This window comes from Rutidosis leptorrhynchoides, chromosome 1 (genome assembly GCF_046630445.1).
Source record: "Rutidosis leptorrhynchoides isolate AG116_Rl617_1_P2 chromosome 1, CSIRO_AGI_Rlap_v1, whole genome shotgun sequence".
Lineage (NCBI taxonomy): Eukaryota > Viridiplantae > Streptophyta > Magnoliopsida > Asterales > Asteraceae > Rutidosis > Rutidosis leptorrhynchoides.
In genome coordinates this window covers 346,061,489-346,133,577 of record NC_092333.1, presented here as the reverse complement: position 1 = coordinate 346,133,577, position 72,089 = coordinate 346,061,489, and the positions used below count along the sequence as shown (strand labels likewise).

The 72,089-nt window shown below is 35.2% G+C and overlaps 1 protein-coding gene across 1 annotated transcript; it reads right to left on the bottom strand.

Moving 5' to 3' along the window:
- Positions 1–39,274: 39,274 nt before the first annotated feature.
- On the bottom strand, positions 39,275–40,077 carry LOC139899799 (secreted RxLR effector protein 161-like). Its single transcript, XM_071882638.1, has 2 exons — positions 39,640–40,077; positions 39,275–39,373 (listed from the first exon to the last, which is right to left on the bottom strand). The coding sequence occupies exons 1-2, from the start codon at positions 40,075–40,077 to the stop codon at positions 39,275–39,277; spliced, it is 537 nt and encodes a 178-aa protein (XP_071738739.1).
- Positions 40,078–72,089: the final 32,012 nt, after the last annotated feature.

The window sequence follows — 72,089 nt, the reverse complement described above, 5'->3', positions numbered from 1 at the left end:
TACCTCTATCATTATGGGGTTATTGTCTATGCTCAGCGGCTCGTATTTTAAATATGGCCCTAACCAAGAAAGTGGAACGAACACCTCATGAGATGTGGTTTGGAAAACCTCCATCTCTATCATACTTAAAGGTATGGGGATGTGAAGCTTACCCTAAGCGTTACGTCCCTAATAAGTTGAATGCTCGATCCACGAAGTGTATCTTCATAGGATATCCCAAGGATGATATGGGATACTATTTCTATGATCCTTCCGAGCAGAATGTATTTGTTGCTCGGAAGGCTGAATTCCTTGAAACTAAGTTCCTAATGGAAGGCAAAAGTGAAAGGAAGATAGATCTTGAAGAGGTTCAAGATCAAGTAGATGATACACAATTGGCTGACACTAGCACTCAACATGAAAATGTTAAGTGTGATCAGATGGATGATCAAAATACACAAGACGTTCGCAGATCTGGTAGGATTAGTAATCCTCCTGAGAGATATGGGTTTCTCATGGATGGTTGCTATGTGGTTGATTTGGATGAACCAATAAACTACCAAGATGCTTTATCAAGGATTGATAAAGATAAATGGCAGGAAGCCATGAATGCTGAGATGCAATCCATGTATGACAACCAAGTTTGGGAACTTGTTGCGCAACCTCCTGGCTCTAGGCTAGTTGATTGTAAATGGCTGTTCAAAATGAAAACCGACATACATGGAAACTTGGATACATATAAAGCTAGACTTGTAGCAAAAGGTTTCACTCAAACTCAAGGGGTTGACTATGATGAAACTTTTTCGCCTGTGGCGATGCTAAAGTCTATTAGGATATTACTTGCCATTGTTGCTCATTATGATTATGAAATATGGCAGATGGATGTCAAGACCGCTTTCCTAAACGGACATCTTAAGGAAGATGTCTATATGGTTCAGCCTGAGGGTTTTGTTGATCCGAAATATCCTAAAAAGGTATGCAAGTTAAAGAAGTCAATCTACGGATTGAAACAAGCATCTAGAATGTGGAATCATCGTTTTAATGAGGAGGCCAAGAAATTTGGCTTCATTAAAAATGGTGATGAAGCTTGTGTATACAAGAAAGCTAGTGGGAGCACTATCATGTTCCTTGTACTATATGTGGATGATATATTGTTATTTGGAAATGACATTCCGGCAATGCAAGGTGTTAAAACTTGGTTAAGCAAATGCTTCTCCATTAAGGATCTTGGAGAAGCACAATACGTTTTGGGGATTGGGATCTACAGGGATAGATCCAAGAAACTGATAGGTTTAAATCAAAGTGCATACATTGAAAAGATCTTGAAAAGGTTCAAGATGGAGAACTCTAAGAAAGGTTTGGTACCTATTCAAAAGGGAACACTTCTCAGTTCATCTCAGTGCCCCACCACGAAAGATGAACAGGAGAGAATGAAGAAAGTCCCATATGCTTCTGCCATTGGGTCAATCATGTATGCAATGATATGCACTAGACCGGATGTGTCATGCGCTCTTACCCTGACAAGTAGATACCAGAATAACCCAGGAAACAGTCATTGGATTGCTGTTAAAAGTATATTGAAATACCTTAGGAGGACTAAGGATATGTTTCTGATATATGGGTCTGGTGAGGAGGAACTCGCTGTAAAGGGTTACGTAGACGCGAGTTTCCAAACTGATCGAGATGACTCTCGATCACAATCCGGTTATGTCTTCACATTAAATGGAGGTGCGGTCTCTTGGAAGAGTTCAAAACAGGATGTTGTTGCATTATCCACTACAGAGTCGGAGTACATTGCCGCCTCATTGGCAGCACAGGAAGCTGCATGGATGAAGAAATTCATCGACGACTTAGGAGTGGTCCCTTCCATTCAGGACCCTCTTGAGATCTTTTGTGACAACGAGGGTGCGATTGCCCAAATCAAGGAACCTCGTGCACACCAAAAGACCCGTCACATTGAGCGGAGATTCAACTACATAAGGGATGAAGTTGAAAAAGGAAAGATATGTATTCGCAAGGTTCACACAGATCTTAATATAGTGGATCCACTCACGAAGCTCTTACATGGAGCAAAACATGAAGGGCATGTTAGTGCTTTAGGGCTTCGATATTCTAGTGATTGGTTATGATCTGTTTTAAGTATTGTACCGGAACGAATTAGTTCAAACTCATTAATATAACTATGGTGTTAATTCTGAGTCATGTTCCTATTTTGCATATTTCATCCATGAATAAGCAATTATTCTAAATTCCGTAGTCGATCACATTTGTGGGAACAAGTGTGAGGTTTAGACTATTATGAACTTGGATTGGTATACATTCATAGGTTGAATGTGGGGCAGGTTTGCTACCAAGGTTCATAGATATTTGTGGGATACAAATATTGGAAGACCCGCTCTTAAGATTTACTGTATAGAGCCTTTGTGGTTGATCACATGTAATCTTGAGTAAAGGCAAATATCATTGTATCCTCTGACCTGAGATACATATTGGGTTCGGATATTCACCAAGTATTGTGCCTTGATTCTTTCCTTCGCTATTCTGAAATATGGTAGTACATAAGGGAGAACTCAGGTATAATGTAAAGTGTATATCTTGGACGTATGTAGTCAAGATGGAATTTGTCCCTCTTATTCATTGAGAGTCAGATGTCTAAGGCCTGATAAAGTTAAATCTATAAGAGAGTGATCACTCTGTATCTCTTGGAATTAACATGACATCTAGGACGAAAGGAAATAATGATAGATTCACCTATTCATGTTCGAGACGGGAACTCGAAAAGGATGATGTTATTGAATGGCACAAAGTCATAACATATTGGGGGTGATGGACGGTCGTTAGGTGGTATCCGTCACTTGCATTAATTTCTTATGTTTCTCGTGCAAGTGGGAGATTGAAGGTATTTCGTATGCCCGAGAGACATATTAAATTAATGTGGCCAACATGTTATGATCCAAGTCGGGTCATACCCAATAACAAGCTTACCGAAACCTTATACGTATTAATAATAACGAATGGATCGTTAAATAAATACGCGACACTTGGACTTCAGAAAATCGGTTTTCTGAAATGTTATCACTTGAGATAAATTATTTGGATAATTTATATATTAAGGATTTAATTATTTAAAAGGTTAAATAATTAAGTTGTGTTTATATTTATAAAAGGTTTATAAATATACAATTTACAAGTAACAATATATGGGCATTTTTCTTTACAAGTATTATATAATTTGCAAGTAACACTTTGGTTAAAGAATCCCCATGGGGGACGGCATTTACATGCCCCAAGGAAGAACCCATGCTCATTTTATTCTTGTTACTTTTGATACATGACACATTCCTTAATAACATGCAAGATTCATTAACCAAGAACTTGACCAACTCATTCTTAAGTTTGGTTTTGAAAAACATTTTCTTGCACTCCCAAAACTGCTTGCTGCTGCCGGTTCTTTAAGGAAAGAAAAGGAGGAGTTTTGCTTGCAAAATCAAGTGATCAAGTGCTCTTAAATCCTAACCAAATCAAAGACAAAGGTGTTGGGATCATAGCTTGGGGTATGCAACACTTGAGGCTTCAAGTTAGAGGCTAAGTTCATCAATAAGTTCATCAACTTTCTGCTCAAATCAGTGTTGCTGCTGATTGGTTTATTCAAGTCCAAAAAGAAGTGGTTTCAAGCTTGGATAGCAAGGTTATAAAGGCTTAAAGGTTCAACCAACTCAAGGGTGTGTTGAAGCATTATTTCTTCATCATCTTCTTGCATCAAAACAGCCCTTAAACTTAGTTTAAGGAGGTATAAAACACTCTTCCTTCTCTTGTTAATATGTAATCATAATGTTCACAACTTGATCCATGGGATTTAGCTTTAAATTGGTTAAAGTTTAACAAGTAAAACTTGATAATTACACGCTTCCGATTATAATGATTCTTAAAAGGTTTTAAGACTTATGAAACTTGTTAAATTCCAACAGATTTAATGTGTATATACCAATAGTAAATACGTATAGAAGCTGGGTATGATACGGGTACATATACCCTAGATATACGTATAGAAATCTTGAGGAAACGGAACGAGATTTCAAATATAGCTATCTTTTGTGAATATACTTATATTGTTTTATGTATTTAAGTCCTTAAAAAGTGATTAAATACAATATATATACGATACATGTATAAGCATTATAGATTATAAGTATATATATCAAAGAATGTTACGTATAGTTATCATTTTGAAAACTTAAGTTAGTAGTTTCAAAATATACTTATAACTCATTGTCATTAGTACACAATGAGATGTTAAACCATCCTTAGATCATGTTAAATATATATAAATACATATATATACACAAACGTATAATTATCGTATGTTATATAGTTCGTGATATCATCGGTTATATTGGACGGTCAAACGTTGTGTAAAACTCTTTTCAAAAACACAAGTCTCAACAATTTGGATTGCTTATCATGTTGGTATGGTTTAATTTATGTAAATATTAATCTCATAAGTATAATTTGGTCAGAAAGTTCCGGGTCATTACACATACATAAACCAAAGGCCTGGAAATAATTATCAGAATAATTATCAACCGCCAAGACTGATTTACAATCAAAATCAGAATTATAACCGAAATATTACATACAACAACCAACAAGGTCCTAACAATCAACAAGTATCCAATAATACTTACAATCAGCAAAGACCTAATTTTCAAAATAAACCACCACAAACCGATGATAAAAAGCCGAATTTAGAAGATATGATGACGAAGCTAGTTGAAACTCAAACGCAGTTTTTCACATCTAAAAAACAAACCAATGAACAAAATGCTGAAGCATTTAGAAATCAACCAGCTTCTATTCAATATTTGGAACAAGAAGTAAGTAACCTAGCAAGGTTAATAGGTGAAAGAAAACCGGGAAGTCTACCTAGTGACACAAATGCTAACCCCCGGAATGAAACAGCTAAAGCCATTACCACAAGAAGTGGTACAACACTTAAACTACCTGAAATACCTGTAACTTCTGATGAAGCTATTCCTACTCCACAAGAACCACAACCTGAACAAGATAAGAAAAAAGAACCGGTAGTTGAAAAGGTTAATGAAGATAACACAGCTAAGGATAAACCTTATGTTAAACCATACCAACCACCACTTCCTTACCCAAGTAAAATGAAAAAAGAGAAACTTGAAGCCGAGCAATCTAAATTCTTGGATATGTTTAAACAGATAAATGTAAATCTTCCTTTCATTGATGTGATTTCAGGAATGCCTAGATATGCTAAATTTCTGAAAGATCTAATCTCGAATAGAAAGAAAATGGAAGAACTCTCGGCTGTTACTATGAATGCTAATTGTTCAGCAGTGCTGTTGAATAAGATACCAGAAAAACTATCTGATCCAGGAAGTTTCACAATTCCATGTTTTCTGAGTAGTCTTAGTTCAATAGAAGCATTGGCAGACTTAGGTGCTAGTATAAATTTAATGCCGTTTTCACTATACACTAAACTAGACCTTGGAGAATTGAAACCAACAAGAATAAGCATACAACTAGCCGATCGATCAATAAAATATCCTAGAGGGATAATGGAGAATATGCTAGTTAAAGTTGGTACTTTAGTATTTCCAGTAGATTTTGTTGTTCTGGACATGGAAGAAGATTCTCAAGTTCCTCTCATATTAGGAAGACCATTCTTAAACACGGCTAAAGCAATGATAGACGTGTTCGGTAAGAAATTGACCCTAAGAATAGAGGACGAGAGTGTTACCTTTTCAGTTGATTGAGCAATGCAACAACCGCAATCTGCAGATCATACATATTATTATATTCAAACTATAGATTCACATGCAGAATTGTTAGAAGAATTTCCAGAATTACAAGGAACAGGAGAATGTTCTTTAGGAGAAGGAACTGAACAAATTGATGAAGCTGAAATAATAGCTACACTTATACCTAATGGATATGAACCAACAACAGAAGAAATTCAAATGCTAAAAGAAGAAGACAGATATCGATATAAATCATCGATAGAAGAACCTCCGAAATTAGAGTTAAAGCCACTTCCAAACCATTTGGAATTCGCTTATTTACATGGTGAATCTGAATTACCTGTAATAATATCGTCTTCTCTTACTGAAAATGAGAAATCACAACTCATTTCTGTGTTAAAAGCTCATAAACCAGCCGTTGCATGGAAGATTCATGATATTAAAGGAATAAGTCCTTCGTATTGCACACATAAAATCCTTATGGAAGAAGGTCATAAAATGTATGTGCAACGCCAACGAAGACTAAATCCGAATATGCAAGATGTAGTTAAAAAAGAAATTATTAAACTGCTAGATGCAGGTTTAATTTATCCAATCTCTGATAGTCCATGGGTAAGCCCAGTTCAATGCGTGCCTAAGAAGGGTGGCATGACTGGTATTACAAATGAAAAAAATGAGCTTATTCCTACAAGGACTGTAATAGGATGGCGTGTATGTATTGATTATAGAAAATTAAATGACGCCACCAGAAAAGATCACTTTCCCTTACCTTTCATTGATCAAATGTTGGAAAGATTAGCCGGAAATAGTTATTATTGTTTTCTTAATGGATTTTTCGGATACTTTTAAATTCCAATAGCACCCGAAGATCAAGAGAAAACCACATTCACGTGCCCTTATGGTACTTTTGCTTACAAACGCATGCCATGTGGACTTTGCAACGCCCCTGCAACCTTTCAAAGGTGCATGATGGCAATTTTTCACGACATGATAGAAGAATGCGTGGAAGTTTTCATGGATGACTTTTCAGTCTTCGGTGATACATTTGAATCATGTCTAGTTAATCTGGAATGAATACTTATTAGATGCGAACAATCAAATCTAGTACTTAATTGGGAGAAATGCCATTTCATGGTTAAAGAAGGCATCGTTCTTGAACATAAAATTTCAAAAGAAGGAATTGAAGTGGATAGAGCTAAAGTAGATGTAATTGCTAAACTTCCACATCCCACCAATGTTAGAGGAGTTAGGAGTTTTCTAGGGCATGCCGGTTTTTACCGACGTTTCATAAAAGATTTTTCTAAAATTGCCATTCCTATGAATAAACTCCTAGAAAAGGATGCTCCATTCATCTTTTCAGATGAATGTATCAAATCTTTTAATATTCTTAAAGAGAAACTTACTAATGCACCGATCATGATAACACCAAATTGGAATCTACCGTTTGAACTAATGTGCGATGCAAGTGATTTTGCAATGGGAGCCGTTTTAGGACAAAGGATTGAAAAACGATTTCAACCTATATATTATGCTAGTAAGACGTTACAAGGAGCACAAACAAATTATACAACTACTGAAAAAGAACTCCTTGCTATTGTCTTTGCTTTTGACAAATTTCGTTCATATCTCGTTCTAGCAAAAACGGTGGTCTATACCGACCATTCTGCTCTTAGATACCTATTTTCGAAACAAGATGCCAAACCAAGATTAATCCGTTGGATCTTACTCTTACAAGAATTCGATATTGAAATCCGAGATAAAAGAGGAGCAGAAAATCTCGCCGCTGATCATCTTTCTCGTCTTGAAAATCCTGAATTAGAAGTTCTAAATGAATCGGCCATACAAGACAACTTTCCTGATGAATATCTATTGAAGATTGATTATAATGAAATACCATGGTTTGCAGACTATGCAAACTACTTAGTATGAGGATTCCTTGAAAAAGGATTATCGTACCAAAAACGAAAGAAATTCTTCAGTGATATAAAACACTATTTTTGGGAAGATCCACATCTGTTTAAAAGTTATCCCTATGGAATAATACGCCGATGTGTATTCGGAGATGAAGCTAGTAAAATTTTAAACCATTGTCACACAGGACCAACAGGAGGGCACTATGGGCCTCAACTAACAGCAAGAAAAGTTTATGATGCTGGATTCTATTGGCCTACAATTTACAAAGATGCACACCTTCTTTGCAAATCCTGTGATGCTTGTCAAAGGGCTGGAAAAATAAGTCAACGTGATGAAATGCCACAAAATGTCATCCAAGTATGTGAAGTATTTGACATTTGGGGTATTGACTTTATGGGTCCATTTCCAAAATCTCATAATAATCTCTATATTCTCGTAGCCATTGATTATGTATCTAAATGGGCGGAAGCACAAGCTCTCCCAACTAACGATGCACGAGTTGTAGTCAACTTTTTAAAACGTCTTATTGCAAGGTTTGGAACACCGAAAGCTTTAATAAGTGATCGGGGTACTCATTTCTGTAATAATCAACTTGAGAAAGTTCTCAAAAGATATAGAGTAACTCATAAAATCTCCACCGCATATCATCCACAAACAAGTGGACAAGTTGAAAATACCAACCGAGCTTTAAAACATATTCTAGAGAAAACCGTAGGATCAAATCCGAAGGAATGGTCCATTAAATTGGAGGATGCACTCTGGGCTTTTAGAACAGCCTACAAAACTCCAATTGGAACCACACCTTTTAAACTCATCTACGGAAAAGCATGTCATCTTCCAGTAGAAATTGAACACAAAGCATTTTGGGCTTTGAAGACATGTAATCTTGATTTACATGAAGCTGGACGTCTACGATTAAGTCAACTAAACGAATTAGAAGAATTAAGACATGAAGCATACGAAAATTCGTTAATCTATAAAGAAAGAATGAAGAAATGGCATGATAAAAGAATCAGAAGTTCAAAAGAATTTAAAGAAGGAGACAGAGTTCTTCTTTTCAATTCACGATTCAAGCTATTTCCTGGAAAATTGAAATCAAGATGGTCTTGACCATTCATAGTCAAAAGAGTTTTCCCATACGGAACGATAGAATTAATAAATTCAAATGGAATTGAATTTAAAGTTAATGGTCACAGAGTTAAACATTACATAGATAGTCCGATGGAAGTCGACAACGAAGTTAATCACAATTTCGATACCACAGCTAACTAAGTGTGAGGAGAATCAAGTCTTTTAAGGATTTTATGTATTTCTGTTAGAGTTAGATTGTCTGTTTTCGTGTAGTTCTCGAAAATGGAACCCGAATGGTCTTTCCCTAGCAGACCCTAAAGAACTAGTCTTCTCCCCCCATTCTGAATTTTTATTTTTTTAGGAAATGAAGACTGCCTGTGAACTAAACCATGGTCTAATGCTACACGCTTTAATCACTAAATGTAATAATGACACACTTCCGAGTGAAATAGTATCAGTAATCAGAGAAAGATTGGATGGAGTAAGAAAAGAATCCAGATGCGAAGATAATAAGTTACAATTTGGTAAAGGAAAATCAAAATCCGCAGCGAAAAGAAGAGCACGACACCTTGAAAGATGTCACAAATGCGGAAAATGGTCACATGGAGGTAAATGTTCAAATAATCAAACCTATTCAAATACCGAATTTGTTACTTTATGCAGAGACGGACCGTTCATATGTTTAGAAGAAAAAACACTGAATGCTCGAGGTTACGCCTATGTAGCTATGGAAAACTAATTAAACCGACTATCTTATGAATGAGATAGATCATATAACTAAGAATACTATCTCACAGGTAAGTCTGTACAGTTTTTATTTTTTTATTTTTATTTTTAACCTTTTGATAATAAACGCTAATTTGTTCGCTATAAAATATTAAATTGGTATTGAATAAAATTAGGTTTGGCGACCGAAATTATTGATATCATACAAAAATTTATTACATCACTGCGAAATTTATCATTTATTCTTAAGGTATAAATATCTTTAATCAATCAACCCAAAATATTTCAAAAATTCGTCATGAGTTAAATTAGGTCATGGAACCGAAATTACTTTACCGAAAAGAGGGGCGCATATTTTTGATAATATTTGATTGATTAAAGTGGGATAAAAGCCAAAAAGATTTTTAATTTTATTTTTTACCATGTTTTTAAAATTAATATATAAATATTAAATTAATATTTTGAACTTTGTAAAATCAATATATTTAAAATTGTAAATATTTGAAAAATTAATCTTTTTAATATAATTTTGTATGTATAAAAACAAAAATATAATATAAGTTTGGTGTGAATTTATAATATGAATTTTTATTTAAGTTTGGTGTGAATTTTTAATTTTATGCATATTTTAAATTTAAGTTTGGTGTGAATTTAAAAACAAAAATTTACTTAATTTCGCTAAGTTAAAAATATGATTTTTAAAATTCGTCGTGAGTTGAAGACTAGGTCGTTGAACCGAAATTGCTTTACCCGAGGGAGGGACGAGAACTTTTATTATCATTATTTTTAATCTTATTGAATTAAAGTATGCCAAAAACATTAAAAAATCCAAAAATCTTTACTTTTAAAACCGCGCTTTGATTTGACAAATTTTAAAAATTTTGTCGAGGGACAGACTAGGACATCGATCCGAAACGCCCTCATCCTAAAAAGAAACAAATTTCTAAAATTTTATTAATTTTATGTTTTATAAAGTATAAGGTTTTATTTATTTAAAAAAAAAAGGCAAAACACTGTAGCCGGCACCCCATGCGATCGCATGGGGTTTACACTTGGAACCCATGTGATCGCATGGGGACCAAATGCTGGTCAGACTCAAAACTCCCAGCGGGTCTGTCTTCTCCACACAACACACACAAACACGAACCAACCCCAAAATCACCTCTAAAATTCGCAATTTTCCACCGTAATTCGTCATTTTTCTTGCTCTAATCATGCCTAGATTCTCATTCTTCAGCAAAATGGTAAAAATTACACTCCTAAACTCATAAATTTGCTAGTTTTTGTGATAAATACCAATTTTTTACCTAATGCAATTTTGTTAATTTCTAGTGTAACTAATGTTATATTGTTAGTATTTTATGCATGTATAACCTAGATTGATGCTATTTAACATGATTTGAAGCCAAAAACTTCAAAAATTTTAGAAATCTAGGGTTTGTGTTCTTGAGCAATTTCGGGCTTTTTGATATAAATAGGTTATGGCCAATTTTTGTCATGAATTATTGCTAAATTGAGTAGCGTAACATGTTTAGATAGTTAAATGATCCAAACATTGATCCTAAACATGATTTTTGGAGATTAAAGTGGACTTTTTAAGTCCAAAATTCATGAACTTGATTAATTTGATATATTTGCCATTTGAGACTTGTTTAATTATTAGTAATGAATATTTTGACATGTTATTTGAGTTAAAAGCTTATGAACTTTGTATACATTCTCATATTTGCTTATTTGAAAAGTGTAGAATTGTGAAAAATTGTGAAAATGTATATAAGTTTAATTTTGATTTAACATGTTATAGTGATTGTTTTAAGTTGTTATTTTGCTAACACTAATGCATATTTGGATGCACAAATTTTGTGTTTAATGTGTTTTGCAGAAAGCCGATACTGGAGGTTCAGGAGCATCATCATCTAGACGACCAGCACCAGAACCAGAACCAGGAATGCAACACGAACAAGAACCACAACAGGAACAACAACAACAGCCTGATCAGCACGTACCTTATTATGATCCGGTACAGTTTGTTGATGAATTCATAGTATTCCCAATGAGGCCGCCAGTAGAATTCCCAACGATTCCTAAGCACACTCTGCATCCTAATCTGAGATTTGATAGGAGATGGAGAGATTACGAGACATATCAAAGGAACAAATTCAAATTGGTAACAAAAAATGTAGAGGTGCCAAGGATAATCGATTGGGCCCCTTTGGAAACGGTCCATCTAGCTGACCGTGTTAGACAGCTTTTAGTTCAAAGGTATGGCAGTTCTTCTTTTACAGATTGGGAACGTCTTTTCACCATTCATAGACCTGTATATAAGGAATGGTGTGTTGAGTTGATGAGTACTATATCACTTGATACAAATATAGTTAGAATAGATGATAGAATATTTCTTAGGTTTATCCTTGGCGGTAGGATGTACAGAATGTCCATGCTGGACATGGCCAGGGCCTTACAGATATATACTCCTGGTGAGTTGCTATTACCCGATTGTACAAATTTGATTCATTATGGTGAAAGGGTAGATAGTAACTTTGACGCTGAAGCCATTTGGAGGCGTATGTCACATTTTGATGTTTTTACACGAGCAGGAGGACACTCCTATACACATATTAACAGAGCCGAGCTTCGTATTATTCATAGATTTTTGTCTAACTCGATTACACAGGGAGGTCATAATAAAGAAAAAATTACCTTACATGATTTATTCTACCTAAAGTGTATTCGGGATCCTAGAAGCTTTGTCAATATCCCTTACTGTGTTGCTTTTTATTTATCTAAAATGGTAGAGGGAATGCAGGACGGGAGTATAATAGGAGGAGGTATTTTTGTTACTCTCATTGGAGAGTATTTAGGTGTTGATAGGAACCAAGGGGGTCCATTACAGCTTTGTAGAGAACAGGTTGAGCCCTTAGGATTGAAAGTTTATGTTGGTGCTAAGGTATCGAAAAGTAGACGTAACCAGGCAGTACCCTATGAGGGATCTCATCGTCAGGTAGAGAGAGGCTCAGACGAGGAAATGGAGGAGGCGGAAGACATTAGGGATGTCTTTCAAGATGCTATTCTTGACGTCCACGTTCGTATAGATGAGGAAGCAATGACGAACGCGGCCAGACATAGTATGTATGAGCAGTGGAACTCTGAGCGAGTATACGAGGATTATAGGAGACGCCAACACGATAGCTGGTTAGTTCATCAGCACCAAATCATGAGCCAGCTATCATATCAGGTACCAAATAATTACGTACCTTCTCGACCTGCTCATTTTCCGCCACACAGCCCCAATATCCGACCACCCTTTAACCGGTATGACTATAATCAATCCTATCAGAACACCTATAACCAACAATGGAACCCACCTGACGAGATGAACTGGAACCCATATCCAGACTGATTTATTTCCATTTGGTTATTTATATGATTTTTATGTTTTTATCTTTTTACTTATTCATGTTTAAACTTATGTTATTGAATATACTTATGTAATCTTTATCATTTTTATTATTATTGTGTACTAATATTTCACATTTAGGATTTGAAAGTGGGATATTAAGTCCCATTTCAAATTGCCATGCATGTTTATATTTGTATGTATGTATATGGTAAATTGTACAAAACAGGGTAAAACAGCGCATTTTCAAAGACTGGCATTAAGTTCAGCAAAAGCTACTAATTTTGACGACAAGATAAATGTGATGTAACAACATACGGAATGGACAAATGATATGTACCATTTATCATTCAGCAAACAAACGCCAATATGTTTGGAAACTTTGGTAAAATTTAATCATTTCTACGCTAATCACCCTCAATAATTTAAATTGTTACTGATTTCTTGCAAATGAGGGCATTGCAAGATCTTAAGTGTGGGAAGGGGTTAAATTCTTTCGGATTTTTTAAATTTTTTTACTTTAAACACTTGGTTACCATTAAAAATGCTAGTAAAGTAGTAGTTGTATTAGAATCTAGTGCTCTCTGATAATAAAGAACAGCCCTAGTCTTATATACTGACTACCCAATTCTAGTAAAATTTTTCAAAATTTTCAATTAAATGAACTCAAAATCATGTTTATACATATTTATGAACGATAAAACTAGGTGTTAACACCGAAATTATTGTTACCTCGGAAAGGACATAAATTGAGAAACAAATCAAAATGTTAAAATTCATTTAAAATGGAATAGAGGACAATAAAAAGGAAAATAAAAGCCAAGTGTGGGAAATTTTCACCGAGTTATTCAAAATACATATCACATATTTTTGTACAAATAATTGAAAATACTTTTGTTTTGGACGATAATTAACTGTTTTACCCGATGAAAGAAAAGAAGAGATGGATCTACACGATGAATCAATTCCATCATTAAAAGGAAGTAAAGTCTTTCGAAAAAGACACGCGCTTCTTGATTTAGGTCATGAAGTTGTCGTCCAGACCAGCTGTAGGTTGATGAAAAATCTAGAAAAGTCATCTCTAAAATCAGCAGGAAATCCACGGACCTCAACATAAAACAGGGTCGCCAAGTGGTCAGATTTATCCTAACCATGAGAAGGATTTATCTCGTACAATGGGGGGCACCGTGCAAATTAGCTTGATAAGACTAATAAACCAGATCCCCAGAAAGGATAATCTCCTTAAAAGATCAAAAATCAGCTTTTAAGCCTGATATTACTCAATCCTAGAGATTGACCTTAAAGATTGAGAATTCAAACTCATGGAATTCAATGATATCTAAACTCGAGCTTGAACGAGAAAATATTTTGATCAAATTATAAACCGATTTGTTTTCTGAAAACCCATTTTCAATGCGTTCATTACCATTGAACGTAAAATCCTAGGAATTCACCTGGAATTCATTAGGTCATCTGAACCAAATCGGGTGTCAACCGTAAGAACGGTGGTTGCATAGCATGGTCGAAGACAGGACCTTGTGCCAGACCGAAAAATCATAAGGGTGAGCTTTACTATTGCTCCTACAAAGGATAGTAATTGCGTCCGACACGTTATAGACCATAATTAAAAGCATGTCAGGGGACATTTCCTTAACAGTTGCTTGTTCAACGCTTTCCTTTATAACCGGACGGTAGTTTACCGAAAGGTAATATACGGAGCAAGTATACTGGATGTGTTACTTTTCTAATACAAGGTTAGCAAGTGGGTGACACAAAACCACAAGTTTTGAGCTAAAATTTTCAAATCTGAAACCCACCAAGCCCACAAAAATATTTTGCAAACACCGGTGAAGGGATATTCCGGAAAACTTATCTAGGGTAAAAACTAGATTTAATTTTCAAAAGATCAAATGTTTTCATAAAGATCCAATTTCCTTAATGGATCTAAATTTTATAGTCATGCGGGACTGTAAACCACATCGTTACTACCATTGTTTATACCGCCGTAAAGAAATCACTGATGTACAAAGTGTGAAGAATAAAGAAGTGATTCTAGTATTTCAAGACTATATTGCTTGAGGACAAGCAACGCTCAAGTGTGGGAATATTTGATAATGCTAAAAACGAACATATATTTCATAGCATTATTCCTCAAGAAAGACAAGCTTTTAGTTGCAATTGTCCTATTTACAAGTGATATTCGTTTAAATAATAAAAGGTGAAGACAAAAGACAGATTCGACGAATTGAAGACGCAAACGACCAAAAAGCTCAAAAGTACAAAATACAATCAATGAGGTTCCAATTATTGATAAGAAACGTCTCAAAATTATAAGAGTACAAGATTCAAAACGAAAAGTACAACATATTAAATTGTACGCAAGGACGTTCGAAAATACAGAACCGGGACCAGAGTCAACTCTCAACGCTCGACGCAACGGACTAAAAATTACAAGTCAACTATGCATATGAATATAATATAATATATAATTAATTCTTAAAATTAATATATATATTATATTATATTTAAATAAACGTCGGTAGAAGAAAACAATCAAAAGTGGCTCTCCCCAGCTGGCCATGCGATCGCATGGCCTGGAAGGCATAAATCCATGAGATCGCATGAGCCCCTTTTCCAGATCACATGCCTATAAAAATCGAGCTTTGGTGCACCATTTTTCCATTCATAATATCAATCTCTCTATCTATATACGTAGTATATATTTATATTTATATTTTAATTTAAATTTTAATTTTAATTCTAATAATAAGGGTATGTTAGCGAATGTTGTAAGGGTGTAAGTCGAAATTCTGTCCGTGTAACGCTACGCTATTTTTAATTATTGTAAGTTATGTTCAACCTTTTTATTTAATGTCTCGTAGCTAAGTTATTATTATGCTTATTTAATCCGAAGTAATCATGATGTTGGGCGAAAAATATTAAAATTGGGTAATTGGGCTTTGTACCATAATTGGGGTTTGAACAAAAGAACGACACTTGTAGAAATTAGACTATGGGCTATTAATGGGCTTTATATTTGTTTAACTAAATGATAGTTTGTTAATGTTAATATAAAGATTTATAATTGGACGTCCCTATAAATAACCATATACACTCGATCGGACACGATGGGCGGGGTATTTATATGTACGAATAATCATTCATTTAACCGGACACAGGAATGGATTAATAGCAACTAGAATTATTAAAACAGGGGTGAAATTATGTATAAGGACACTTGGCATAATTGATAACAAAGTATTAAAACCTTAGGTTACACTCAGTCGACATCCTGGTGTAATTATTAAACAAAATATTAAAATCTTGTTACAGTTTAAGTCCCCAATTAGTTGGAATATTTAAACTTCGGGTATAAGGATAATTTGACGAGGACATTCGCACTTTATATTTATGACTGATGGACTGTTATGGACAAAAACCAGATGGACATATTAAATAATCCAGGACAAAGGACAATTAACCCATGGGCATAAAACTAAAATCAACACGTCAAACATCCTGATTACGGAAAGTTTAAATAAGCATAATTCTTTTATTTCATATTTAATTTCCTTTATTTTATATTTAATTGCACTTTTAATTATCGCACTTTTATTTATTGTTATTACATTTAATTGCAATTTTAATTATCGTACTTTTTAATTATCGCAAGTTTATTTTATCGCACTTTTATTTATCGCAATTTCATTATCATTATTTACTTTACGCTTTAAATTAAGTCTTTTATATATTTAATATTTTACATTTTGTTTTAACTGCGACTAAAGTTTTAAAATCGACAAACCGGTCATTAACCGGTAAAAACCCCCTTTAAAATAATAATATTACTTATATATATATTCGTATTTTTATAAATTAAACTAATATAGCGTTAAGCTTTGATTAAAATATTTTCCCTGTGGAACGAACCGGACTTACTAAAAACTACACTACTGTATGATTAGGTACACTGCCTATAAGTGTTGTAGCAAGGTTTAAGTATATCCATTCTATAAATAAATAAATATCTTGTGTAAAATTGTATCGTATTTAATAGTATTTCCTGCTAAAATTTAATAGTATTTTATACCCCTTAGCTTTAACCATCACCTGGCCACCAAAAATGTTTTTTAAGATCCTTGTACATCTTCCCCGTTCCAGGATGTATTGAGTATATGGTTTTATGAGCTTCTCTAATTACCATTTCTCTCATATCTCCAAATTTTGGTACCCAAATTCTTTCAGCCCTATACCGGGTTCCGTCTTCCCGAATATTAAGATGCTTCTCCGATCCTTTGGGTATTTCATCCTTTAAATTTCCCTCTTTTAAAACTCCTTGTTGCACCTCCTTTATTTGAGTAGTAAGGTTAGTGTGAATCATTATATTCATAGATTTTACTCGAATGGGTTCTCTGTCCTTTCTGCTCAAGGCGTCGGCTACCACATTTGCCTTCCCCGGGTGGTAACGAATCTCAAAGTCGTAATCATTCAACAATTCAATCCACCTACGCTGCCTCATATTCAGTTGTTTCTGATTAAATATGTGTTGAAGACTTTTGTGGTCGGTATATATAATACTTTTGACCCCATATAAGTAGTGCCTCCAAGTCTTTAATCCAAAAACAACCGTGCCTAATTCCAAATCATGCACCGTATAATTTTGCTCGTGAATCTTCAATTGTCTAGACGCATAAGCAATCACCTTCGTCCATTGCGTTAATACACAACTGAGTCCTTGCTTTGATGCGTCACAATAAATCACAAAATCATCATTCCCTTCAGGCAATGACAATATAGGTGCCGTAGTCAGCTTTTTCTTCAATAATTGAAACGCCTTCTCTTGTTCATCCTTCCATTCAAATTTCTTCCCTTTATGCGTTAATGCAGTCAAGGGTTTTGCTATTTTGGAGAAATCTTGGATGAATCTTCTGTAGTAACCAGCCAATCCTAAAAATTGACGTATATGCTTCGGAGTTTTTGGGGTTTCCCACTTTTCAACGGTTTCGATCTTTGCCGGGTCCACCTGGATACCTTCTTTGTTCACTATGTGACCGAGGAATTGAACTTCTTCCAACCAAAATGCACACTTTGAAAACTTAGCGTACAGTTTTTCTTTCCTCAATACTTCTAGCACTTTTCTCAAATGTTCTTCGTGCTCTTGATCATTCTTTGAGTAAATAAGTATGTCATCGATGAAAACAATGACAAACTTGTCAAGATATGGCCCACACACTCGGTTCATAAGGTCCATGAACACAGCTGGTGCGTTAGTCAATCCAAACGGCATAACCATAAACTCGTAATGACCATAACGCGTCCTAAAAGCAGTTTTTGGAATATCATCCTCCTTTACTCGCATTTGATGATATCCAGAATGTAAATCGATCTTCGAATAAACCGACGAGCCTTGTAGTTGATCAAATAAGTCGTCAATTCTCGGCAGTAGATAACGGTTTTTGATGGTAAGTTTGTTCAACTCTCTGTAGTAAATACACAACCTAAATGTACCATCCTTCTTCTTGACAAATAAAACAGGAGCTCCCCATGGTGATGTGCTTGGTCGAATGAAACCACGTTCTAATAGTTCTTGCAGTTGGCTTTGCAGTTCTTTCATCTCGCTGGGTGCGAGTCTATAAGGAGCACGAGCTATTGGTGCAGCTCCTGGTATAAGATCTATTTGAAATTCAACAGATCGATGTGGAGGTAGTCCCGGTAATTCTTTCGGAAATACATCGGGAAATTCTTTTGCGACGAGAACATCATTGATGCTCTTTTCTTCAGTTTGTACTTTCTCGACGTGTGCTAGAACAGCATAGCAACCTTTTCTTATTAGTTTTTGTGCCTCCAAATTACTAATAAGATGTAGCTTCATGTTGCCCTTTTCTCCGTACACCATTAAGGGTTCTCCTTCTTCTCGTACAATGCGAATTGCATTTTTATAACATACGATCTCTGCTTTCACCTTCTTCAGCCAGTCCATGCCAACTATTACATCAAAACTCCTTAACTCTACTGGTATCAAATCAATCTTAAATATTTCGCTACCCAGTTTAATTTCTCGATTCCAGCATATATTATCTGCTGAAATTAATTTATTATTTGCTAATTCGAGTAAAAATTTACTATCCAAGGCGTCAATGGACAACTTAATTTAGCACAAAAATCTCTACTCATATAGCTTCTATCCGTACCCGAATCAAATAAAATGTAAGCAGATTTATTGTCAATAAGAAACGTACCCGTAACAAGCTTCGGGACTTCCTGTGCCTCTGCCGCATTAATATTGAAAACTCTTCCGCGGCCTTGTCCATTCGTGTTCTCCTGGTTCAGGCAATTTCTAATAATGTGGCCTGGTTTTCCACATTTATAATAAACTACATTGGCATAACTTGCTCCGACACTACTTGCTCCACCATTACTCGTTCCGACACCATTTGTTCCTTTCGTTCTGTTAACCCCTGGTCCATAGACATCACACTTCGCCGCGCTATGACCATTTCTTTTACACTTGTTGCAAAATTTGGTACAGAGCCCCGAGTGATTCTTTTCACACCTTTAGCATAGCTGCTTCTGATTGTTGTTGTTGTTGCGGTTATTATTGTTGTTGGGATGATTGTTGTAGTTGCTGTTGTTGTTGTTGTTGTTGTTGTTGTTGTTGTTGTTGTTGTTGTTGTTATTGTTGTTGGGCCGTTTGTTGTAGTTGCGATTGATGTTGCGATTGTTGGGATAGTTGTTGTGATTATTGTTGTAATTGCTGTTGTTGTTGTATTGGTGATTCTTTTCACCGTTTTCCTCCCGCTTTCTTTTGACTTGCTTCACATTAGCCTCTTCAGCAGTCTGTTCTTTAATTCTTTCTTCAATCTGGTTCACTAGTTTGTGAGCCATTCTACATGCCTGTTGTATGGAGGCGGGCTCGTGTGAACTTATATCTTCTTGGATTCTTTCCGGTAATCCTTTCTCAAACGCGTCGATCTTCTCTTCCTCATCTTCGAACGCTCCCGGACACAATAGGCATAATTCTGTGAATCGTCTTTCGTACGTGGTAATATCAAATCCTTGGGTTCGTAACCCTTTAAGTTCTGTCTTGAGCTTATTGACCTCGGTTCTGGGACGGTACTTCTCGTTCATCAAGTGCTTGAATGCTGACCACGGTAGTGCGTAAGCATCATCTTGTCCCACTTGCTCTAGATAGGTATTCCACCATGTTAACGCAGAACCTGTAAAGGTATGCGTAGCGTACTTCACTTTGTCCTCTTCAGTACACTTACTTATGGCAAACACCGATTCGACCTTCTCGGTCCACCGTTTCAATCCGATCGGTCCTTCGGTTCCATCAAATTCTAAAGGTTTGCAGGCAGTGAATTCTTTGTAGGTGCATCCTACACGATTTCCTGTACTGCTAGATCCAAGGTTATTGTTGGTATGTAGCGCAGATCCAAGGTTACTGCTAGAAAAGTACGGAATTCCTCTTCATTCATATTCACGGTGTGTCGAGTAGTCGGTGCCATTTCCTTCAAAATAGTCAAATGGAACAAGTTAATCATACAGAATATTAAGAGTAGTTAATAGTATTTCGTAGCATAATATGAACTCATTTATAAAAGCTTTTTCTTCATATTAGCGTTTTATAAGTTTAAATTCGGGTAGTACCTACCCGTTAAGTTCATACTTAGTAGCTAATATACAATTCAACTACTACAATTCTATATGAAAAACTGATTATAATAATATTTCGCGTTCAAACTTTTATACAATTTTTTACAAACTTACAATACCGCTTATTTTACATAAAGCATGATATATAGCACACAATAACTTTGATACAAGATAGTTGTGAAGATAATTCTAGCTAGTACACAAGTCGTTCAGCAAAGGAAATAAAGACACGTAATTCATACGTCCAGAAACAAGTCATGCATTCTGGTTTTACTAGGACTACTTCCCATCCTTGGTCTTGTGGAACATAACCGTTATGGCCGTTGATAAGACAGCGTGTTGTAACGTTGTCAAAGGGACGAGGGTTACGTAATGACCAACTGTCTCGTAATAACCTAAAAACCTCATTTCTTACCCCAATTACCAACTCCGTCACTTGTGAGAACGTTTTGTTTAATAGTTGTAGCCTGATGTTCTTTTTCTCACTTTGGTGAGAAGCGAACATTACTAACCCGTAAGCATAGCATGCTTCTTTATGTTGCATGTTAGCCGCTTTTTCTAAATCATAAAGTCCTATATTCGGATACATTGAGTCAAAATAATTTCTTAACCCGTTGCGTAAAATAGCATTTGGGTTCCCCGCAATATATGCGTCAAAGTAAACACATCGTAACTTATGGGTTTCCCAATGTGATATCCCCCATATTTCAAATGAAAGTCTCTTATAAACCAAGACATTCTTTGAACGTTCTTCGAATGTCTTATAAACTGATTTCGCCGTAAATAGTTGTGCCGAAGAATTCTGACCGACTCTAGACAAGATTTCATCAATCATGTCTCCGGATAGGTCTCTTAAAATATTGGGTTGTCTACCCATTTTGTGTTTTTATACTGTAAAATAGACAAGAGTTAGATTCATAAAAAAAAATACTTATTAATACAAGCAATTTTACATATATCATAAAGCATAAACACACTATATTACATATATTACACCATACGAATACAACTATCTTATTCCGACTCGCTCGTTTCTTCTTCTTCGATTTTGGTTCGTTTTGCCAAGTTTCTAGGGATATATGATGTTCCCCTAATACTAGCTGTCGTTTTCCACAACGGTTTAGAAAAACCTGGTGGTTTAGAGGTTCCCGGGTCATTGTTACAACTTAAGGACTTCGGGGGTTGACGATACATATAAAGTTCATCGGGGTTGGATTTAGATTTCTCTATTTTTATGCCCTTTCCCTTATTATTTTCTTTTGCCTTTTTAAATTCAGTTGGGGTAATTTCTATAACATCATCGGAATTCTCGTCGGAATCCGATTCATCGGAGAATTGGTAATCCTCCCAATATTTTGCTTCCTTGGCGGAAATACCATTGACCATAATTAACCTTGGTCGGTTGGTTGAGGATTTTCTTTTACTTAACCGTTTTATTATTTCCCCCACCAGTTCTATTTCCTCCTCCGGTTCCTCCTCTTCCGGTTCTGATTCTTCTTCCGGTTCTGATTCTTCTTCCGGTTCCTCTTCGGGAACTTGTGAATCAGTCCAATATATATTCGACTCTTCGTTATTATTAGGTGAGTCAATGGGATTTGTGCTAGAGGTAGACATCTATCACACAATATCAAACATGTTAAGAGATTAATATATCACATAATATTCACATGTTAAAAATATATAGTTTCCAACAAAATTTGTTAAGCAATCATTTTTCAAGTAAACACGGTCGAAGTCCAGACTCACTAATGCATCCTAACAAACTCGATAAGACACACTAATGCAAAATTCTGGTTCTCTAAGACCAACGCTCGGATACCAACTGTAATGTCCCGTTCTTATTGATTAAAAACGTTCCATATTAATTGATTTCTTTGCGAGGTTTTAAACTCTATATGAGACGTTTTTCAAAGACTGCATTCATTTTTAAAACAAACCATAACCATTATTTCATAAATAAAGGTTTAAAAAGCTTTACGTAGATTATCAAATAATGATAATCTAAAATATCCTGTGTACACACGACCATTACATAATGGTTTACAATAAAAATATGTTACATCGAAATCAGTTTCTTGAATGCAGTTTTTACACAATATCATACAAACATGGACTCCAAATCTTGTCCTTATTTTAGTATGCAACAGCGGAAGCTCTTAGTATTCACCTGAGAATAAACATGCTTTAAACGTCAACAAAAATGTTGGTGATTTATAGGTTTAACCTATATATATCAAATCGTAACAATAGACCACAAGATTTCATATTTCAATACACATCCCATACATAGAGATAAAAATCATTCATATGGTGAACACCTGGTAACCGACATTAACAAGATGCATATATAAGAATATCCCCATCATTCCGAGACACCCTTCGGATATGATATAAATTTCGAAGTACTAAAGCATCCAGTACTTTGGATGGGGCTTGTTGGGCCCAATAGATCTATCTTTAGGATTCGCGTCAATTAGGGTGTCTGTTCCCTAATTCTTAGATTACCAGACTTAATAAAAAGGGGCATATTCGATTTTGATAATTCAATCATAGAATGTAGTTTCACGTACTTGTGTCTATTTTGTAAATCATTTATAAAACTTGCATGTATTCTCATCCCAAAAATATTAGATTTTAAAAGTGGGACTATAACTCACTTTCACAGATTTTTTACTTCGTTGGGAAGTAAGACTTGGCCACTGGTCGATTCATGAACCTATAACAAATATGTACATATATATCAAAGTATGTTCAAAATATATTTACAACACTTTTAATACATTTTGATGTTTTAAGTTTATTAAGTCAGCTGTCCTCGTTAGTAACCTACAACTAGTTGTCCACAGTTAGATGTACAGAAATAAATCGATAAATATTATCTTGAATCAATCCACGACCCAGTGTATACGTATCTCAGTATTGATCACAACTCAAACTATATATATTTTGGAATCAACCTCAACCCTGTATAGCTAACTCCAACATTCACATATAGAGTGTCTATGGTTGTTCCGAAATATATATAGATGTGTCGACATGATAGTTCGAAACATTGTATACGTGTCTATGGTATCTCAAGATTACATAATATACAATACAAGTTGATTAAGTATGGTTGGAATAGATTTGTTACCAATTTTCACGTAGCTAAAATTCGAAAAATTATCCAATCTTGTTTTACCCATAACTTCTTCATTTTAAATCCGTTTTGAGTGAATCAAATTTCTATGGTTTCATATTGAACTCTATTTTATGAATCTAAATAGAAAAATTATAGGTTAATAGTCGGAAAAATAAGTTACAAGTTGTTTTTGTAAAGGTAGTCATTTTAGTCGAAATAACGACGTCTAGATGACCATTTTAGAAAACATACTTCCACTTTGAGTTTAACCATAATTTTTGGATATAGTTTCATGTTCATAATAAAAATCATTTTCCCAGAATAACAACTTTTAAATCAAATTTTATCATAGTTTTTAATTAACTAACCCAAAACAGCCCGTGGTGTTACTACGACGGCGTAAATCCGATTTTACGGTGTTTTTCGTGTTTCCAGGTTTTAAATCATTAAGTTAGCATATCATATAGATATAGAACATGTGTTTAGTTGATTTTAAAAGTCAAGTTAGAAGGATTAACTTTTATTTGCGAACAAGTTTAGAATTAACTAAACTATGTTCTAGTGATTACAAGTTTAAATCTTCGAATAAGATAGCTTTATATGTATGAATCGAATGATGTTATGAACATCATTACTACCTCAAGTTCATTGGATAAACCTACTGGAAATGAAAAAAATAGATCTAGCTTCAAAGGATCCTTGGATGGCTTGAAAGTTCTTGAAGCAGAATCATGACACGAAAACAATTTCAAGTAAGATTTCCACTCGAAATAAGATTGTTATAGTTATAGAAATTGAATTAAAGTTTGAATATGATTATTACCTTGTATTAGAAAGATAACCTACTGTAAGTAACAAAGGTTTCTTGATCTTGGATGATTACTTGAAATGGATTTAGAAAACTTGGAAGTAAACTTGCAATCTTGGAAGTATTCTTGATTTTATGAAACTAGAACTTTTGGAATTTATGAAGAACACTTAGAACTTGAAGATAGAACTTGAGAGAGATCAATTAGATGAAGAAAATTGAAGAATGAAAGTGTTTGTAGGTGTTTTTGGTTGTTGGTGTATGGATTAGATATAAAGGATTTGTAATTTTCTTTTCATGTAAATAAGTCATGAATGATTACTCATATTTTTGTAATTTTATGAGATATTTCATGCTAGTTGCCAAATGATGGTTCCCACATGTGTTAGGTGACTCACATGGGCTGTTAAGAGCTGATCATTGGAGTGTATATACTAATAGTACATACATCTAAAAGTTGTGTATTGTACGAGTACGAATACGGGTGCATACGAGTAGAATTGTTGATGAAACTGAACGCGGATGTAATTGTAAGCATTTTTGTTAAGTAGAAGTATTTTGATAAGTGTCTTGAAGTCTTTCAAAAGTGTATGAATACATATTAAAACACTACATGTATATACATTTTAACTGAGTCGTTAAGTCATCGTTAGTCGTTACATGTAAGTGTTGTTTTGAAACCTTTAGGTTAACGATCTTGTTAAGTGTTGTTAACCCAATGTTTATATTATCAAATGAGATTTTAAATTATTATATTATCATGATATTATGATGTATAAATATCTCTTAATATGATATATATACATTAAATGTCGTTACAACGATAATCGTTACATATATGTCTCGTTTCAAAATCATTAAGTTAGTACTCTTGTTTTTACATATGTAGTTCATTGTTAATATACTTAATGATATGTTTACTTATCATTTAACATAATTAACCAAGTGTACAATATCTTAATATGATTCATATGTACCTAGTAAGACGTTGTTATAACGATAATCGTTATATATATCGTTTTCGAGTTTCTTAAATTAATAGTCTCATTTTTATGTATATAACTCATTGTTAAAATACCTAATGAGATACATACTTATAATAAAATCATGTTAACTATATATATAACCATATATATGTCATCGTATAGTTTTTACAAGTTTTAACGTTCGTGAATCACCGGTCAACTTGGGTGGTCAATTGTCTATATGAAACCTATTTCAATTAATCAAGTCTTAATAAGTTTGATTACTTAACATGTTGAAAACACTTAATCATGTAAATATCAATTTCATTTAATATATATAAACATGGAAAAGTTCGGGTCACTACATTCAGCCCTATACCGGGTTCCGTCTTCCCGAATATTAAGATGCTTCTCCGATCCTTTGGGTATTTCATTCTTTAAATTTCCCTCTTTTAAAACTCCTTGTTGAACCTCCCTTATTTGAGTAGTAAGGTTATTGTGAATCAATATATTCATAGATTTTAATGGAATGGGTTCTTTGTCTTTCCTGCTCAAGGCGTCGGCTACCACATTTGCCTTCCCCGAGTGGTAACGAATCTCAAAGTCGTAATCATTCAACAATTCAATCTACCTACGCTGCCTCATATTCAGTTGTTTCTGATTAAATATGTGTTGAAGACTTTTGTGGTCGGTATATATAATACTTTTGACCCCATATAAGTAGTGCCTCCAAGTCTTTAATGCAAAAACAACCTCGCCTAATTCCAAATCATGCGTCGTATAATTTTGTTCCTGAATCTTCAATTGTCTAGACGCATAAGCAATCACCTTCGTTCGTTGCATTAATACACAACCGAGACCTTGCTTTGATGCGTCACAATAAATCACAAAATCATCATTCCCTTCAGGCAATGACAATATAGGTGCCGTAGTTAGCTTTTCTTCAATAACTGGAATGCTTTCTCTTGTTCATCCTTCCATTCAAATTTCTTCCCTTTATGCATTAATGCAGTCAAGGGTTTTGCTATTTTGGAGAAATCTTGGATGAATCTTCTGTAGTAACCAGCCAATCCTAAAACTTAACGTATATGCTTTGGAGTTTTTGGGGTTTCCCACTTTTCAACAGTTTCTATCTTTGCCGGATCCACCTTAATACCTTCTTTGTTCACTATGTGACCGAGGAATTGAACTTCTTCCAACCAAAATGCACACTTTGAAAACTTAGCGTACAATTCTTCCTTCCTCAATACTTCTAACACCTTTCTCAAATGTTCACCGTGTTCTTGGTCATTCTTTGAGTAAATAAGTATGTCATCAATGAAAACAATGACAAACTTATCAAGGTATGGTCCACACACTCGGTTCATAAGGTCCATGAACACAGCTGGTGTATTAGTTAAACCAAACGGCATGACCATAAACTCGTAATGACCGTAGCGTGTTCTGAAAGCAGTCTTTGGAATATCATCTTCTTTCACCCGCATTTGATGATACCCGAAACGTAAGTCAATCTTTGAATAAATAGACGAGCCTTGTAGTTGATCAAATAAGTCATCGATTCTAGGTAGTGGGTAGCGGTTCTTGATGGTAAGTTTGTTCAACTCTCGGTAGTCGATACACAACCTGAATGTACCATCTTTCTTCTTGACAAACAAAACAGGAGCTCCCCACGGTGATGTGCTTGGTCGAATGAAACCACGCTCTAAAAGTTCTTGTAATTGGCTTTGCAGTTCTTTCATCTTGCTGGGTGCGAGTCTGTAAGGAGCACGAGCTATTGGTGCAGCTCCTGGTACAAGATCTATTTGAAATTCAACGGATCGATGTGGGGGTAATCCCGGTAATTCTTTCAGAAATACATCGGGAAATTCTTTTGCGACGGGAACATCATTAATGCTCTTTTCTTCGGAATTGACTTTCTCAACGTGTGCTAGTACAGCATAGCAACCTTTTCTTATTAGTTTTTGTGCCTTCAGGTTACTAATAAGATTTAACTTCGCGTTGCTCTTTTCTCCGTACACCATTAAGGGTTTTCATTTTTCTCGTATAATGCGAATTGCATTTTTGTAACAAACGATCTCTGCTTTCACTTCTCTCAACTAGTCCATACCGATTATCACATCAAAACTCCCTAACTCTACTGGTATCAAGTCAATCTTAAATGTTTCGCTAACCAGTTTAATTTCTCAATTCCGACATATATTATCTGCTGAAATTAATTTACCATTTGCTAATTCGAGTAAATATTTACTATCCAAAGGTGCCAATGGGCAACTTAATTTAGCACAAAATTCTCTACTCATATAGCTTCTATCCGCACCCGAATCAAATAAAACATAAGCAGATTTATCGTCAATAAGAAACGTACCCGTAACAAGCTCCGGGTCTTCCTGTGCCTCTGCCGCATTAATATTGAAAACTCTTCCGCGGCCTTGTCCATTCGTGTTCTCCTGGTTCAGGCAATTTTTAATAATGTGGCCCGGTTTTCCACATTTATAACAAACTACATTGGCATAACTTGCTCCGACACTACTTGCTCTGCCATTACTCATTCCTACACCTTTTGTTCCTTTCGTTCTGTTAACCCCTGGTCCGTAGACCTCACACTTCGCCGCGCTATGACCATTTCTTTTACACTTGTTGCAAAATTTGGTGCAGAACCCCGAGTGATACTTTTCACACCTTTGGCATAGCTGCTTCTGATTGTTGTTGTTGTTGCGGTTGTTATTATTATTGGGATGATTGTTGTAGTTGCTGTTGTTGTTGTTGTTGTTGTTGTTGTTGTTGGGCCGTTTGTTGTAGTTGCGATTGATGTTGTGATTGTTGGGATAGTTGTTGCGATTATTGTTGTAATTGTTGTTGTTGTTGTATTGGTGATTCTTATCACCGTTTTCCTCCCACTTTCTTTTGACTTGCTTCACATTGGCCTCTTCAGCCGCCTGTTCTTTAATTCTTTCCTCAATATGGTTCACTAGTTTGTGAGCTATTCTACATGCCTGTTGTATGGAGGCGGGCTCGTGTGAACTTATATCTTCTTGGATTCTTTCTGGTAATCCTTTCACAAACGCGTCGATCTTCTCTTCCTCATCTTCGAACGCTCTCGGACACAATAGGCACAATTCTGTGAAATGTCTTTCGTACGTGGTAATATCAAATCCTTGGGTTCGTAACCCTTTAAGTTCTGTCATGAGCTTATTGACCTCGGTTCTGGGACGGTACTTCTCGTTCATCAAGTGCTTGAATGCTAACCACGGTAGTGCGTAAGCATCATCTTGTCCCACTTGCTCTAGATAGGTATTCCACCATGTTAACGCAGTACCTGTGAAGGTATGCATAGCGTACTTCATTTTGTCCTCTTCAGTACACTTACTTATGGCAAACACTGATTCGACCTTCTCGGTCCACCATTTCAATCCGATCGGTCCTTCGGTTCCATTAAATTCCAAAGGTTTTCAGGCAGTGAATTCTTTGTAGCTGCATCCTACACGATTTCCTGTACTGCTAGATCTAAGGTTATTGTTGGCATGTAGCGCAGCCTGTACTGCAGCTATGTTTGAAGCAAGAAAGGCACGAAATTCCTCTTCGCTAATATTCAAGGTGTGTCGAGTAGTCGGTGCCATTTCCTTCAAAATAGTCAAATGAAACGAGTTAATCATATAGAATATCAAGAGTAGTCAATAGTATTTCGTAGCGTAATATGAACTTATTTATAAAAGCTCTTTCTTCATATTAGCGTTTTATACTCTTTAATTCGGGTAGTACCTACCCGTTAAGTTCATACTTAGTAGCTAACATACCATTTCAACTACTACAATTCTATATGAAAAACTAATCACAAAAACAAAAAAAAAAACAAAAATATATCATATTCAAGCCTTTATACAATAACTTGCAAACTTACAATACCGCTATTTTACATATAGCATGAAATATAGCACATAAAACTTTGATACAAAGTAGTTGTGAAGATAATTCTAGCTAGTACACAAGTCGTTCAGTAAAGGAAATAAAGACAAATAATTCATACGTCCAGAAACAAGTCATGCATTCTGGTTTTACTAGGACTACTTCCCATCCTTGGTCTTGTGGAACATAACCGTTATGGCCGTTGATAAGACAGCGTGTTGTAACATTGTCAAAGGGACGAGGGTTACGTAATATCCAACAGTCCAGTAACAATCTAAAAACTTTGTTTCTCACCCCAACTACTGAGTCCGTCACTTGTGGGAACGTTTTGTTTAATAGTTGTAGCCCGATATTCTTGTTCTCACTTTGGTGAGAAGCGAACATTACTAACCCGTAAGCATAACATGCTTCTTTATGTTGCATGTTAGCCGCTTTTTCTAAATCACGAAGTCCTATATTCGGATATATTGAGTCAAAATAATTTCTTAACCCGTTGCGTAAAATAGCATTTGGGTTCCCCGCAATATATGCGTCAAAGTAAACACATCGTAACTTATGGATTTCCCAATGTGATATCCCCCATCTTTCGAACGAAAGCCTATTATAAACCAAGGCATTCTTGGAACGTTCTTCGAATGTCTTACAAACTGATCTCGCCTTAAATAGTTGTGCCGAGGAATTCTGACCGACTCTAGACAAGATTTCATCAATCATGTCTCCGGGTAGGTCTCTTAAAATATTGGGTTGTCTATCCATTTTGTGTTTTTATACTGTAAAATAGACAAGAGTTAGATTCATAAAAAAATACTTATTAATACAAGCAATTTTTACATATATCATAAAGCATAAGCACACTATATTACATATATTACACCACACGAATACAACTATCTTATTTCGACTCTCTCATTTCTTCTTCTTCGGTTTTGGTTCGTTTTGCCAAGTTTCTAGGGATATATGATGTTCCCCTAATACGAGCCGTCGTTTTCCACATTTGTTTAGAAAAACCTGGTGGTTTAGAGGTTCCCGGGTTATTGTCACAACTTAAGAAATATGGGTGTTGACGATACATATAAAGTTCATCGGGTTTAGAATCAAATTTCTCTACTTTTATGCCCTTTCCCTTATTGTTCTCTTTTGCCTTATTAAATTGTGTTGGGATAATTTCTATAACATCGTCGGAATCCTTGTCGGGATCCGATTCATCGGAGAATTGGTAATCCTCCCAATACTTTGCTTCCTTGGCGGAAACACCATTGACCATAATTAACTTTGGTCGGTTGGTTAAGGATTTTCTTCCACTTAAATGTTTTATTATTTCCCCCACTGGTTCTATTTCTTCTTCCGGTTCCGATTCTTCTTCCGGTTCTGATTCTTCTTCCGGTTCTGACTCTTCTTCCGGTTCCTCTTCGAGAACTTGTGAATCAGTCCATGAATCATTCCAATTTACATTTGACTCTTCATTATTATTAGGTGAGTCAATGGGACTTGTTCTAGAGGTAGACATCTATCACATAATATCAAACGCGTTAAGAGATTAATATATCACATAATATTCACATGTTAAAAATATATAGTTTCCAACAAAATTTGTTAAGCAATCATTTTTCAAGTAAACACGGTCGATGTCCAGACTCACTAATGCATCCTAACAAACTCGATAAGACACACTAATGCAAAATTCTGGTTCTCTAAGACCAACGCTCTGATACCAACTGAAATGTCCCGTTCATATTGATTATAAACGTTCCATATTAATTGATTTCGTCGCGAGGTTTTGACCTCTATATGAGACGTTTTTCAAAGACTGCATTCATTTTTAAAACAACTATAACCTTTATTTTATCGATAAAGGTTTAAAAAGCATTACGTAGATTATCAAATAATGATAATCTAAAATATATCGTTTACACACGACCATTACATAATGGTTTACAATAAGAATATATTACATCAAAAATAAGTTTTTTGAATGCAGTTTTTACATAATATCATACAAGCATGGACTCCAAATCTTGTCCTTATTTTAGTATGCAACAGCGGAAGCTCTTAATAATTACCTGAGAATAAACATGCTTAAAACGTCAACAAAAATGTTGGTGAGTTATAGGTTTAACCTATATATTATCAAATCATAATAATAGAACACAAGATTTCAAATTTCAATATACATCCCATACATAGAGATAAAATTCATTCATATGATGAACACCTGGTAACCAACATTAACAAGATGCATATATAAGAATATCCCCATCATTCCGGGACATCCTTCGAATATGATATAAATTTCGAAGTACTAAAGCATCCGGTACTTTGGATGGGGTTTGTTAGGCCCAATAGATCTATCTTTAGGATTCGCGTCAATTAGGGTGTCTGTTCCCTAATTCTTAGATTACCAGACTTAATAAAAAGGGGCATATTCGATTTCGATAATTCAACCATAGAATGTAGTTTCACGTACTTGTGTCTATTTTGTAAATCATTTATAAAACCTGCATGTATTCTCATCCCAAAAATATTAGATTTTAAAATTGGGACTATAACTCAATTTCACATATTTTTACTTCGTCAGGAAGTAAGACTTGGCCACTGGTCGATTCACGAACCTATAACAAATATGTACATATATATCAAAGTATGTTCAAAATATATTTACAATACTTTTAATACATTTTGATGTTTTAAGTTCATTAAGTCAGCTGTCCTCGTTAGTAACCTACAACTAGTTATCCAAAGTTAGATGTACAGAAAAAAATTGATATATATTATCTTGAATCAATCCACGACCCAGTGTATACACGTCTCAGGCTAGATTACAACTCAAAGTATATATATTTTTGGAATCAACCTCAACCCTGTATAGCTAACTCCCATATTACTGCATATAGAGTGTCTATGGTTGTTCCAAATAATATATACACATGGGTCGATATGATATGTCAAAACATTTGCATACATGTCTATGGTATCCCAAGATTACATAATATATTAGAATACATGCATAATACAATATAAGTTAGCTAGGATATGATTAATATAGATTTGTTACCAATTTTCACGTAGCTACAACAAGAAAAATTATTCAATCTTATTTTACCCATAACTTCTTCGTTTTAAATCCGTTTTGAGTGAATCAAATTGCTATGGTTTCATATTGAACACTATTTTATGAATCCAAACAGAAAAAGTATAGGTTTATAGTCAGAAATATAAGTTACAAGTCATTTTTGTAAGAGGTAGTCATTTCAGTCGAAAGAACGACGTCTAGATGACCATTTTAGAAAACATACTTCCACTTTGAGTTTAACCATGATTTTTGGATATAGTTTCATGTTCATAAGAAAAATAATTTTTCCAGAAGAACAACTTTTAAATCAAAGTTTATCATAGTTTTTAATTAACTAACCCAAAACAGCCCGCGGTGTTACTACGACGGCGTATGTCCGGTTTTACAGTGTTCTTCGTGTTTTCAGGTTTTAAATCATTAAGTTAGCATATCATATAGATATAGAACATGTGTTTAGTTGGTTTTAAAAGTCAAGTTAGAAGGATTAACTTTTGTTTGCAAACAAGTTTAGAATTAACTAAACTATGTTCTAGTGATTACAAGTTTAAACCTTCGAATAAGATAGCTTTATATGTATGAATCGAATGATGTTATGAACATCATTACTACCTCAAGTTTTCTGAATAAAGATACTGGAAATGAGAAAAATGGATCTAGCTTCAAAGGATCCTTGGATGGCTTGAAAGTTCTTGAAGCAGAATCATGACACGAAAAACAAGTTCAGGTAAGATTTTCACTCGAAATAAGATTGTTATAGTTATAGAAATTGAATCAAAGTTTGAATATGAGTATTACCTTGTATTAGAAAGATATCTTACTGTAAATAAGAAAGATTTCTTGAGGTTGGATGATCACTCTACAAGATTGGAAGTAAACTAGCAAACTTGGAAGTATTCTTGATTTTATGAAACTAGAACTTGTAGGATTTATGAAGAACACTTAGAACTTGAAGATAGAACTTGAGAGAGATCAATTAGATGAAGAAAATTGAAGAATGAAAGTGTTTTTAGGTGTTTTTAGTCATTGGTGTATGGATTAGATATAAAGGATATGTAATTTTGTTTTCATGTAAATAAGTCATGAATGATTACTCATATTTTTGTAATTTTATGAGATATTTCATGCTAGTTGCCAAATGATGGTTCCCACATGTGTTAGGTGACTCACATGGGCTGCTAAGAGCTGATTATTGGAGTGTATATACCAATAGTACATACATCTAAACGCTGTGTATTGTACGAGTATGAATACGGGTGCATACGAGTAGAATTGTTGATGAAACTGAACGAGGATGTAATTGTAAGTATTTTTGTTAAGTAGAAGTATTTTGATAAGTGTCTTGAAGTCTTTCAAAAGTTTATGAATACATATTAAAACACTACATGTATAAACATTTTAACTGAGTCGTTAAGTCATCGTTAGTCGTTACATGTAAGTGTTGTTTTGAAACCTTTAGGTTAACGATCTTGTTAAATGTTGTTAACCCAATGTTTATAATATCAAATGAGATTTTAAATTATTATATTATCATGATATTATGATGTACTAATATCTCTTAATATGATATATATACATTAAATGTCGTTACAACGATAATCGTTACATATATGTCTCGTTTCAAAATCATTAAGTTAGTAGTCTTGTTTTTACATATGTAGTTCATTATTAATATACTTAATGATATGTTTACTTATCATAATATCATGTTAACTATATATATAACCATATATATGTCGTCATATAGTTTTTACAAGTTTTAACATTCGTGAATCACCGGTCAACTTGGGTGGTCAATTGTCTATATGAGACCTATTTCAATTAATCAAGTCTTAACAAGTTTGATTGCTTAGCATGTTGGAAACACTTAATCATGTAAATAACAAGTTCATTTAATATATATAAACATGGAAAAGTTCAGGTCACTACAGTATCAACTTGTGCGCAAACTTTTTTTGCGCTTTGGCATTGTTCACTTATTCGTTCTCTATCTCCAAAGCTTGTTTTGTCGATTATTTGCTTGAGGACAAGCAAAGATTCAAATGTAGGGGGTTTGATATCGCTCCATTTATATATGTTTTATCTCGCGATATCTACCTCACTTTGTTCGGTTTTGACTATCTTGGATCCTATTTTGTGTGCTATTGAGCTAATTAGTAAATTGGGGGCTAAGGACTTGATTTGGTGTTAAATTGACCAAATCTTGGGCAAAATTAGCTAAGGAAATGGAAAGTGTAGAATCAATTCCAAAGCGCCGCTCCTGGGGTCATCGCAGGTTTATCGTTCAAACTTTTGTCAACACCCGAATGCCGCTCACGCGCTCTTGCACAAGAATTGGAAATAAAGGTGTTTTCAAAGAAAAAGAAGGAGTTTTCCACTTTTCGCGTATGCCAGCCTTGGTTCGTCGAAAAAACTTCACGCGCTCTCCCAAAAAGAATACCAGCCATTTTTGTGTGGCAGGTAGGAGTAGACATTCCTAAACAAATTAACTTTGGGGACAAAGTTATTCCCCCTGCACCACATCTAAAAAAAGGAAATGAGGCATGCGCTATAGGGATGAAGCTGCCCAGCGCTAATGCTGAAAAATGGAGCACGGATAGGAAGAAGTCAGTAGAAGGATAGTGAATATTGCCATAGTTCATAATCTTCGAATATATGGAAATTTTGTTAGAAGGGGGATCATTTACGCATTGTTTTCATTTCGTAGAAACATGCTTTAGTGCGTGAATTGGGGATAGTCCCTTATAATCTCCTCAAGATCCTCACGAGTGATAACATAAGAGATCTCTCCAACATTTTTGCTTTCAGCAACAGAAGTAGAGGAAAACATGGTGTTTTAAATAAAAAGAGAAGCATATATAAGGAGTCTAACCTGATGGTGGTGGAAATGAATCAATAAATAAGCGTCGACTCAAATGCACAATTGAGAAGAAGAAAGAAGATTTGTAGGCGGTAAAGTTTTTTATGAAAAGGTATGAAGCTATTTATAGGGAAAAATTTGAGTGGAAAACGTGGAAAAAGGGAAAAGCATCATAACCGTACACGTGTCGCAAATCTAGCGAAGATGATATGAAATAGTAAACGTACGAGGGCGACATTTGAGTTGACAGTTTTGCATATCTGCCAGACTGACAAGCCAAAAAAACCACCTTAGCATTAGAGTTCTACATCACGCGCAATAAATTGCACTTTATGTCATGATTAGAGTTCTACATCACGCGCAATAAATTGCACGTAATATAGAACGGGGGGACTTAATGATGTGCATAAGATGCACATCCATTGCGTAACACCCTGATAGCGCGCATAGCCTCACAATAGTCGCACAAGTTCATGATGATGTGCCTAATACACTTCAGTTGCATAATGGTTCTGGCAAGACGAATTGCACAACAATTGCGCCGTATAAACATGGCGCAACTGAGGTTGCGCACATGAGGTGAAAAGTGTACAATGGTGACAGTAAAATAAAAAGGACGATGTTGCAGGTTGGTACAATCCTGACACTGCATAACGGCTGAAAAAGGACAACAGGGCGTAAGGGGGCAGTACTAAGATAATGGCAACACCTTTTGCAGCTTTATGGAATAAAAGGACAAGAACAAAATAGCGTGGCACTAACATGTCTCTTTGTCCCCTTACGTGGCACTATGGGACAAAAACTCACATGTATAAATAGATGTAACTTGAGCTGAAATAAAGATCATCTTCACACACCTAAAATTACTCTCAAGTGTATTATCTTCTTAATACACCATCAACACATTCTAAACTGCGCAACCAGAATAGTCACTCGACACTCCTTGCAGTTTCAGGTAACGTTATCATAACACAAACCCTAAAAAAGCCCTTGAGCCATCACTACCGGCTAACCCGAATGATGGTGGGTCATAATTAGCCATCCTTTCTGAGATCATCATCTCGTATGAGGGTTATTTACGGTACTCTGCCCAGAGAGTTATTTACGGTGATCGTAGAAGGGAGTTGAATAGTTACTTAGTCGATTTTTAAAATTTTCTTTGCGTTTTCTTAAATTTGAACTTGATATAGTGTGACTTAAAATGTTTGTTCTCAAACAATACTAATAAAATGTATGTATATGTAAATGTAATCAAAGAGATAAAGGAAAAGAGAACGAACACAACGATATATAGTAGTTCGGGAAGATGTTAACTAATCTTCCTTAATCCACTCCCTAAATCTACGAATTGAGATTTTTCTTCACTATGATACTCCAAACTCGGTGGAGTGTCCGGATACAACACTAGTACTTCGATAAGCCACAACTTGTGAACTCTTACGTCCCTTTGAAGACTTCACAAACACCTATAGCTCTTATCACAAGATCCTATTGCACTATCCTAGTGAAAACACAACTACCTTCTAGATCCCTTTAAGAAGATAGTTTACAAGTAAACTTACAACTTAAGCTTACTAGTACTCTTGCTAGAATCACTCTAAAAGATTACAATCAATTATAAGAATGATATCAGTAAGTATAAGAAAATATGATTGCAAGAGGTGAGTCTTCAAATGCTCCAAGCCTTGGCTTTTATAGGAAAGAGAAATCTGTCTGAAAGCTGCGGTTCGACCGTGTACCTCTGACATCTGAATCTTATAGCCGTTTTTGTCCTTTGAAAATTATCATTTCCTTTGTTGAATAGCTGCAACTAAAACCCAATTATCTCTGAAATCATCCCCATTACCCCTTTTGTTTTGGCCATAAGTGTGGAATTTGACATGTTCATAAAAGAAGAAAGTCTTCAAGCTTTGACCATTTGTCAATGATTACTTAATAATTGCAGAATTTTGTCTCTTGACGAATCATTATCTTAAAAACTTCATCAACCTTTCTTAATTACTTGTCACTTTGCTAATGGAAGCATTTTGTCCTTTGGAATCTTGTTGCATTTCAAATGAACTAGTTTGAATCTTCTGGGAGCTTACTTGGAGATTATTACATCAACAACTTACTATTTCAAAATTGCACATACATAAAAATGATACATAAAAGTTATGAGAGAGCAACTCTTTTGTTGGGAATTTTAATAACCATCATTAGTATGTATTTGAATGACATTTGGTAACAAGTGAAAAATAAAGTACTTATGTGTTTAACCTTAATTGAGCTTAAAAGGTCATTAAGATGACATTAGGTGTGATTAGTAAAAATTAACATCTTTTGATTCAAAAATCTTTTGATATCAAAATGGGCAACTATTATAAGTATGTTTAAAAAGGTTTTGTAAATTATAGATGCCTCAAAGTGGTCTAACTTAAAGTGGATGAATTTGGTAACAGAGAAAACTGCGGTCGAACTGTGGTCGTCCGTGAGGTTGACCGCAGATCATAGTTTTGAAAAGGATTACAGACGTTGGTACATGGCACGGTCAGACCCACGGTCGACCGTGGTGCAGCCGCATAGCGATTTTACCAAGTTAATTATTTATGTATTGATCTTTTGCTAGAGATAGTGTAGGCTTATGAACTCATGTCGTCTTACATATGATCAAACACTTATTTCTTTTGTGTCATCATCAAAATAAAGTGATTAAATTTTGAATATTATAATTGGATTCTTAACCAACCTTCTCCCCCTTTTTGATGATGACAAACATATGAGTAAGTGTTTAGTTATTTAAGTCGACATAAGTGTTAGCTTTTGTCGAAGCAAAAATGTTAGCTCCCCTTGAAACTAAGCGCGCCCTAGAGTAATGCTCCCCCTTAAATTGTACAAGCTTATCAATCGTTCATGCATATCAATGGTATGGCTCCCCCTTGAACCAAAATTGAAAGTAAAAGAGCAACAAACATAACAAGCATAGCAAGTACATGACAATAATTAGTACACAATAAGTTTTAATTTCCAGGACAAGTATTGTATCTCCCCGCCCTTTAAACCTAATTTTAACCAACATTAATAGTTCAATGATAAATGCCGTTGGTGCTAAACGCATCGGAGATAGTTGATCCTTCATTGTCGGAAGAGATAATGATGACCGGATGGGCTTCCCAATAGGTAAGAGGAATTGTGGACACGGGTTGAGGAATTTGAGAAGGATTAATGGAACCAACAAATTGGAAAAGTCGATTAAGGTGGTTTGAGTACGTAAGATGGCGATTTCCTAGCTCTCGAAGATAACCCATTATTTGCGTCGTGAGATAAGCGAGATTTATGGGTTCATGAGTAAGAAGAGACCACATGATAACAACCTCGGTTCTTGAGATGTGAGTGGCGGTAGAGTTCCTACAATATACATTGTTGCGAATGACGTTTAATAGGAATTGAAGATCATGGCATATTTTGTCATCTTGAATGCGAAGTCATTGGTTGAGGTTTCGTTGTGCTCCCGGAATGATAATAAGATCTAAGATAGGTTGTAACGGAAATGTGGGATTAAGTGATCTTAGATCGGTAGAAGGAGTATAGAAGGAATGCCCATTGGAAGGAATGGCCATCATAGTTGCAAATTGTTCAAGAGACCAAGTGTAGGGTGTATTGAAAAGTCGAAATGCAACTTGGTCGGGATTTTAAACATCAAGATGAGCATAAAATTCTCTAATCAACATTGGATAAATGACTTCATCAAACTCAAGGAATGAGAAGCAATTGTTTTCAGTCAAAAGTTAAGTTAGTTCGGGAAAGTCGGTATGATGAACAACACGCTCTTCATGAAGTGTTCGAGTTTCCATGTGTTGCCTATTTTTTGTAATACGTTGATTTCTCGTGTTGGGCATTTCCTTGAAGAAAATTGAAAGAGTTTGGACCACTTTTGGAGAGTACTTGAAAATAGGACAAAAGAAAATCTAGTGATCCAGTGGTTGGGGTTTAAAGAAGAGATGTGGTTGGTGGAAAAGTTGTTTGGATATTAAAGAGAGTACACAAAAGACAAAGAAAAATGTCAGACACCAGGCGATTGCCTACACGGTCGATCGTAGTTCGACCGTGCGTGATCTGCAGGAACTTTTGCGGAGTATGTTCCATCATTCCCAACCCATTCCTAGGCAAGTTAAAGGTCTCAATTTTAAGGGGCTTAGTGAATATGTTAGCTATGTTTTTAGTAGATTCTACCTTGTCTATCACAATATTACCATTTTAGACATGGTCACGACGGAAGTGGTGCCTAATGTCTATGTGTTTAGTACTAGAGTGTAATATTTGATTTTTAGATAAGTCTATAGCACTTTTGTTATCACAACATATGGGTATTTCGGATGAGATGATACCGTAATCAAGGAAGGTTTGATTCATCCATAAAACTTGTACACATGCTTTTCTCATAGCTACATATTCGGCTTCGGTGGTAAACAATGCAACGAACGTTTGCTTCTTCGGGAACCATGATGTTAAGCAAAGACGACCCTCGAACGCGCATACTCCACTTGTGCTCTTTCTATCAATCATTGACCCTCCATGATTGGAATTCGCAAAGCACATAATATCAACCCCGGTGAACTTTGGATACCATAACCCAAGATGCATTGTCCCCTTTAAGTATCTAAAGATCCTTTTGACGGCCTCAACATGTGACGTCTTTGGATTTTCTTGAAATCTTGCACACAAGCACACACTAAACATGAAATCAGGCCAACTTGTCATTAAATATAGAAGGGATCCAATCATTCCCCTATATTTAGTGCTATCAAACGGTTCTCCTTCTCCTTCTAAAGTAAGTTTCACATTTATTGCCATAGGAGTCGCCATTGGTTTTGAGTTCTCCATTCCAAACTCTTTGATCATTTCATGAATGTACTTTTGTTGATTGATGAATGTTCCATCTTCTAGTTGTTTGATTTGAAGTCCGAGAAAGAACTTGAGTTCACCCATCATGCTCATTTCAAACTCATCATGCATTAACTTAGAAAACTCATTGCTAAGAGATTCATTAGTAGAACCAAATACAATATCACCAACATATATTTGAACTATAGCTAAATCCTTTTCATGCCTTTTAGTAAAGAGTGTATTATCAATTTTTCCCATTTCATAACCGTGATTTATTAAAAATGTATTAAGTCTTTCATACCATGCTCTAGGAGCTTGTTTAAGTCCATAAAGAGCCTTTTTAAGTTTATAAACATGATATGGTTTTTTGAAATCTTTAAATCCCGGAGGTTGTGACACATATACTTCTTCATTTATGACACCATTTAGAAAAGCACTTTTAACATCCATTTGATAAAGTTTGAAGTTATTGGCAAATGCATATGCAAGAAGTATTCTTATAGACTCTAGCCTAGCGACGGGGGCAAATATTTCATCATAATCAATTCCCTATTGTTGTCTATGTTCTTGTGCAACTAGTCTAGCTTTGTTTCTAACTACATTGCCATCTTCATCTAGTTTGTTTCTATAAACCCATTTGGTACCTATGATATTGCTCTCACTAGGTATAGGAACCAGATCCCATACATCACTCCTTTGGAATTGATTTAATTCCTATTGCATTGCTTCTACCCAACTTTCATCTAATAGCACTTCCTTATTATTTTTAGGTTCTATTTGGGTGATGAAAGCATAGTTGGCAATTAGGTTGAATGCTTGAGACCTAGTGGTTCTAGTATTGATATCTCCTATGACTTGTTCTATAGGATGATCCCTAACATGTTTAAGATCGCTCGAGGATGCTAAGTTATCCTTGCTTGGTTTTAAATGAGATCCATCCTCATCTATTTCATTGGACTCAACTTGAGTTGGCATTATTTCTATAGCATCTTGTTCTATCACATCATCATCTTCTAAGGGTTTAGTTTTAGGTGGAGGAGGAGTTTCATTGAATGTGACATCTAGGGATTTTTCTATGACGTTGGTGTATTTATTTAGAACCCTATATGCCTTACTTTCTAACGAATAACCTAAGAACACTCCCTCGTAAGCTTTGGGTTCAAACTTTGTAAGATATTCCTTTTTGTTCAAGATGAAGTATTTGCACCCGAATACTCTAAGATGGCTTACGGTTGGCTTTCTACCATTTAAGACTTCATATGTGTTTTATCCATTGATGTCCAAATTAGGACTCTATTTTGAATGTAGGAAGAGGTGGCAACGACTTTACTCCAAAACTTTTGAGGTATAGTTTGTTCATTTAACATTGTTCGACTCATTTCTTGAAGAGTTCGGTTTTTCCTTTCAACAACTCCATTAGATTGAGGTGTACGAGGAGCCGAGAAATTATGAGAAATACCATTTAAATCACAAAAGACTCCAAATTGAACATCATTATAAAATCTCTACCATGATCCGTTCTTACTGTTACTATGGTACAACCAAGTAAATTTTGTATTTTTGTAGCAAAAATTATGAATCTTTCACACGCTTCATTTAATGCTTTAGAAATAGTTTCCATGTATATCTTGAGAAGTCAGCTGCTATTACCAAAGTATAAAAATTTCCTCCATAACTTTGAACGGCCGATGGCCCAAATAAATCCATGTGTAAAAGTTCTAGACATCTTTTAGTAGAGATAAATTCTTAGGCTTATGACTTGCATGAACTTGCTTTCCTACTTTGTATGCATCACAAAAATGACTTTCATATTTCAATTTAGGCAAGTCTCTAACTATGTCTTTTAAAGATATGTTATGAATTAATTTCATATTAGTATGCCCTAGTCTTCTATGCCACAAAGTAGTAGTATCATGTATAGAGGTTAGACAAATATCTACATGTTTGAAGTCATCTAGTTTACATGTATAAAGGACTTTCTTCCTAATTCCATTTATGATACTTTTACCATCTTTTATTATATGTGAGGAGTTTTTGGTAAATGTCATGTTATAACCTTTATCACATATTCTTCATACACTTAGCAAGTTAAAGCTTAGGTTTTTAATGTGTAACACATTGTCAAGTGTAATCTTTTGATTAGTAATGTTACCTTTACCGATGATTTTTCCTTTTACGTCGCCACCAAAGATTACATCACTTCCATTGTGCTCCGTATACTTTGTGAAGAACTCTTTGTTGTCCGTCATGTGTGTTGTACATCCGCTATCAATTATCCAATCTTTATTTTGTACAACACCATTGAGACAAACCTATATTTGATCAATTAATAACTTTGGTACCCAATGTTTGTTGGGTCCGGAATGATTAGCATCAAAGATTCCTAATCTAACCCATCTTTTCACAATTTTGACATTATTGTTCTTTTTGAGATGTGTTTTAGTTTCGGTCTTTTTGTTCCTAGTATTTTGATTAATCATTCTTTTTAAAGGATTTTTCACAAGTGACTTGACTTCTTTCCTATTTGTTTTAACTCGATCAATCATGTTAGCCTTTGTTGATTTTTCTTCTTTTGGTTTTTCTACTACTTTGAGTTTTTCTTGGGGTTTAACAAACACGATTGGTTTATGTTTAGATGTTTCAACCTTAAGAGTATTCTCCTTATATCCTAACCCTTGTTAATTATTCTTTGATTTTTGAACATTCAAAATGTTTTCTAGCACTTTACTACTTCCATCATATTTTCAAAATTTAATTCTATTCGAGTAGTTTGTTAGCCTTGTTTAAAACAAGCTTTTCATGTTTTAAATCATCACATGTGAGACATTCTTGTGAGTTAGATATTCTTTCTTTGAGTTGCAAGATTTCTAGCCTAAGTAAGTTGTTTTCTTCCTTAAGACTTGTCTTGTTATTACTTACTTTATTACTCAAAACACATAATTTAACAAAGTTGTCAATATTAAATTCAAATGTATTTGAAAGTACCTCATTGTCGGTTTGTCCGACTTGTGATGCTTCGTCATCGTCAATTGGATTATCAATGGCCATGAGAAACGTTTCTTTTCCCTCTTCTTATGTGTCGTTTTCTTCATCATCCCATGCACCTCCAAGAAATGTTTTTATTCTTTCACTTGGGACATTCACTTATCAAGTGATTTGGATCACCGCACACAAATCATTTTCGCACAAACTTTTCTTGGAATCGAATGGTGTCTTCTTTTGTTCCATTGGAGGACGAACATGGTTTCTCGGCCTTCGATTAAATTTCTTAAATGAGCGAACAATGAATGCAAGTTGTTCTTCGTCATTTAGAATGGCGTCATCATCATCATCGACATCATATTCTTCATGAATCTTAGCCTTTAGAGCAATTAACTTGTTCTTCTCTGTTTTGGCCTATTCTACTTCATCATCTTTGTCTAGTATGACCTCATGTACTTTGAGATTTCCAATGAGTTCATCTAGAGTCAACTATTCTGCATTTTTTGATTCGTCAATGGCCGTCACTTTTGGTCTTCATCTTGATGGTAGAGCTCTCAAGAATTTTCGAACATATTGCTTATCCGTATAGATTGTACCTAGAGCTTTCAAACATGAAGAAATATTGTTAAATCTAGTATAAGCACTATCTATTTTCTCATAATCTTTAATAGCAAATTGTTCATATTTAGTTATAAGCAATTCTACTTTATTTTCTATGACTTGCGGGTTTCCATGATGAGTAACCATGGTACTATCCCACATTTCTTTAGCACTACCCATCATAAAAACTCTCTCATATTATTTCCAAGGAAATGGTCATTTTTTTTCCATAGTTTTTGCCTACATCTACTTTGTGTTCCTTAGACCACTCTTCCTCGAGTATAAAGATTTTAGTTTTCTATCATCACCAAGCTTAATTGGAACATACTCACCTTTAGTAATGATGTTCCAATAGTCTATGTATTTGGAGCGGACATATGTTTCAAATCGATGCTTCCAATAACAAAATCCTTCACTTTCAAGAAGTGGAGGTCTTTGCATGGAGCATCCTTCACTATAGTTCAAGTTCTCAAAGTAGATGTTCCATGATCTTAAACGCTAAAATTTGCAAAATTTGTCTTAATTCCAAATTAGTAATTTTTAGCAAAACGTTTAGAGCAACCGCTCTGATACCAATTATAAGTAACTAGAGAGGGGGGGTGAATAGTTATTTAGTCGATTTTTAAAAATTTCTTTGCATTTTCTTAAACTTGAACTTGATATAGTGTGACTTGAAATGTTTGTTCTCAAACAATACTTATAAAATGTATGTATGTGTATATGTATATGTAATCAAAGAGATAAAGGAAAAGAGAACAATGATGAAACATGACTAGGAACTTCGAAATCAACAGGTTTAACTCACACAAAGGTGGAATTAGTGAATCAAACCATTCTAGTGAATATTGTGCTTTTTGGGATTAATTAAGTCAAACCACAACAATGGATGTGTGATTAGATTAATGCCTAGAGCTATAATTCACCTCTTGAGTGATTTGGGTTGAGAGAGAATCGGATAAGGCTACCAGATCTGAGTGATGTGTGTGTAAAATGAGAGGCTTAACCTAAAATGAAGAACATAACACTTAAATACCCCTGCTGTTGAGTCAACCGTGCGAGTCAGCCGTCACTCGTACGAGTGGGCTGCATCACCCATACGGGTGATCACTTACTCATGTATGTATACTCAGATTAGGTTTGTGACTCAGCTCAGCTCAACCGTGCGTATGAGCTTGTCAGCTGTACGAGTGAGACTTCACTCGTACTCGTACGGCTGACTGAGTCTAATGTAGTTAGACATCCTTATCGCGTTCTTGCAGTACCTGTAACCACATATAAACACATATAGGATAATAACGAGTGATCATGGTAGCCCATAAACTGAAGTACTGTTCACAAACGTAAGGTAGATGTCTAGGGACTTACAGAAAATGCATCAACAACTTCCCCTAGGACCTAGAACATCGATTATAATAAAGTAAACGTCTATGAAATACATATAAGTCCAAAAGTAACATCAGTTTAACATCAAATACACATCCAGATTCTCTCTCTCACATAAAAACATCAAAAACAAAATACAAACTAGCAACACAGTATCTGACAGGATTCAGTTGGCCTGAGCTTGGTTCAAGCTTTGAGCATCACTTTCTCTGTTGATGTAGGCATGGTAGACATCGATCACACATTGATATCTCATAGCTTCCTCCTTTTTATCATCTCTGAACGTAATGTGATGGCGGTGAAGTGTCGCCACATTATATCTTTACAAGTTTCTCAGCCACATAGGATCCAAAATCCTCACATTGTCAAACTGTGTGCTTCCATCTTCTTTCTCAATTGCAGTCAGTATCACTGCTTCCTCTGACAATTCATCATAGAACCACCATCTGAAGTTTTTACATATATCCTTGGGTAAGGACATCAAAGGAGATTGTTTCATATACTTGGCTGGACGGAACTTAACAACTCGAACAGGTCCACCTTTCGAATTCAACTTTGTTGGGTGCATGGAGAACCTGGCGGCTGTTGACTTAAAGATATCCCATTTCCCTATTTTGTACTCATATCTGAGTTTTCTCTGAAACAATCTGGAAAGTTCACTATCCTCAGCGTTCAACATCTTCAGCTTCGCAAGTTGCATGATCTCAAAGTAAGGTAGATTTTTGAAGTGACTCGGTCTTGCCATATAATCAACTCCTCCTTCCCTCTTGATCGCAAAACAATTTATCTCCTTGAAGTATCCCTAGCTTAGAATTTTACCCTTGGCATACTTCTTGGTTCTCTTTCCCTTTTCATAGAAACTGACAAACTTTGGCTGGAGTTCTGGCTTATTCATCTGATCAGGGTTAACAACATTTTATTTCCACCAACTCTGACGGATCTCATCTTCTTCAACATTTCTGTTAACTTTAACCCTATCACGTTTGAACCATTTATTAATATCATTCCATACCTCGGCTTTAGCTTGCTCGGCTCAGAGTTTCTTCTTCTTTTGCTCAATCTCTTTTATTTCTTTCTCAACGAGCAGTTTCTCATGTCGGATTCTCTTATTCCTTTTCCATTAAAACATCAAATTCTTTGATTTGCTCCTTGTATACCTTCCTCGCCTTTTCTAATTCATTCAACCTCTTTGTTTTCACCTCACTACTCAAATTGAAAAAGTCACTTAAAGATTTGAGTGACGGATTCGAGTAGGGCTCGAGCGAAGGCATAACAATGTCAACTTCTTCTTCTTCATCTTCATTCTCAGATTTTGTCATCAATTCATCCTCGGACTCAATTATCACATCCTCTTTCACATTATCTTTACCAACAGAATCTTCACTCTTTTCATCCGCAAACAAATTATCAAAATCACTTAAGTCAATATTTTGGATTGATTCAGGAGGGACATTAGCAGCTGGCTCTTCTTGTGGAGCCTTGACTTCAACTTCAACTGTCTCTGCATCCTCTGTATCATTTTCATTTTCATATGCCAGAGCAGCCAGCTGTTCCACTGGGAAATCACTTGGTGGAACTTCCCCCTTTTCTGCATCATTAAAAACATTTGAATAGTTCATATAATATTCAGCAGTAAAGACCTCACCATATTCATTAAAGCTTTGAATAGGTATCACTAACGGAATTTCAAAAGAGGTCCTCCAGTGCCAGCATCTTCTTCATCATCTTTTTCGTCATCACCTCCTAAATCAGAGGAATATTCACCTCCATCCGTTATCAACTTAGTCTTACCAGAGGTAATTTGTTTGATCTTATCGCTCATCTCCTTCAACTTCAACATGTTTTCACTCTTAATAGCCACAATCTTTGTCTTTAACTTCTCTTTCTTTCCCTTCTGACGGATCACACGATTCCACAACCTTTTGTTATCTTCCACTTACTACTCAATCTTTGCTTCATTAAATTTCTTCTCTTCGATGGCTTGATTCTCGAGATTAGTAATCTTAGTGATCAACGACAACAGATGATTTTACTGTGTCTTGAATTCTGATGACGTGACCTAAGGTGTTGTGGTGGCAGGTCTTGGTGAGGTAACATCGGCTCTAGCATCCTTCATGAAACTGGAAGGTTGTCTCTGAGCTTGTTGTCTAGAACCTCTCTGAGATGACCTCTGAGGTAAGTCAAAATGATGTTTAGTTCTCTTCTCCTTCTTCTTTGGCTGTTCGAAAGTCATTGGTCCTTTACCTTTTCTCTTCCTTTGAATCAAACTAACATATTCCTCTGTTGCTTCATCATCATCACCATCATTAACATCATCATTAACATTATTTCCTCCTTGAGCTTCACCAATTGCTCTTTGATTATCATCTGCACCTTCCTCCTCATCAGTAACTTCATAGTTAGAGTCGGAATCCTCATTTCTCCAAGCATTACCAGCTGGACATCGATAATTCTCCTTGATGAGATGGCAAATAAGCTTTCTCTTAAAATTAGGTTTCAGATCCTCGTTTATTGTTTCCTCCATTCTCTAAAAAGTTATCGGATTCATTGGTTTTAGGTGAATAATATCCTCTTCAAGCTTTGGTAGATCTGGTTCAGCGTCATTGATAATCAATTGAAGAAAATTGGCGTAGATAAGATATCTCTGTGTAGAACTGAAAAGATTTGCTTTGAAGTAATAGAAGACGAATCCTAAGAAATCATACGGACCCCTTAGGACAAGTGCCACAAAGATACTCTGCACTTTCTCATTCAGCTTATCAAAACCAGCTTTACGTCCACTCAAATAGTGCATTATCACATGAGCAAGATATTGAAACAGTGGAGGTAGAAGAGTCTTCATCAGTTCAGATTTACCAAAAATATAACCAGAATATGCACATCTCTTGAAGCATCCGTGGATTCTTTCTCGATTGATTGTCATGTGGGAGCAGTTCTCATCATTAAAACTTAAAATCCTCTTCATCACAGTCTTAGAAACAATGATCTCATGCCCTTGAACAGTACTGACCAGCTTAGTCTCAGCTTCTAACACATCAAGTGCCGCATTTCTCTAGAATTCCCTTTGGTGGCTGTAGTAAGACGTGTATGGAGTAGAAATAGAAGTATGTATCCTTGATCGCTGAAGAAAAGCTTTAATCTCTTTAAAGTGTTCACCCCTCTCGAGAGTAGTGTCATAGAGGGTGACTTGATTGTTGAGCTCACCCTTTTCTAGAATAATCTCTTATTGGGTAGGTGGATTAACTGGATTGACTAGAGGATTCTGTTCTTGCTCCTCCTGAGCTTCTGGGTTTACAACCGGAACATTTACTTGTTGTTCAGCCATTGGTAAAATCTTAACAAACTGAAACATCAAAAGAAATGTCAGAAAAAAATAATCATAAATCATAAAACATTAAAGCATTTGCAACAAAGTGTCATAAACTTGTTAAACAGGACAAACAGTGCGAGTGAGTCTATCACACGTGTGGCTGAGAGCTCAGTTATGCGAGTAACATGGTCACTCGTGTCACTGTTGACACGTTTAGGCAATAACATGGTTTCAGACAAGGTACACGGTTGAGGCTTATAAGTATATGCGAGTGAGTCAACCGTGTGGTGACTCGTGTAGTTAAGCACACTTGTCAGCTCAGTCAAACGAGTGAGCAGCTGTAATGACCCGCACTTTTTCGATCATTCTATACTTATAAGATTAATATTTACATAAATTAAACCTTACCAACATGATAAGCAATCCAAATTGTTGAGACTTATGTTTTTGAAATGAGTTTTACACAACGTTTGACCGTCTAGTTTGACCGATGATATCACGAACTATATAACATATGATAATTATACGTTTGTGTATATATATGTATATATACATATTTAACATGATCTAAGGATGTTTTAATATCTCATTTTGTATTAATAACAATAAGTTATAAGTATATTTTGAAACTACTAACTTAAGTTTTCAAAACGATAACCATACGTAACGTTATTTGACATAAATACTTATAACATATAATGTTTATACATATATCGTATATGTAATGTATTTAATCACTTTTAAGAACTTAAATACATAAAACAATATAAGTATATTCACAAAAGATAGCTATATTTGAATTCTCATTCCATTTTTCACAAGATTTCTATACGTATATCTAGAGTACATGTACTCGTATCATACCTAACCTCTATACGTATTTACTATTGGTATATACACATCAAATCACCACCAACCAGCCCTTGTTCAATGCCTTATGTATAAGGTAATTGCTTTTGTATGATTGTTTGACAAATACAAAAGATTACAAACTAAAATTTTGTCCATGATCACCTTAAAATCACGTTTTTAAGGGAGGTAGGAGTATCATCATTTTGATTCATTTTCACTTCAATTATCTTAGCTAAAACACACACTCTTTCTTAACCTTTAAACTCCATAAACATTCAGCAAAGTTCCATGAAGATCTAGCTTCAAAAACCTTACTTAATCACCATAAGAAAACTCTTACAACAACACTTCAAGAAATCCTTCCAAGAACACAAACTTACTTCCAATCTTTCATCCAATTCCATCACCCTTTTGGTTCTAGCTTTTTACTCCTCTTTTACAGAAACCTTGTCCAAGGAACTTGAGGTAGTAACTATGTTCATAACCTTATTCGATTCATATATATATAGCTATCTTATTTTGTGGTATAAGATTTTAACAACAAGAACATAGTTTGAATATTCTCAAACTTGTTTGCAAACTAAATAGATCCTTCTAACTTAACTTTTAAAATACTTCAAGACCTGTAATATAACTTAAATATATGTTAACTTAACAAGGTATAACTTGGTTTTTCAAAGATTACCTTAAAAACTGTTTTTACGACGTCGGAGTGTAACCGGGGGCTGTTTTGGGTTGGATAATTAAAAACCATCTTAAACTTTGAATTGGAGGTTTATTTTCTGGAAAAATGATTTTTACTATGAATATGATAAAACATAAAAATTTCATGATTTAATTCAAAGTATAAGTATTTTTAGAAAAATGGTCATTAAATGATATTTTTGTAACAAAAATGATTAACTTCATAAGTTTCACCAAAGTTTCACCTATGACCTGTGATTTCGAATACAAACTAAGGTATTTACAGTTCATAGTCTTAAAGAGGGACTCGATCCAAGGAGATGGAAAGTTGAATCAACGAAAACGGAGTTGTAACGAAGAAACTATGACCAAAACAAACTCGGATATCCAAGACTAGTTTAGCAACGAAAATAATTGGGAAAAATTAAATAAATCACATCTTTTTAAGATAACATGATATTTTATATATATGTACTTATAATTCAATTTTATATGGTTCAGGATCACCCGTAAACAACACGAGAAGATTAATCATAAGATCCCATGATTGTACGCAACACGTCATTTGACAACACCGGTACTTTATGTACGCAACACGTCATTTGACAACACCGGTACCATGGGTCAAGATTAATCCCGACCAATACAAATACGATGGGGTTTTATTTATTTCGATGGGGGTTTTATTTATTAAACACCTAAATATGAACCATTAAAATTGAATTACTAACATCGGACTGCTAACTACGGACTAAGAAATTATTAAAACTATTAAAAGTATAATAAGTATATATATGTGACGATTGTTTAAAATGGAAATATATTGATAAACTATATATGGATAGGTTCGTGATATCAACCGGAGACCAAGTCAAAATATATATATCTTCAAGGAAAAAGTGAGTATATAGTCCCACTTTTAAACTCTAAATATTTCGGGATGAGAATACATGTATTTTATGTTTTACGATATGGACACAAGTAACTGAAAAATATATTCTACGTTGAGTTGTACCACTGGCATACTTCCCTGTAGCTTGGTAACTACTATTTACAGCGGTATTGTAAACGCGAATCCTGTTGATAGATCTATCGGGCCTGACAACCCCAACCGGACTGGACGACCAGTATTCAACGGTTGCACAGTACTTCGTTTCGTGACTACACTTGGTACGGTGTAGTAAGATTTCATAATAAAGGGAATATGCGACGTGATTAAATGTTAAGTATGGTTACCAAGTGCTCAACCACTTAGAATATTTTTATTAAAATGTTTACATATGAAATCTTGTGGTCTACATTTATACCGCTGCCGGCATTAAACCTATATCTCACCAACTTTATGTTGACGTTTTAAACATGTCTATTCTCAGGTGATAATTAGAAGCTTCCGCTGCTACATGTTGAATTTAAACAAGATCTTGAGTATGCATATTTGTGTCAAAAATAAAACTGCATATCGGAGGATTTGTAATGTAAAATATGCTAGAAATCGTATTGTTATCATCACATGTAAAGTTTGTAAGTCTAAGATTATCGCTAAACGATAATCATCTTTATTTTGTCTAAAGCTTGTATCAAAATAAGAATTATGGTTTGTAATGTAAAATATATGCAGTTGTTCTTTTAAAAATGTCGCATATAGAGGTCAATACCTCGCAATGAAATCATACGTTATCTAACACGTTCTTATGGTTAAAGACGGGTTATGACATGTGGTATCAGAGCGGTGGTCTTAGCGAACCAGGTTTGCATTAGTGTGTCTAACCGAGAAGTCGTTAGGATACATTAGTAAGTCTGGACTTTGACCGGGTCTGATTTAAAAAACCATTGCTTATCATTGTTGGTTAAAATTTATATGTAAATATTATGTAGTACTAATGGGTTAGTTGTTATGTGATAGATGTCGGGCTCGAAACTTATTATCACATTCAGCGACTCCGAATCAGAATCTTCAGATGGCGTTTCAGTCATTAACCTATCCGATGACGAAAATGATATCTTTGGGGAAGACTCACAAATTCCGGATGAACCAACTATAGGGAACCCGGAAAGTGAACCCGAGGAGGAAAGTGAACCCGAGGAGGAAAGTGAACCCGAGGAAGAAATACAGGAAATTACGAAAGACAAGTTCGAACTAGGAAAGAAACGAAAGGCTAATGAATTAGAAAATTTAAATCTTGAGTTTAATAAGGATGATGTGGCACCAACTCCACTAGACACTACCACCCCTATTCACGCTATTCCTATTCGTTCTATCCCGACATCCAGTTCTTCAGTCCCACAGCCAAAATATAGGCAGACAGCCAGGATAAGCGTTAGGCGATTCATTGAACCTAAACGTCTTAGAAAATAGACCAAACGATGCGCTGCCGTATTAAACCATGGGATCATATAATGTTTTGTATAATATTATTAGTGTGGTTTGCTTAATGTTCGATGTAAGATAAGCATATGTAAAATAGTGAAGTGTGAAATGCAATAATTTTCCATGGTTAAGTATTATTTAGATGGTAGTAATTGATTCTGTACTAAGCTATTAAGTATGGACATTAACGGGTAGGTACTACCCTAGATATAATTATAAAACGCTAATAAGAAGAAAAGGCTTTTATAATAATACCTGGTTCATATAATTAATAAGCTATAATGTACTGTAAATATACACTACATCTATAATATTCCATGTGAATAATTATTTTCTTTTCATTCTTATAGAAGAATATGGCGCGATTGAACCGAATGACGGAACAAGAAATCCAGGAACTCATCAATCAGCGAGTGAACGACAGAATGTTATGGGTCGAGGCTGCAAGAGGTGCTACAGTTAACCCAAATCCTCGTGTGGGGTGCACTTACAAAACTTTTCAAGCTTGCAAGCCCTCATCATTCAGTGGAACAGAAGGACCGATCGGTTTAACCCGGTGGATAGAAAAGATGGAGACTGTGTTTAAAATAAGTGGTTGTGTTGAAAAGGACATGACCAAGTATGCATCGTGCACTTTACAAGATAGTGCACTCACGTGGTGGAAAAATTATGTGAAGGCTGTAGGAGGAGATGTAGCTTATGATACTCCTTGGGAAGAATTCAAAACAATGTTAATCAACGAGTATTGTCCAAGGAACGAGGTTAGGAAGTTGGAAGATGAATTATGAAGCCTGAAGGTTGTTGGTACTGAAATCACCAACTACAATCAGCGATTCATGGAATTAGTTTTGCTATGTCCTGAATTGGTTCCAACCGAAGAACGGAAGATTGAAATGTACAAAGATGGTTTGCCCAAAAAGGTCAAGGCAAATGTTACAGCATCGAAACCTAAGACAATTCATGAAGCTATAACCATGGCAAACGAGCTAATGGATCAGGTCATCATGGATAAGAAAGTATCCAATACTGATGTGAAGGTATCAGGTAACAAAAGAAAGTGGAATGGAAATTATGATCGAGGTAACCAACAACAATCTTTTAAGAAACAAGAAATCACGCAAGGTGCGGGTAGTGGTTTAAGCTTTGGTTATAAAGGAAAAAATCCTTTATGCAACCGATGCCACAAACATCACTCTGGTTACTGTAATGTGGTATGCAACAAATGTAATCGAAAGGGTCATCTTGCTGAAGATTGTAGGGCTCTCGTTACAAATACAAATGGTACCAAGACTCCTGCCACTAATGCAAATAGAACTGCTTTGGCTACTGTTACTTGTTATGGATGTGGGAAACAGGGTCATTATAAGAGCCAGTGCCCGAATCCAGAGAAGAATATCGGACCTGCACGAGGGAGAGCATTTGTTATTAATGCTAGAGAGGCGTGTGAAGACCCGGAGCTTGTTACGGGTACGTTTACCATTAATAACTTATCCGCATCTATTATATTTGATACTGGTGCTGATAGAAGTTACGTGTGTAGAGACTTTCACGCTAAATTGAATTGTTCATCATTACCTCTAGATGCTAAGTACATGATTGAGTTAGCTAATGGTAAACTAATTAAAGCCGATAAAATTTGCCGTGATTGAAAAATAAATTTAGCCGGAGAAACATTTAAGATTGATTTGATACCCATAGAATTAGGAAGTTTTGATGTAATAGTTGGCATGGACTGGATGTCCAAAGTAGGAGCTGAAGTTGTGTGCGCCAAGAAGGCAATTCGCATTCCTCGTAAGGATAAAACGCCAGTAATGATTTATGGAGAGAAGGGTAACTCAAAGCTAAAACTCATTAGTTATTTGAAAGCTCAAAAGTGCTTGAAGAAATGGTGCTATGCTATCTTAGCACATGTTAATAAAGTCGAAAAGAAAGAAAAAGAGAAGTGCATCAATGACGTGCCTGTGGCAAGAGATTTTCCTGAAGTATTTCCGGAAGAGTTGCCGGGATTACCTCCATTTAGATCTGTAGAATTTCAAATAGATCTTGTACCAGGAGCTGCACCGGTTGCCCGTGCTCCATATAGACTTGCACCGTCCGAGTTAAAAGAACTTCAGAGTCAGTTAAAAGAATTACTGGATCGTGGATTCATACGACCAAATACTTCACCGTGGGGAGCTCCAATTTTATTCGTCAAGAAGAAAGACGGATCTTTCCGAATGTGTATAGATTATCGTGAATTAAATAAGTTAACTATCAAGAATCGGTATCCACTACCGAGAATTAACGACTTATTTGATCAACTCCAAGGATCATGTGTGTACTCGAAAATTGACCTAAGATCGGGATATCATCAATTACGTGTCAAAGAAGAAGATATACCGAAAACTGCTTTTCGGACACGTTACGGTCATTACGAATTTTTGGTCATGCCGTTTGGATTGACGAATGCGCCAGCTGTATTCATGGACCTCATGAATCGAGTTTGTAGTCCATATTTAGATAAGTTTGTTATTGTTTTCATTGATGACATTCTTATCTATTCCAAGAGTGAGCAAGAGCATGAGCAGCATTTAAGGTTGATATTAGAGTTGTTGAGAAAAGAACAGCTATATGCTAAATTTTCTAAGTGTGCTTTTTGGTTGAAAGAAGTGCAATTTCTTGGCCACGTTGTTAGTAGCAAAGGAATTCAGGTTGATCCAGCAAAAATTGAAGCCATTGAAAAATGGGAGACTCCTAAGACACCAATGCAGATACGCCAATTTTTGGGTTTAGCCGGTTATTATAGAAGGTTTATTCAAGATTTTTCCCGAATAGCTAAGCCGTTGACAGCGTTAATGCAAAAAGGGAAGAAATATGAATGGACTTCTGAGCAGGAGAGTGCATTTCAATTACTGAAAAAGAAGTTGACTACGGCGCCTATTTTATCGTTACCTGAAGGGAACAATGATTTTGAAATATATTGTGACGCTTCGCGACAAGGTTTTGGTTGCGTTCTTATGCAACGGAAGAAAGTTATTGCATACGCATCCCGACAATTGAAGATTCACGAGCGGAATTATACGACGCATGATCTAGAATTGGGAGTGTAATGACCCGCACTTTTTCGATCGTTCTATACTTATAAGATTAATATTTACATAAATTAAACCTTACCAACATGATAAGCAATCCAAATTGTTGAGACTTATGTTTTTGAAATGAGTTTTACACAACGTTTGACCGTCTAGTTTGACCGATGATATCACGAACTATATAACATATGATAATTATACGTTTGTGTATATATATGTATATATACATATTTAACATGATCTAAGGATGTTTTAATATCTCATTTTGTATTAATAACAATAAGTTATAAGTATATTTTGAAACTACTAACTTAAGTTTTCAAAACGATAACCATACGTAACGTTATTTGACATAAATACTTATAACATATAATGTTTTTACGTATATCGTATATGTAATGTATTTAATCACTTTTAAAGACTTAAATACATAAAACAATATAAGTATATTCACAAAATATAGCTATATTTGAATTCTCATTCCATTTTTCACAAGATTTCTATACGTATATCTAGAGTACATGTACTCGTATCATACCTAACCTCTATATGTATTTACTATTGGTATATACACATCAAATCACCACCAACCAGCCCTTGTTCAATGCCTTATGTATAAGGTAACTACTTTTGTTATCTAGTATGACAATTTCACATGATTAAAAGATTTTTTCACAAAATTACAAACTTATACACCTTTTACACCACCATTTATACTCCATTCCATTTTCATTTTACTACACATTTTCTTTAACCAAAAACACACTCTTAAGAAACTCCATAACCATTCAGCTAGTATCCATGAAGATCTAGCCATAAAAACATCACTTAAACACCATAAGAAAAACCTTACAAAAATACTTCAAGAATCCTTCCAAGAACACAAGTTTACTTCCAATCTTTCATCCAACTCCACCACTCTTTTGGTTCTAGGTCTTTACTCCTCTTTTACAGCAATCTTGTCCAAGTAACTTGAGGTAGTAACTTTGTTCATAACCTTATTCGATTCATATATATAAAGCTATCTTATTATATGGTATAAAATTTTAACAACAAGAACATAGTTTGAATGTTTTCAAACTTGTTTGCAAACTAAATAGATCCTTCTAATTTAACTTTCAAAATACTTCAAGACCTGTAATATATCATAAATATATGCTAATTTAACAAGGTATAACTTAGTTTTTCAAAGAACACCTTAAAAACTGAATTTACGACGTCGGAGTGCAACCGGGGGCTGTTTTGGGTTGGATAATTAAAAACCATCTTAAACTTTGAATTGGAGGTTTATTTTCTGGAAAAATGATTTTTACTATGAATATGATAACACATAAAAATTTCATGATTTAACTCAAAGTATAAGTATTTTTAGAAAAATAATCATTTAAGGTTGTTTACATGATGGAAAATGATTAACTTCATAAGTTTCACTAAAGTTTGACCTATGACCTGTGATTTCGAATACAAACTAAGGTATTTACAGTTCATAGTCTTAAAGAGGGACTCGATCCAAGGAAGTGGCAAGTTGAATCAACGAAAACGGAGTTGTAACGAAGAAACTATGATCAAAACGAAATCGGATATCCAAGACTAGTTTAGCTACGTGATTAATTGGAAAAAAATTAAATAAACCACATCTTTCTAAAATAACATGATATTTTATATATATGTACTCATAATTTAATTTTATATGGTTCAGGATCACCCGTAAACAATACGAGAAGATTAATCATAAGATCCCATGATTGTACGCAACACGTCATTTGACAACACCGGTACTTTATGTACGCAACACGTCATTTGACAACACCGGTACCGTGGGTCAAGATTAATCTCGACCAATACATATACGATGGGGGTTTTTATTTATTTCATTGGGGGTTTATTAAACACCTAAAAATGAACCATTAAAATTGAATTACTAACATCGGACTGCTAACTACGGACTAAGGAATTATTAAAAGTATTAAAAGTATTATAAGTATATATATGTGACGTTTGTTTAAAAAGAAAAGGTATTGATATATTATATATGGATAGGTTCGTGATATCAATCAGAGACCAAGTCAAAATATATATATCTTCAAGGCAAAAGTGAGTATATAGTCCCACTTTTAAACTCTAAGTATTTCGGGATGAGAATACATGTATTTTATGTTTTACGTTATGGACACAAGTAACTGAAAAATATATTCTACGTTGAGTTGTACCACTGGCATACTTCCCTGTAGCTTGGTAACTGTTATTTACAGCGGTATTGTAAACGCGAATCCTGTTGATAGATCTATCGGGCCTGACAACCCCAACCGGACTGGACGACCAGTATTCAACGGTTGCACAGTACTTCGTTTCGTAACTACACTTGGTACGGTGTAGTAAGATTTCATAATAAAGGGAATATGTGACGTGATTAAATGTTAAGTATGGTTACCAAGTGCTCAACCACTTAGAATATTTTTATTAAAACGTTTATATATGAAATCTTGTGGTCTATATATATATATTGCTGCCGGCATTAAACCTATATCTCACCAACTTTATGTTGACGTTTTAAGCATGTCTATTCTCAGGTGATAATTAGAAGCTTCCGCTGCAACATGTTGAATTTAAACAAGATCTTGAGTATGCATATTTGTGTCAAAAATAAAACTGCATATCGGAGGATTTGTAATGTAAAATATGCTAGAAATCGTATTGTTATCATCACATGTAAAGTTTGTAAGTCTAAGATTATCGCTAAACGATAATCATCTTTTTATTGTCTAAAGCTTGTATTAAAATAAGAGTTATGGTTTGTAATGTAAAATAAATGCAGTTGTTCTTTTAAAAATGTCGCATATAGAGGTCAATACCTCGCAATGAAATCATACGTTATCTAACTCGTTCTTATGGTTAAGGACGGGTTATGACATGTGGTATCAGAGCGGTGGTCTTAGCGAACCAGGTTTGCATTAGTGTGTCTAACTGATAAGTCGTTAGGATACATTAGTAAGTCTGGACTTTGACCGGGTTTGATTTAAAAACCATTGCTTATCATTGTTGGTTAAAATTTATATGTAAATATTATGTAGTACTAATGGGTTAGTTGTTGTGTGATAGATGTCGGGATCAAAACTTATTATCACATTCAGCGACTCCGAATCAGAATCTTCAGATGGTGTTTCAGTCATTAACCTATCCGATGACAAAAATAATATCTTTGGGGAAGACTCACAAATTCCGGATGAACCAACTATAGGGAACCCGGAAAGTGAACCCGAGGAGGAAAGTGAACCCGAGGAAGAAATACAGGAAATTACGAAAGACAAGTTCGAACTAGGAAAGAAACGAAAGGCTAATGAATTAGAAAATTCAAATCCCGAGTTTAGTAAGGATGATGTGGCACCAACTCCACTAGACACTACCACCCCTATTCCCGCTATTCCTATTCGTTCTATCCCGGCATCCAGTTCTTCAGTCCCACAGCCAAAATATAGGCAGACAGCTAGGATAAGCGTTAGGCGATTCATTGAACCTAAACGTCTTAGAAAATAGACCAAACGATGCGTTGCCGTATTAAACCATGGGATCATATAATGTTTTGTATAATATTATTAGTGTGGTTTGCTTAATGTTCGATGTAAGATAAGCATATGTAAAATAGTGAAGTGTGAAATGCAATAATTTTCCATGGTTAAGTATTATTTAGATGGTAGTAATTGATTCTGTACTAAGCTATTAAGTATGGACATTAACGGGTAGGTACTACCCTAGATATAATTATAAAACGCTAATAAGAAGAAAAGGCTTTTATAATAATACCTGGTTCATATTATTAATAAGCTATAATGTACTGTAAATATACACTACATCTATAATATTCCATGTGGATAATTATTTTCTTTTCATTCTTATAGAAGAATATGGCGCGATTGAACCGAATGACGGAACAAGAAATCCAGGAACTCATCAATCAGCGAGTGAACGACAGAATGTTATGGGTCGAGGCTGCAAGAGGTGCTGCAGTTAACCCAAATCCTCGTGTGGGGTGCACTTACAAAACTTTTCAAGCTTTCAAGCCCTCATCATTCAGTGGAACGGAAGGACCGATCGGTTTAACCCGGTGGATAGAAAAGATGGAGACTGTGTTTAAAATCAGTGGTTGTGTTGAAAAGGACATGACCAAGTATGCATCGTGCACTTTACAAGATAGTGCACTCACGTGGTGGAAAAATTTTGTGAAGGCTGTAGGAGGAGATGTAGCTTATGATACTCCATGGGAAGAATTCAAAACAATGTTAATCAATGAATATTGTCCAAGGAATGAGGTTAGGAAGTTGGAAGATGAATTACGAAGCCTGAAGGTTGTTGGTACTGAAATCACCAACTACAATCAGCGATTCATGGAATTAGTTTTGCTATGTCCTGAATTGGTTACAACCGAAGAACGGAAGATTGAAATGTACAAAGATGGTTTGCCCAAAAAGGTCAAGGCAAATGTTACAGCATCGAAACCTAAGACAATTCATGAAGCTATAACCATGGCAAACGAGCTAATGGATCAGGTCATCATGGATAAGAAAGTATCCAATACTGATGTGAAGGTATCAGGTAACAAAAGAAAGTGGAATGGAAGTTATGATCGAGGTAATCAACAACAATCTTTTAAGAAACAAGAAACCACGCAAGGTGCGGGTAGTGGTTCAGGCTTTGGTTACAAAGGACAAAATCCTTTATGCAACCGATGCCACAAACATCACTCTGGTTATTGTAATGTGGTATGCAACAAATGTAATCGACAGGGTCATCTTGCTGAAGATTGTAGGGCTCTCGTTACAAATACAAATGGTACCAAGACTCCTGCCACCAATGCAAATAGAACTACTTTGGCTACCATTACTTGTTATGGGTGTGGAAAACAAGGACACTATAAGAGCCAATGTCCGAATCCATAGAAGAATAATGGATCTGCACGTGGAAGAGCATTTGTTATTAATGCTAGGGAGGCGTGTGAAGACCCGAAGCTTGTTACGGGTACGTTTACCATTAATAACTTATCCGCATCTATTATATTTGATACTGGTGCTGATAGAAGTTACGTGAGTAGAGGCTTTTACGCTAAATTGAATTGTTCATCATTACCTCTCGATGCTAAGTACATGATTGAGTTAGCTAATGGTAAACTAATTAAAGCCGATAAAATTTGCCGTGATTGTAAAATAAATTTAGCCGGAGAAACATTTAAAATTGACTTAATACCCGTAGAATTAGGAAGTTTTGATGTAATAGTCGGCATGGACTGGATGTCCAAAGTAGGAGCTGAAGTTGTGTGTGCCAAGAAGGCAATTCGCATTCCTGGTAAGGATAAAATACCGGTGATGATTTATGGAGAGAAGGGTAATTCAAAGCTAAAACTCATTAGCTGTTTGAAAGCCAAGAAGTTTTTAGAAAAGGGATGTTATGCTATTCTAGCACATATTAATAAAGTCGAAAAGAAAGAAAAAGAGAAGTGCATCAACGACGTGCCTGTGGCAAGAGATTTTCCTGAAGTTTTTCCGGAAGAGTTGCCGGGATTACCTCCATTTAGATCTGTAGAATTTCAAATAGATTTAGTACCAGGAGCTGCACCAGTGGCTCGTGCTCCATATAGACTTGCACCGTCCGAATTAAAAGAACTTCAAAGTCAGTTAAAAGAATTACTAGACCGTGGATTCATACGACCAAGTACTTCACCGTGGGGAGCTCCAATTTTGTTTGTTAAGAAGAAAGATGGATCTTTTAGGATGTGTATAGATTATCGTGAATTAAATAAGTTAACTATCAAGAATCGGTATCCACTACCGAGAATTGACGACTTATTTGATCAACTGCAAGGATCATGTGTGTACTCAAAAATTGACCTAAGGTCGGGCTATCATCAATTACGTGTCAAAGAAGAAGATATACCGAAAACTGCTTTTCAGACACGTTATGGTCATTACGAATTTTTGGTCATGCCGTTTGGATTGACGAATGCGCCAGCTGTATTCATGGACCTCATGAATCGAGTTTGTAGTCCATATTTAGATAAGTTTGTTATTGTTTTCATTGATGACATTCTTATCTATTCCAAGAGCGAGCAAGAGCATGAGCAGCATTTAAGGTTAATATTAGAGTTGTTGAGAAAAGAACAGCTATACGCTAAATTTTCTAAGTGTGCTTTCTGGTTGAAAGAAGTGCAATTTCTTGGCCATGTTGTTAGTAGCAAAGGAATTCAGGTTGACCCAGCTAAAATTGAGGCCATTGAAAAATGGGAGACTCCTAAGACACCAATGCAGATACGCCAATTTTTGGGTTTAGCCGGTTATTATAGAAGGTTTATTCAAGATTTTTCCCGAATAGCTAAGCCGTTGACAGCGTTAACGCAAAAAGGGAAGAAATATGAATGGACTTCTGAGCAGGAGAGTGCATTTCAATTACTGAAAAAGAAGTTGACTACGGCGCCTATTTTATCGTTACCAGAAGGGAACGATGATTCTGAAATATATTGTGACGCTTCGCGACAAGGTTTTGGTTGCGTTCTTATGCAACGGAAGAAAGTTATTGCATACGCATCCCGACAATTAAAGATTCACGAGCGGAATTATACGACGCATGATCTAGAACTGGGAGCAGTCGTGTTTGCGTTGAAGATATGGAGACACTACTTATATGGGGTTAGATGCACTGTGTTTACTGATCATAAAAGTCTTCAACATATTTTTGATCAGAAACAGTTGAACATGAGGCAACGTAGGTGGGTCGAGCTGATAAACGACTATGATTGTGAAATTCGTTATCATCCCGGGAAGGCGAACGTGGTGGCCGATGCTTTAAGCAGAAAGGAACGAGAACCAAATCGAGTTCGAGCGATGAACATAAAAATTCGCATGAATCTCAACTCACAAATCAAAGAGGCTCAACGAGAAGCACTTACTAAAGAAAATATAGGAAATGAAATAATGAAGAAGTATGAGAAGCAACTCGTTATGCGGGAAGATGGAACTCGATATTTTGCAAATCGTATTTGGGTACCGAAGTTGGGTGGATTAAGGAAGTTGATATTGAACGAGGCACATAAGACAAGATACTCGATACATCCTGGAGTTGGAAAGATGTATCAAGATCTTAAGACGCATTATTGGTGGCCTAATTTAAAGACAGACGTTGCAACATATGTTGGGGAATGTTTAACTTGTTCCAAAGTCAAAGCAGAACACTAGAAGCCGTCAGGGTTACTTCAACAACCAGAAATTCCAGAATGGAAATGGGACGGTATTACCATGGATTTCATCACGAAGTTACCAAAGACTGCCTGGGGATACGACACCATTTGGGTAATTGTTGATCGTCTTACCAAATCTGCACATTTCTTGCCTATAAAGGAAACAGATAGAATGGAGAAATTATTACGATTATATATAAAGGAAATAGTTTCAAGGCATGGAATACCTATTTCCATTATATCTGATCGTGATAGTAGATTTACCTCAAAGTTCTGGCAATCACTACAGGAGGCACTAGGAACTCGTTTGGATATGAGTACCGCATATCATCCGCAAACCGACGGGCAGAGTGAAAGAACAATTCAGACTCTTGAAGACATGCTCAGGGCATGTGTGATCGATTTTGGAAACGGATGGGATAAATATCTACCATTAGCAGAATTCTCGTATAATAATAGTTATCATGCGAGCATTAAAGCTGCGCCATTCGAAGCATTGTACGGAAGGAAGTGTAGATCTCCTATTTGTTGGAATGAAGTAGGAGATCGACAATTAACTGGTCCCGAGATCATACACGAAACGACTGAGAAGATAGTACAAATCAAGGAGAGATTGAAAACAGCCCGTAGTCGCCAAAAGAGCTACGCCGATGTCCGAAGGAAACCATTAGAGTTTCAGATCGGTGACATGGTTATGCTAAAGGTGTCACCTTGGAAAGGTGTAATACGTTTTGGAAAAAGGGGTAAACTAAACCCAAGATATGTAGGCCCGTTCAAGATCATCGAACGCATTGGACCGGTAGCTTATCGACTTGAGTTACCACAACAACTCGCCGGAGTACATAATACATTTCACGTCTCGAACCTTAAGAAGTGTCTTGCAAAGGAAGATCTCACCATTCCTCTTGAAGAAATCCATGTCGATGAGAAACTACAATTCATCGAAGAACCAATCGAAATCATGGACCGTGAAGTTAAACAGCTCAAGCAGAGCAACATACCGATCGTTAAGTTTCGTTGGAATGCTCGAAGAGGTCCCGAGTTTACTTGGGAACGAGAGGATCAGATGAAACAAAAGTATCCACACTTGTTTCTCGATGACGCAAAATAGGTACAATTTTAAAATTTCGGGACGAAATTTATTTAACGGGTAGGTACTGTAATGACCCGCACTTTTTCGATCGTTCTATACTTATAAGATTAATATTTACATAAATTAAACCTTACCAACATGATAAGCAATCCAAATTGTTGAGACTTATGTTTTTGAAATGAGTTTTACACAACGTTTGACCGTCTAGTTTGACCGATGATATCACGAACTATATAACATATGATAATTATACGTTTGTGTATATATATGTATATATACATATTTAACATGATCTAAGGATGTTTTAATATCTCATTTTGTATTAATAACAATAAGTTATAAGTATATTTTGAAACTACTAACTTAAGTTTTCAAAACGATAACCATACGTAACGTTATTTGACATAAATACTTATAACATATAATGTTTTTACGTATATCGTATATGTAATGTATTTAATCACTTTTAAAGACTTAAATACATAAAACAATATAAGTATATTCACAAAATATAGCTATATTTGAATTCTCATTCCATTTTTCACAAGATTTCTATACGTATATCTAGAGTACATGTACTCGTATCATACCTAACCTCTATATGTATTTACTATTGGTATATACACATCAAATCACCACCAACCAGCCCTTGTTCAATGCCTTATGTATAAGGTAACTACTTTTGTTATCTAGTATGACAATTTCACATGATTAAAAGATTTTTTCACAAAATTACAAACTTATACACCTTTTACACCACCATTTATACTCCATTCCATTTTCATTTTACTACACATTTTCTTTAACCAAAAACACACTCTTAAGAAACTCCATAACCATTCAGCTAGTATCCATGAAGATCTAGCCATAAAAACATCACTTAAACACCATAAGAAAAACCTTACAAAAATACTTCAAGAATCCTTCCAAGAACACAAGTTTACTTCCAATCTTTCATCCAACTCCACCACTCTTTTGGTTCTAGGTCTTTACTCCTCTTTTACAGCAATCTTGTCCAAGTAACTTGAGGTAGTAACTTTGTTCATAACCTTATTCGATTCATATATATAAAGCTATCTTATTATATGGTATAAAATTTTAACAACAAGAACATAGTTTGAATGTTTTCAAACTTGTTTGCAAACTAAATAGATCCTTCTAATTTAACTTTCAAAATACTTCAAGACCTGTAATATATCATAAATATATGCTAATTTAACAAGGTATAACTTAGTTTTTCAAAGAACACCTTAAAAACTGAATTTACGACGTCGGAGTGCAACCGGGGGCTGTTTTGGGTTGGATAATTAAAAACCATCTTAAACTTTGAATTGGAGGTTTATTTTCTGGAAAAATGATTTTTACTATGAATATGATAACACATAAAAATTTCATGATTTAACTCAAAGTATAAGTATTTTTAGAAAAATAATCATTTAAGGTTGTTTACATGATGGAAAATGATTAACTTCATAAGTTTCACTAAAGTTTGACCTATGACCTGTGATTTCGAATACAAACTAAGGTATTTACAGTTCATAGTCTTAAAGAGGGACTCGATCCAAGGAAGTGGCAAGTTGAATCAACGAAAACGGAGTTGTAACGAAGAAACTATGATCAAAACGAAATCGGATATCCAAGACTAGTTTAGCTACGTGATTAATTGGAAAAAAATTAAATAAACCACATCTTTCTAAAATAACATGATATTTTATATATATGTACTCATAATTTAATTTTATATGGTTCAGGATCACCCGTAAACAATACGAGAAGATTAATCATAAGATCCCATGATTGTACGCAACACGTCATTTGACAACACCGGTACTTTATGTACGCAACACGTCATTTGACAACACCGGTACCGTGGGTCAAGATTAATCTCGACCAATACATATACGATGGGGGTTTTTATTTATTTCATTGGGGGTTTATTAAACACCTAAAAATGAACCATTAAAATTGAATTACTAACATCGGACTGCTAACTACGGACTAAGGAATTATTAAAAGTATTAAAAGTATTATAAGTATATATATGTGACGTTTGTTTAAAAAGAAAAGGTATTGATATATTATATATGGATAGGTTCGTGATATCAATCAGAGACCAAGTCAAAATATATATATCTTCAAGGCAAAAGTGAGTATATAGTCCCACTTTTAAACTCTAAGTATTTCGGGATGAGAATACATGTATTTTATGTTTTACGTTATGGACACAAGTAACTGAAAAATATATTCTACGTTGAGTTGTACCACTGGCATACTTCCCTGTAGCTTGGTAACTGTTATTTACAGCGGTATTGTAAACGCGAATCCTGTTGATAGATCTATCGGGCCTGACAACCCCAACCGGACTGGACGACCAGTATTCAACGGTTGCACAGTACTTCGTTTCGTAACTACACTTGGTACGGTGTAGTAAGATTTCATAATAAAGGGAATATGTGACGTGATTAAATGTTAAGTATGGTTACCAAGTGCTCAACCACTTAGAATATTTTTATTAAAACGTTTATATATGAAATCTTGTGGTCTATATATATATATTGCTGCCGGCATTAAACCTATATCTCACCAACTTTATGTTGACGTTTTAAGCATGTCTATTCTCAGGTGATAATTAGAAGCTTCCGCTGCAACATGTTGAATTTAAACAAGATCTTGAGTATGCATATTTGTGTCAAAAATAAAACTGCATATCGGAGGATTTGTAATGTAAAATATGCTAGAAATCGTATTGTTATCATCACATGTAAAGTTTGTAAGTCTAAGATTATCGCTAAACGATAATCATCTTTTTATTGTCTAAAGCTTGTATTAAAATAAGAGTTATGGTTTGTAATGTAAAATAAATGCAGTTGTTCTTTTAAAAATGTCGCATATAGAGGTCAATACCTCGCAATGAAATCATACGTTATCTAACTCGTTCTTATGGTTAAGGACGGGTTATGACAGGGAGCAGTCGTGTTTGCATTGAAGATGTGGAGACACTACTTGTATGGGGTTAAATTCATTGTGTTTACTGATCATAAAAGTCTTCAACATATTTTTGATCAGAAACAGTTGAACATGAGGCAACGTAGGTGGGTCGAGTTAATAAATGACTATGATTGTGAAATTCGTTATCATCCCGGGAAGGCGAACGTGGTGGCCGATGCTTTAAGCAGAAAGGAACGAGAACCAATTCGAGTTCGAGCGATGAACATAAAAATTCGCATGAATCTCAACTCGCAAATCAAAGAAGTTCAACGAGAAGCACTTACTAAAGAAAACATAAGAAATGAAATAATGAAGAAGTATGAGAAGCAACTCGTTATACGGGAAGACGGAATTCGATATTTTGCAAATCGTATTTGGGTACCGAAGTTGGGTGGATTAAGGAAGTTGATATTGAACGAGGCACATAAGACAAGATACTCGATACATCCCGGAGTCGGAAAGATGTATCAAGATCTTAAGACACATTATTGGTGGCCTAATTTAAAGACAGACGTTGCAACATATGTTGGGGAATGTTTAACTTGTTCCAAAGTCAAAGCTGAACACCAAAAGCCGTCAGGGTTACTTCAACAACCAGAAATCCCAGAATGGAAATGGGATGGTATTACCATGGATTTCATCACGAAGTTACCAAAGACTGCCTGGGGATACGACACAATTTGGGTGATTGTTGATCGTCTCACCAAGTCTGCACATTTCTTGCCTATAAAGGAAACGGATAGAATGGAGAAACTATTACGATTGTATATAAAGGAAATTGTTTCAAGGCATGGAATACCTATTTCCATTATATCCGATCGTGATAGTAGATTTACCTCAAAGTTCTGGCAATCACTACAGGAGGCCCTAGGAACTCGTTTGGATATGAGCACCGCATATCATCCGCAAACTGACGGGCAGAGTGAAAGAACAATTCAGACTCTTGAAGACATGCTCAGGGCATGTGTGATCGATTTTGGAAACGGATGGGATAAGTATTTACCGTTAGCAGAATTCTCGTATAATAATAGTTATCATGCGAGCATTAAAGCTGCGCCATTTGAAGCACTGTATGGGAGGAAGTGTAGATCTCCTATCTGTTGGAATGAAGTAGGAGATCGACAATTAACTGGTCCCGAGATCATACATGAAACTACTGAAAAGATAGTACAAATCAAGGAGAGATTGAAAACAGCCCGTAGTCGCCAAAAGAGCTACGCCGATGTCCGAAGGAAACCATTAGAGTTTCAGATCGGTGACATGGTTATGTTAAAGGTGTCACCTTGGAAAGGTGTAATACGTTTTGGAAAAAGGGGTAAACTAAACCCAAGGTATGTAGGCCCGTTTAAGATCATCGAACGCATTGGACCGGTAGCTTATCGACTCGAGTTACCGCAACAACTAGCCGGAGTACATAATACCTTTCACGTCTCGAACCTTAAGAAGTGTCTTGAAAATTAAGACCTCACCATTCCTCTTGAAGAAATCCATGTCGACGAGAAACTACAATTCATCGAAGAACCAATCGAAATCATGGATCGTGAAGTTAAACGGCTCAAGCAGAGCAACATACCGATCGTTAAGGTTCGTTGGAATGCTCGAAGGGGTCCCGAGTTTACTTGGGAACGAGAGGATCAAATGAAACAAAAGTATCCACACTTGTTTCCCGATGACGCAAAATAGGTACAATTTTAAAATTTCGGGACGAAATTTATTTAACGGGTAGGTACTGTAATGACCCGCACTTTTTCGATCATTCTATACTTATAAGATTAATATTTACATAAATTAAACCTTACCAACATGATAAGCAATCCAAATTGTTGAGACTTATGTTTTTGAAATGAGTTTTACACAACGTTTGACCGTCTAGTTTGACCGATGATATCACGAACTATATAACATATGATAATTATACGTTTGTGTATATATATGTATATATACATATTTAACATGATCTAAGGATGTTTTAATATCTCATTTTGTATTAATAACAATAAGTTATAAGTATATTTTGAAACTACTAACTTAAGTTTTCAAAACGATAACCATACGTAACGTTATTTGACATAAATACTTATAACATATAATGTTTATACATATATCGTATATGTAATGTATTTAATCACTTTTAAGGACTTAAATACATAAAACAATATAAGTATATTCACAAAAGATAGCTATATTTGAATTCTCATTCCATTTTTCACAAGATTTCTATACGTATATCTAGAGTACATGTACTCGTATCATACCTAACCTCTATACGTATTTACTATTGGTATATACACATCAAATCACCACCAACCAGCCCTTTTTCAATGCCTTATGTATAAGGTAATTGCTTTTGTATGATTGTTTGACAAATACACAAGATTACAAACTAAAATTTTGTCCATGATCACCTTAAAATCACGTTTTTAAGGGAGGTAGGAGTATCATCATTTTGATTCATTTTCACTTCAATTATCTTAGCTAAAACACACACTCTTTCTTAACCTTTAAACTCCATAAATATTCAGCAAAGTTCCATGAAGATCTAGCTTCAAAAACCTTACTTAATCACCATAAGAAAACTCTTACAACAACACTTCAAGAAATCCTTCCAAGAACACAAACTTACTTCCAATCTTTCATCCAATTCCATCACCCTTTTGGTTCTAGCTTTTTACTCCTCTTTTACAGCAACCTTATCCAAGGAACTTGAGGTAGTAACTATGTTCATAACCTTATTCGATTCATATATATATAGCTATCTTATTTTGTGGTATAAGATTTTAACAACAAGAACATAGTTTGAATATTTTCAAACTTGTTTGCAAACTAAATAGATCCTTCTAACTTAACTTTTACAATACTTCAAGACCTGTAATATAACTTAAATATATGTTAACTTAACAAGGTATAACTTGGTTTTTCAAAGATTACCTTAAAAACTGTTTTTACGACGTCGGAGTGTAACCGGGGGCTGTTTTGGGTTGGATAATTAAAAACCATCTTAAACTTTGAATTGGAGGTTTATTTTCTGGAAAAATGATTTTTACTATGAATATGATAACACATAAAAATTTCATGATTTAATTCAAAGTATAAGTATTTTTAGAAAAATGGTCATTAAATGATATTTTTGTAACAAAAATAATTAACTTCATAAGTTTCACCAAAGTTTCACCTATGACCTGTGATTTCGAATACAAACTAAGGTATTTACAGTTCATAGTCTTAAAGAGGGACTCGATCCAAGGAGATGGCAAGTTGAATCAACGAAAACGGAGTTGTAACGAAGAAACTATGACCAAAACAAAATCGGATATCCAAGACTAGTTTAGCCACGAAAATAATTGGGAAAAATTAAATAAATCACATCTTTTTAAGATAACATGATATTTTATATATATGTACTTATAATTCAATTTTATATGGTTCAGGATCACCCGTAAACAACACGAGAAGATTAATCATAAGATCCCATGATTGTACGCAACACGTCATTTGACAACACCGGTACTTTATGTACGCAACACGTCATTTGACAACACCGGTACCATGGGTCAAGATTAATCCCGACCAATACAAATACGATGGGGTTTTATTTATTTCGATGGGTATTTTATTTATTAAACACCTAAATATGAACCATTAAAATTGAATTACTAACATCGGACTGCTAACTACGGACTAAGAAATTATTAAAACTATTAAAAGTATAATAAGTATATATATGTGACGATTGTTTAAAATGGAAATATATTGATAAACTATATATGGATAGGTTCGTGATATCAACCGGAGACCAAGTCAAAATATATATATCTTCAAGGCAAAAGTGAGTATATAGTCCCACTTTTAAACTCTAAATATTTCGGGATGAGAATACATGTATTTTATGTTTTACGATATGGACACAAGTAACTGAAAAATATATTCTACGTTGAGTTGTACCACTGGCATACTTCCCTGTAGCTTGGTAACTACTATTTACAGTGGTATTGTAAACGCGAATCCTGTTGATAGATCTATCGGGCCTGACAACCCCAACCGGACTGGACGACCAGTATTCAACGGTTGCACAGTACTTCATTTCGTGACTACACTTGGTACGGTGTAGTAAGATTTCATAATAAAGGGAATATGCGACGTGATTAAATGTTAAGTATGGTTACCAAGTGCTCAACCACTTCGAATATTTTTATTAAAATGTTTACATATGAAATCTTGTGGTCTACATTTATACCGCTGCCGGCATTAAACCTATATCTCACCAACTTTATGTTGACGTTTTAAACATGTCTATTCTCAGGTGATAATTAGAAGCTTCCGCTGCTACATGTTGAATTTAAACAAGATCTTGAGTATGCATATTTGTGTCAAAAATAAAACTGCATATCGGAGGATTTGTAATGTAAAATATGCTAGAAATCGTATTGTTATCATCACATGTAAAGTTTGTAAGTCTAAGATTATCGCTAAACGATAATCATCTTTATTTTGTCTAAAGCTTGTATCAAAATAAGAATTATGGTTTGTAATGTAAAATATATGCAGTTGTTCTTTTAAAAATGTCGCATATAGAGGTCAATACCTCGCAATGAAATCATACGTTATCTAACGCGTTCTTATGGTTAAAGACGGTTATGACAGTAGCCAAATGAAATCAAATGAGTAGGCTCAAAGGTTCACACGGTTAAGCCTTAACCGCGTACTGACTCGTGCGAGTCATGTCCCACGCGTGCGAGTGATGTCACTCGTGCATGTCTGATGAAACCATTATTAAATGCATTTTTAAATCTACGATTACATGTTTGAGTGTTTTAGGGACCGATTTACATCACAATAGCAAGTATAGATAGTGTTTAACATAAAACAATAACATATAGGATCCTAAGCAAACTTCAATTACGTGAAATTCAACTTATAAACCCTTAGGGTTTCGACACATTCAAACAACAAATTAACCTACTAAACATCGATGAAATTGTACCTATTTTGGTGGCACTGAGGTCGGCTTTCAATGCTTAACAAAACATACGGTGGAAATCGTGATTGGTGATGATCGAATTTTGAGAGAAAAATGGTTAAGGGTGCACAAGTGTGAGCTCCTGTGCTCAGCACCCATATTTGTACTCTCGTGCTCAACTGTACGGTTGAGCACACGGTTCACCATCAACCGCGCGACTCAGAATCACTCGTGCGTGTGACCCAAAAGTCTAATGGACAATTCTAGAACAGGGTCATCCGTACGGTTAACCTCAATCGTGTGGTTACTCGTATGGTTCACACTTCAAACGTGCGAGTGAGCCACTTAGGCAATTTCAAATTTTCACAAACTTAGAATTTTGACTCATTTGGCAATCTTAGATCTAACTAGCACTTTCAATTTGAGTCATAAATCACTTATCCATCAAGGTATGATCACTAACACTTAGGCAGATCAAGAA

Excerpts from the sequence above, each read along its gene's own strand:
- LOC139899799 (XM_071882638.1), bottom strand. The coding sequence starts at position 40,077 with ATGGCGACTCCTATGGCAATAAATGTGAAACTTACTTTAGAAGGAGAA. Across the intron at positions 39,374-39,639 it reads TAGCTATGAGAAAAGCATGT|GAATGGGTTGGGAATGATGG; the intron begins GTACAAGTTTTA and ends TAACTTGCCTAG.